This window comes from Pogoniulus pusillus, chromosome 6 (assembly GCF_015220805.1).
Source record: "Pogoniulus pusillus isolate bPogPus1 chromosome 6, bPogPus1.pri, whole genome shotgun sequence".
Taxonomy (NCBI): Eukaryota; Metazoa; Chordata; class Aves; order Piciformes; family Lybiidae; genus Pogoniulus; species Pogoniulus pusillus.
This window is the reverse complement of record NC_087269.1, coordinates 40,636,098-40,707,377: the sequence shown is the minus strand read 5'-3', so window position 1 is coordinate 40,707,377 and position 71,280 is coordinate 40,636,098. Positions and strand designations below refer to the sequence as shown.

Genomic DNA, 71,280 nt, shown 5'->3' with positions numbered 1-71,280 from the left:
TCCTGCCCACACTCCTGGGGATGCCCAAGAAAACAGAGCAGCATGGCAATGGACATGAGATCTGCCTGGAATGTTGATTATTCCTGCACAGCAGTTCTGACATTTTCCCTACAAGCCTCTCCTGTACATCACTGCAAACAGAGCATTAAGAGGGAAAAGCACCATATGCACACTTCAATTTCAATGCATGTGAAAAATCACTTCTACAGGAGAAAAGCCCTGAAAGCTCCCATTTCTTGAACACTTCCAGGGATGGTGACTCCACCACCACCAAGGAAAGCCTGTTCCAATGCCTGACCACTCTTCCTAATATCCAACCTAAATTTCAGGCCATTTCCTCTCCATCAATCATCTTATACTAGGGAGAGGAGACCAACCTTGAAACAGGGTTGGACATTAGAAGAAAATTCTTGACTGAAAGCGTTGTCAAAACACTGGAACAGGATTCCTAGGGAGGTGGTTGAATCCCCATCCCTGGAGCTGTCTCAAAGAGGCAGAGACGTGGTGCTGAGACATGGTTTAGCACCAAACTTTGTAGAGTTAGAGATTGGTTGGACTCCACAATCTTAAAGGTCTTTTCCAACCAAAATGAGCCTGTAATTCTGTGAGCTTAAAGGTCTCTTCTAACTGAAGCAATTCTTTGATACTATGATATTAGTCCTTTCTGAGCAGAGAAACAGCTAGTGACATACTTCTGTGCCTCAAAACCCATCTCTGCTCTTTCCAGAAGTCAGATCCACCACATCTGCTCCAACCTAAGTAACAAAGGTAATTACCACATTCAGAAACAAGCAGGTTGACAAACTGGGCTCCAGCAGCACCTGCTTGTCTTTTCCACCTCCCCAAAACCACCACCTCCTGCACAAGCAGCAGACTGGCTGAGCTCTGATAGGCTTTGCTGAGCAACTCTCCACGGTGGCTGCACAATTGGCCATTACCAGCTCCATCCCACTCCAATTGCTTTGCACTTAATTGATTCATTAAGGTAATCACTGCTGTCATATCTCCTGCTCATTACAGACACCAACAAATGATGCACACCATGTTTTCCCATCTGAGAAACCATATCAAAGACATTCATCAGAAGTTGGTTGGTGCTTTCAGTCCCTCATTATCTTTATGCCGCTTAGATAACAGAAAGCAACTGAACAAGCAACTTACCACCAGTTGGCTGCTCCATTTTTTTTCCTCTGTTGAGTTCAAAAATTGGTCAATTAAACAACCTGTGCTGCTCCTGATTTATGTGAGGGAGGTTTTGACCAAAGATATATTTCAACCATGGGCAAATCTGTTTGATATCCAACAATATGTCAGCTTTCAAACACGCTGCCAAAGGCTGTTATTGATGGGACAAGGCAAAACCACTGTGGAGAAGCCAACATTTCCATGTTATACACAAGAAAAATCACAGCAGTCATAACAAAACTGTTAACAGAGTGAAAAATGCTTCAAAATGAACTTGATCTAAATTCTAAAAGAACCTTTTGTCCAAAGCACTTCATCCACCACATCTTGTCAGGGAGGTGCAAAATTAGCTTTAGGGCTGAGAGACCTGGGGGGTGTTGAGCCTGGAGAAAAGCAACCCAAGAGGAGATCTTCTCAATGCTCAGCAAGAGATAAAGGACCTGTGGGGTGCAAGAGGATGGGGCCAGACTCTTGTCAGTGGTGCTCAGTGACAGGACAAGGGGCAACAGGCACAAACTGGAACCCAGGAGATTCCATTTGAACAGCAGGGCTGTACCAGTTGAAACCAGAGCAGCTGTGAATCATTCCCATCATCGCAGCCCTGTGTTCCTGGCAGCTGATCTACCATTCTGCAGGTCTCCAATTGCCTGTCAGCCTTCTCATTTAAATCCCCCACAAGAGATCCAGCCAGATACCTCCAGAATTGTCTTTCTCTGACAGCAAGTCCACAGATTCTGGAGATTAGCAAATGAAGAGGAACTGTGGAATGACTCTTCCCTCTGAAGAGGAAATAGTAATTCTTCACAGAACTAATTCTCTGCATTATTTATCTCTTTCCATGTTCATGCTATCTCAACACAGGATTCAGGGCAGGGCACGCTCCTAAAAGCCCACCAGGACACTCCAGTTTGCTGCTCTTGTTTCACACAGCTCATTTAACACCCTCCTTCAATCACAGAAACACAAAATGTTGGGGTTGCAAGGGACCTCCAGAGATCATTGAGTCCAAAACCTGTGTCCAAGGCAGAATCACCTAAAGAAGCTCACAGAGCAACACATCCAAGTGGGTTTGGAATGCCTCCAGTGAAGGAGACCCCACTACCTCCTTGGGTAGCCTGCTCCAGGGCTCCAACACCCTTAAAGAAGTCTCTCCTCATGTTTAAATGAAACTTCTCATGCTCAGGTTTGTGCCCACTGCCTCTTGTTCTCTCACTGGGCACCACCAAAAAAAGCCTGGCCCCATCCTTCTGACACCCACTCTTGGAGTACTGATTGGCATTGGCAAGATCCCTCCCTCAGTCTGCTCTTTTCCAGTCTAGGAAGGTCAAATTCTCTCAGCCCTTCCTCATCACAGAGATGTTCTAGTTCCCTCAGCATCCTTGTAGCCCTTTGCTCTAGCAAGTCTCTATCCTTCTTGAGCTGGAGAGCCCAGCATTCCAGATGTGGCCTCACCAGGCCAGAGTAGAGGGGGAGGAGAACATGGCCATGGCTGGTGGGGACATGGTTTAGTCACAGACTCATAGAATGGTTTATGGTGGCAGGGACCTCTAAGATCATCCAGTTCCAGCCCCCTGCCATAGGCAGGGACACCAGAACAGGTTGCTCAAGGCCTCATCCAACAGAGCCTTGAACACCTCCAGGGAGGGAGCATCCACAACCTCCCTCAGCAACACATTCCAGTGTCTCACCACCCTCACTATAAAGAACTTCTTCCTAACATCTAGTTTGAACCTCCTCTCTGCCAGTTTAAACCCATTACTCCTTATTCTGTCATTACAAGACCTTGTAAATAGTCCCTCCCCAGCCCTCCTGTAGGCCCCCTTCAGATATTGGAAGGCTACTACAAGGTCTCCTTGAAGCCTTCTCTTCTCCAGGCTGAAGAGCCCCAACTCTCACAGCCTGTCCTCATAGCAGAGGTGTTCCAGCCCTCTGAGCATCTTCGTGGCCCTCCTCTGGGCCAGCTTCAACAGTTTGATGTCCTTCTTGTGTTGGGGGCTCCAGAGCTGCACGCAGTACTCCAGGTGGGGTCTCAAAAGAGCAGAGTAAAGGGGGAGAATCACCTCCCTCACCATGGCAGTGTTGGGTAAAGGTTGGACTCGATCTCAAAGGGCTTTTCTAACCAAAACAATTCTATACCGAATAGCGCTGGACCCAGTACTGACCTCTGGGGGACACCACTAGCCACAGGACTTCAATTAGACTCTGCTCCACTAACCAAAACAAGTTACCTGCAGTGTCAAAGCAGACTGTCTTTGGCTCTTCACGAAGCACCAGAATACAGATTCCCAATTACCTCTGGCTTTCTAGGTGACAGAACCACTTCCACTTGTATCACCTCACGCAGACAATGTCCTGTGGGTTGCTGATGCTCTCCTGGATGTGCCATGAGGTCAGATGGTGACTTTCCAGCAGCCTCAAGCCTGGCTGTGCTGTGAGGGCTGTACCTGCAGACCAGAAGAAAAAGTTTGAGCTTGATAACAGGACATCCAAGGGCTTACAGGCTCTGGTGAGTTGAGTGGCACACTGTCCATTGACACCAAGCAAGAAAAACACAGTCCATCATCTGCCTGCCCACTCATGCAAGCAGAGTTGCAGTTCTTTGCTTTAAATGATGTGCTCTGCCCATTTTCCAAATTTTTGAGGTAATCTGCAGGGTGGCAGAGTTCAAGTGAGGGAGAGAAAAGCCCAGAGAGAGAGAGTGTGAAAGTACTGCAATAAAGGAGGATGAAACACAGGAGAAAGGAGGTGGCTGGCTGTGATAGATTGGCTGTCCTAGCAGTCATGACAGATTTTTCTACAAATCATCAGAGCTCCTGCCTGCAAGATGGATTGTCCAATTCCTCTTCATGGGAGCTGCACCAAGATGTTGGGTGAGAAGGAAATGGAGTCAGGAGCAGCTCAAAGCAGGACCAGGAGAGAGGATAAGGGCTGGGCTGGCCAACAGAGGAGCGCCAGAGGATCTCCATGAATCCTTCTGCCTTCCCAAAGGTAAGAGAAAGGGAGGAAGAGAGAGGCACTGATGGAGTGTGATGGTTTGGGTGTTCCCCACCCCCCACACTTTGGAAATCACCCAGACTAGACTCAGCCAGCTCTAGAAATCTGAATGCAGCTTATATTTACAACTTAGCTCAATATACAAGCAGATATTTACAGTATATACAGTTATAAACAGAAGTATATAAGGTAAAAGGTAATACAGAAACACAACAGCCCTCCCAGAAACCTGAGTCCCCAGGAGGGGCTCCCAACTGCCCTTCCACCTTCTTCCCCCCACCCCCTCTCCACCTTACCCCTGTCCCAAGGCAGAATGGACATTCAGCCAGGGGCTTAGGAAGCAAAGTGGATTAATCAGAGAAATGGCAGAGGCTAGAGAGAAGTGCAGCTTGGAGCACCCCAGCAGAAGTAGTGCCCTATCTATGTTTGGATTCTTGTTCTTATACCTCTCAGCAGGCCTATGAGTGAGGTAGACATCAGCCTTGTTTTCCTTTCACAGCCTGTAATCTAATTCTTCTCACCAAAACATTCTAGCTAGCTTCAAACTAGCACAAGGGGTTAGAAATAAACTCAACCATCTGGGATGGAAAGAACCATTCCATGAAACAGAGACACAAACCAATGTGAAGTCCAAGACATAATGGCAGTGATGGCAACTGATGCTGGGAGCAGGCACTGGGAAAGCCTGGACTCGGCAGGAGATGGGAACCAGATTCAGCAGCTGGACTCTGGAAATGGAGTCAGGAACACAGGGGATGGGAGGCAGAAGGGACAGAGTCCTCCTGAGACAGCAGCCAGTGGACAAGAGGCTTGGCCCTGGTGATCCCTCATCTTTCTCCTGCAGATGCCATCCATGGGCTGCAATCTCTTGTTGGGCAGTTGACAGTTCCCTGTACTGCCTCTTCTCAGCTGCAGCCCAAGGTGTGGCACAAGGTGTGGCAGTGCCCTTGGTGTGGACAGGAACAAGTCTCAGGTAGAGCCTTTATGCAGCCCAGCCCTTGGCAAGAACTCTCCCATCAGCTTCTCCCTGCTAGAAGCAGCCCCTGGCTTTGCAACCTTGTCCTGAACTTCAGCAAGTGGTTCCCTGAGCACAGCCTGGTCTGGGAAGTTCCAGGCCTGGCCAGCGCCAGCTCTGCTCCAGCTCACACCAAGACAATGGGAAATAACAGGTTTGCCCTGTTGGCACCCATGATATTTGCTAAACAGAACTGGCAAATTGTTCTTTTCTACTCTCATATTATCATCCTCTCACTTCTAATGAGCTAATCGTTTGAGGAAAATTAATTAGAGCAAGAAGCAGGGCAAGGCTAAGAGATAATCCCATTAGCAGCAGTGCTAGCTGTGTGGCTGGCTGGGAGCAGCAGCACTGAGAGCAGCCTGGCTTCTCACTCAGCTGCTCCCAGCTACAGCAACAATTCTTTGCCTTTTCAGACTATTTCTTGTTTTCACTGTTATCTGTGAAGCAACAGATCTGACCCCTTTGGACTTTACAGAATCACAGAACTGTTTGGCTTGGAAAAGACTTCCAAGATTAAGGCCAGATGGCAACCTAATCCCACCTCACCATGGCCACTAAACCATGTCCCCAAGTGCCACGTCCACATGTTCCTTTAACACCTCCAGGAACAGCAACTCTACCACTTCCCTGGGCAGCCTGTTCTAGTAGCTGATCACTCTTGCAGGGAAGAATTTTTTCCTAATTTCAAACCTAAACCTCCCTGAGACAATTTCAGGCCATCTCCTCTTCTTCTGATACCATCACAGAATTATAGAATCAACCAGGTTGGCAGAGACCTTCAAGATCATCCAGTCCAACCTAGCACCCAGTCCTATTCATCAGCTGAATAGGTGATCAGAGACCAACCCCCAGCTCACTGCAACCTCCTTTCAGGGAGCTGTAGACAGCAAGGAGGTCTCCCCCTCAGCCTCCTGTTTTCCAGGCTGAACAACAATAGTTCCCTCAGCTGCTCTTAAAATCTGTTTTCCAGATCCTTGATGCCTGAGGCACAGTTCAGAAAAGACCCTGGAAGCTTCATCCCTTCACATTATTTCCTAGGAGAAAGAAACACCCAAAGTGCTGTAAGTCCCTCTGGATATGGTGCTGAGGGCATCACATTGTAGTTAGATAATGGTTGGACTTGATGATCTAAAAGGTCTTTTCCAAGCAAAATGATCCTATGAATTTATAAGCCATGCACTTGTAACAAATGAAAATACCAAGCCATAAAGAAGCATTCCAACCCTGTCCATACTGTTCAGAGGAAGCAAATAACAAAGCACCAAAAGGAAACTGAGAAGAAACTTGTTTGGTGTGAGGGTGCTGGAGCCCTGGGAGCAGGCTGCCCAGAGAAGCTGTGGAATCTCCTGCACTGGAGAGATTCCAAACTCACCTGAGCATTGTGATCATGGGCAAGCTGCTGTGGGTGCCTCTGCTTTAGCAAGGGGGTTGGACTGGATCATCTCCAGAAGCCCCTTCTAACCTCCACCTACTCAACTACAGCTCTCTGGCAGGATGATGGGAGCAAGGAGACAGCACCCATGGCTTTCAGTGATCTTCACATTCTGCCTTTTCCCCCATCAATATCAAGAGACAGAGTCACTTCCTGTCTTTGTGCTACATAAGGTAACAATTATTACTGAAGTAATTTCCTGAGGTGATAAGGTCAAAGAATCACAGCTAATGAGCAAGCCACACTGCTGTGAAATAAGAACTGCCATAAGGTGATGGAGCAGCACATTCAAATTGGTCATAAATTCACAACTGCCAAATTAACTCTCTCCTTTAGAATCACAGAATCAACCAGGTTGGAAGAGACCTCCAAGATCAGCCAGTCCAACCTAGCACCCAGCCCTAGCCAATCAACTAGACCATGGCACTAAGTGCCTCAGCCAGACTTTGCTTCAACATCTCCAGGGATGGTGACTCCACCACCTCCCTGGGCAGCCCATTCCAATGCCAATCACTCTCTCTGACAACAACTTCCTCCTAACATCCAGCCTGGACCTCCCCCAGCACAGCTTGAGACTGTGTCCCCTTCTTCTGTTGGTGGTTGCCTGGCAGAAGAGACCAACCCCACCTGGCTACAGCCTCCCTTCAGGCAGTTGTAGACAGCAATGAGGTCTGCCCTGAGCCTCCTCTTCTGCAGGCTGCACACCCCCAGCTCCCTCAGCCTCTCCTCATAGGGTTTGTGTTCCAGGCCTTTCACCAGTTGGGGCTTGGGTTTAGAATATTCTAGAAGACTAAAGGTCAGCTTAGTCCAACCATCCACAAGCACATCCTGGATTCACCAAAAGCAATAAGGAAGGCTCACCAGCTTCATTTTGTCACTTTCCATGTGCTTCCAGCTCTTAAAGAATTTTGATAGCTCATTTCAGCAAGAAAACCACTCACATCCTGGCCTGGATCTGCTGTTATGTGGCCACCAAGAGTAGGAAAATGATTGCCCCCCTGTACTGGGCACTGGTGAGGCCACACCTTGAATCCTGGGGTCAGTTTTGGGCCCCTTGTTCCATGAAGGACATTGAGATGCTGGAGAGAGTCCAGAGGAGGGCAGTGAGGCTGGTGAAGGGTCTGGAGAAGAGATCTAATTAGAAGCAGCTATGGGACCTGGGGTTGTTTAGTCCAGAGAAAAGGAGGCTGAGTGGAGTACTTCTGGCTCTCCACAACTTCCTGAAAGGAGGTGGGAGTGAGGTGGATGTCAGTCTCTTCTCTCTAGTGTCAGCTGAGAGAAAAGAGGAAATGGTATGAAATTGTGCTGGGGAAGTTTAGGTTGGAGGTTAGGAAAGATTTCTTTGCTGCAGGAGTGGTCAGGCTGCTCAGGTTGGTGGTGGAATCCCTACGCCTGGAGGTGTTCAAGCAATGTGTAGACATGGCATTGTGGGACATGGATTAATGGCCATGGTGGTGCTGGGTCGAGGGTTGGACTCAATGATTTTAGAGGGCTTTTCTAGCTGAAATATTTCTGCCATTCCAGGCCTTGTCCTGACTTACTTCCCAAGGAGAAATCTCTTGTGAGTCCCAGTTGGCAGTTTTGCAGTGCAAGTCCCTAATGTCACCAAGAACCAAGTTGTTCCAACCATGACTGCAGTCCTCCAAAAGTGGATCTGGAGTAGGAAACAAAGCAAAAGGGGAAAGGGAGGGGAAAGGGAGAACAGGAGGGGAGAGGAGGGAGGGGAAAGGGAGAAAAGGGGGGGGAGAGGAGGGAGGGGAAAGGGAGAACATAGGGGGGAGAGGAGGGAGGGGAAAGGGAGAACATAGGGGGGAGAGGAGGGAGGGGAAAGGGAGAACAGGGGGGGAGAGGAGGGAGGGGAAAGGGAGAACAGGGGGGGGAGAGGAGGGAGGGGAAAGGGAGAACAGGGGGGGAGAGGAGGGAGGGGAAAGGGAGAACAGGGGGGGAGAGGAGGGAGGGGAAAGGGAGAAAAGGGGGGGGAGAGGAGGGAGGGGAAAGGGAGAAAAGGAGGGGGAGAGGAGGGAGGGGAAAGGGAGAACAGGGGGGGAAAGAAAGAACAAAAAAATCAGATTATAAAACTATTTCCTAGGGTTATGTTCTTCCAGCACATAAAACCCCCACAACCCAATAACAAAAATCCTGTAATGCTATAGAGGGTGCAGTTTCAAAGTGGTGAGAAGCCCTAAAAGCCATAATGCATTCTGGCTAGAAAACAAATTGTCTCCACAGTATTACAGGGTTTAAAACAAGCAGATTTTGTCGGTGGATTTAGGATGATGAATCAGGTAAATTGGAGGCTGAATCATCACTGCATCCCCAGGCATCTGCAGTGAAACAGGGAGGAGAGGAAAATGAGAAATTAGAGAAGCACCTAGAGGATGTTCAGCAAAGCACAGGCAATAGTGAGTGAAGCTCCACACTGCTGTGCAAAGTTTGCTTTGGGTTTGTAATGAAAAGTCATATTTGGGAGCAATGAGGAGGTACAGCCCTGCTAAAGCAAGGGCACCCACAGCAGCTTGCCCAGGATCACGAGAGCCGAGCCAGGAGGGTATGGAATCTTCTGAAAAGGAGACTCCACAACCTCTCTGGACAAGTATAAACTGCCACCAAGTGTCTGATTCTCAGCCGGTCCCCAGCAGCATGGGCAGCAGGTGGAGGGAATCATAGAATCAGCCAGGTTGGAAGAGACCTCCAAGATCATCCAGGCCAACCTAGCACCCAGCCCTAGCCAATCAACCAGACCATGGCACTAAGTGCCTCAGCCAGGCTTTGCTTGAACACCTCCAGGGATGGTGACTCCACCACCTCCCTGGGCAGCCCATTCCAATGCCAATCACTTTCTCTGCCAACAACTTCCTCCTAGCATCCAGCCTAGACCTCCCCTGCCACAGTTTGAGACTGTGTCCCCCTCTTCTCTTGCTGGTTGCCTGGCAGAAGAGACCAACCCCCACCTGGCTACAACCTCTCTTCAGGTAGTTGTAGACAGCAATGAGGTCCCCCCTGAGGCTCCTCTTCTCCAGGCTGCACACCCCCAGCTCCCTCAGCCTCTCCTCATAGGGTTTGTGTTCCAGACCCCTCACCAGCTTTGTCACACTTAAGGGAGGGGATTCTGCCCCATGCTCCATTCTGCTGAGACCTCACCTGCAGTGCTGGAGCCAGCCTGGAGAAAAGAAGGGTCGGATGAGACCTGATGGCCTTGCCACTGCAAGCTGTTAACAGCCAGAGCTGATCAGAAAGTTGAGGACAGAAGCCCTTTTGAGCAGGGCCTGTTGTGACAGGACAAGGGGGGATGGTTTGATTAAAAGAAGGAGACTAAGACTGGAGAGAAGGAAGAAATATTTGATACTAAGGGTGCTGAGAGCCTGGCCCAGCTGCCCAGACAGGTGGCAGGTGTCCCATCCCTGGAACTATTCCAGGTCAGGTTGTCTGGGGCTCTGAGGAACCTGCAACCTAGTTGCAGATGTCCCTGCTGACTCCAGCAGGGTTAAGCTAGATGACCTTCAAAACCCCCTTCTCACCAAAACCAGTTTGAGATTCTATGATTGTATGTCCTCCATCCATCAAAAATTCATGTTCACAGAACAGCACCTACAGGGCTTCCAATGACCCTCCATGTAGAAGAGAAAAACAATTCCTTCCAATTTGCATGCAGCCAGCATTTCCCTGTGCCCATCCCTAGGGAGAGCACAGAGCTTTGCCTTCAAAGGCTCAGGTCCATAATTTGACAGATCTAACAGCCAGAGCACAGCTGCTGCAAAGCTGAAAACAAACCAAAGGTAGGTTTGGGCTATTTCCATAACAGAGAGAAAGTGGGAAGAAAACTTGCTCAGATCTTGTGTATTTGAACACAAACTTCAGTGCAATGCTGTGAAAATGTGATCTGAGATTGTGGATGCTTTAAAGAAAGCAAAAGAAGCTGAAAGCCCAAGCAGAGCCATCCTATGGCACCTGGACAGAATGACTGGTGGGAGAGGGGACATGTGCTCAGCCTCCAGCCATTGCACAAGTCCAGGGTGAAGTAGCAAAAAACAGTCACAGAATACATTGGGTTGGAAGGGATCCTGAAGGGTCATCTTGTCCAGCTCCCCTGCAGTCAGCAGGGACATCACCAACAAGATCAGCTTGCTTAGGACCCCATCAAATTTGATCTTGAACATGTCCAGGACTGGGTCCTTAACCACAGGCCACAGCAACCTCTCCCAGCATTTCATCACCTTCATTGTGAAGAAATTTCTACAACTCACTTCAAGTTTAAAACTTCTCCTGAGGAGCCTTTCAGCCTTCAACCAAACAGCAGCTCATTAGCAATAGGTCAAAGCCACATGGTATTTAACTTTGGATTAAATATCACTCTGATTCTCAGTGGGAAGTCAGGACATTAACATATGTCTGCTCCTGTATTTTCCCTTTCTGCTACATCTGATTAATTATGCCTCTTCCCCAAATCTTCTCTTCAATTTGATGTGAAATGAAAACTCATGTCAATGAGGAGAGGACAAGCCTCAGGAGAAAGGCCAGCAGTGGGGAGAAAACAATTCTTGTTTCTCCTGAGAGCTCTAGCTTCTATTTAGCCAGCAGCAAAACTAAGGACAGCAGCTGTGTTCAGTTTTGGGCCCCTCACTGTGAGAGATATTTTATTGCTGGAGCAAGCCCAGAGAAGGGCAATGAAGCTAGAGAAGTCCCTGGAGAACAGGTCGGGTGAGTAGCAGCTGAGGGAACTGAGGTTGTTCAGCCTGGAGGAAAGGAGGCTGAAGAGAGACCTTCTGGTGGCCTTTCAGTGTTTCAAGGACTAAGCAGAAAGCTGGGGACAGACTCCTGAGCAGGGCCTGTTGATACAGGATAAGAGGCGATGGTTTGAACACAAAGAGGGAGATTCAGACTGGAGAGAAGGAAGAAATGTTTGACCTTGAAGGTAGTAAGAGCCTGGCTCAGGTTGCCCAGAGAGGTGGGAGGTGCCCCATCCCTGGAAGCATTGCAAGTCAGGTTGTCTGGAGCTGCAAGCAACCTGTTCTAGTTCCAGGTGTCCCTGCTGACTGCAGGGGGGTTGGACTGGTTACACCTTTAAAAGTCCCTTCCCACCCAAACCAGCCTGGGATTCCACGACACAATTCACCTGTACAGAAGACACCAGAAGCAGCTGTATTATCTATGACAGCTTTGTGTGTTATGAAGACAAACAACCTCATCAGGAGATGATTTACTTAAAGACATTCCATAGGAGGGGAAAATGGATTTTTGTCTTGCAGCAGAACTGTTTTTGGAGGTCACTGAGATGCTTTTGTAACACAGAACTAAGAAGCTTTCAACTTGCCACTGCCAAGCTCACCAAGCTGTGCACCTCTGAAAGCATCTTTAATAAATATTGTTTGATTTCCTCCATTCATTAATTATTTAGGTACCACATACAACACAGAGCCTGGATTTCATTTCTTTTCACAGCATGAAAGTCTTTGAGGGCTACCACTAAACCTGACAGCCTGGAAAATGCTGCCTGCCCAACATAGAGGGGTCCACATCTCTCACCTACCTTCTCCTGTGGAGGATCTTCTTCTTTCTGGTTTCAGTGGAAATGGGAATAAGCAGCACCTCTGGCAATCCTTTGCAGATTCTCAGCTCCTTCTCAGGTCTCTGGGAAGAAAACAAGAAAAAAAAAAGAAGAGGTGAAGTTGCTGATGAGCTCATTACAATGCCCTCTGATGTGCTCAGATAGAACTGTAGAATCATAGAATGGTTTTGGTTTAGAAAAGACCTCTAAAGATCAGAGTCCAACATTACTGCAAATAGCATCAGTCAGGGTTGGAAGGGACCACAAGGATCAGCCAGTTCCAAGCCCCTTGCCATAGGCAGGGACACCCTACCCTAGAGCAGGCTGCCCACAGCCTCCTCCAGCCTGGCCTTAAACACCTCCAGCCATGGGGCCTCAACCACCTCCCTGGGCAACCCATTCCAGCCTCTCACCACTCTCATGCTGAACAACTTCCTCTTCACATCCAGTCTGAACTTATCCACCTCCAGCTTTGCTCCACTCCCCCTAGTTCTGTCACTCCCTGAGAGCCTAAAAATTCCCTCAGCACCACATCTACAAGGTTTTTTGAACACTTCCAGGGACGGTGACTCCAGCATCTCTCCAGGCAACCTGTTCCAATGCTTGCAGCAAAGGAAAGTGTCCTAACATTTAAGGCAAACTTTCCCTGGGCAACTTGAGGTCATTTCCTCTTGTCCTACCTCTCGGTTCCTAGGGAGAAGTGACCAACCTCCACCCACCTCCAACCTTCTGTCAGGGATGTTTAGAGAGCAACGAGGTCATTCCTCAGCCTCCTTTTCTCCAGGTGGAACCCCAAGTCCCTGAGACAGTCCTCACCAGATCTGCTCCCCAGACTCTTCTCTTGTCAACCAAGACATTTTGCACCACAGGACAGCTCTGGAGCTCAAGGACTAAGAAAACAGGAGTTAACTTAAACCTTTGGGTGACAACAAGCCCTTCTCCTCTTCACTTTTTTCCATATTGACTTCCAACCTGGGTGTTAGGAGGAAGTTGTTGGCAGTGATTGGCATTGGAATGGGCTGCCCAGGGAGGTGGTGGAGTCACCATCCCTGGAGGTGTTCAAGAGAGGACTGGATGAGGCATTTAGTGCCATGGTCTGGATGACTGCATAGGGCTGGGTGCTAGGTTGGACTGGATGCTCTTGGAGGTCTCTTCCAACCTGATTTAGTCTATGATTATTTCTTTTTTTCTTTTGCTTCTAGATGTCACTTCCTGCCCAAAGAGCCCATCCTGACAGCAGAGCAAATATTTTCTCCAAGCTCACCCTCCTCTGCCAGAGAGCCATTCTACTCTTTGCTCACATCTCCTGATTTACTCCCTCTCTGCTTCTCAACCAGTCGTGCTTCATGGAATGATCTCTGAATTCAAATGTTCACTGATCTCATCCACCACAAACCAGAGAGATAAATCATTTTAAAAGCCTGCTCTTCCCACAGCACCCTCCAAAGCAGAGTGACTGAAAGAAAGACAGAAAGAAAATTGTTGCACTAACTTCTTTGGTATCACTGCTGAAGTTTCTGGATCTTCTCTTTCTCTTTGTCTTCCAGTTCTACAAAGAGAAAAATGCTGTTGTGATCCCAGTGATGATTTAGCCTGTGATGATCTTACAAGAGGGATAAATGTAGCTGCTCACACAGTTCTGCTGCTTGTTGGGAAGACCTAGAATCATTGAATCATTTTGGTTGTAATATACCCTCAAGTCCAATCATTAAGCCAGCACTGTCAGGTCACCACTAAAACTTGTCCCTCAGCACCACATCTCCATGGCTTTGAAACCTCTTCAGGGATGGGGATTCAACCACTGCTCCCTGGGAAGCCTGAGCCAGGACTTGATAAACCATTCAGGGAAGAAATTGTTCTTCATGTCCAACCTAAACATTTCCTGGTGCATCTTCAGGCAATTTCTTCTTGTCCTATCACTTCTTCCTTGGCAAAAGAAACCAATTCTCATCTGGCTGCAATCTTCTTTTAGGGAGTTGTAGAGAGAAAAGAGGTCTTCTCTCAGCTACCTTCTCTCCAAGCTCAACAACCTCAGTTCCCTCTCAGCTGCTCCTCGCCAGACCTGTTCTCCAGTCCCCTCAACAGCTTCACCTACCCTTCTCTGGACACACTGCAGCCCCTCAGTGCCCTTCTTGGAGTGAGGGGTCCAAAACAGAACCCAAGATTTGAGGTACCAGGGGACAATCAGTGTCCTGGTCCTGCTAGCCACACTACTGGTAATGAAGGCTGGGGTGATAGCAACCTTCTTGACCACCTGAGCCCACACTATTAGCTGAGACCCCTCCCCACCCAGGTCCTTTTCTGCTGGGCAGTTTCCAGCCACTCTGCCCCAGCCTGGAGCATCCATGAGGTTTCTATGACCCAGTCACAAGTCAGAACCAATCAGGCCTTTAGACCAAGCACATTCCAGAAGTCCATCAGCATTGATATTCCAATGGCTGCAGCACTTGGATGGGAAGCCACTGACAGGTTTTTCTGGATGTTCCCTGTTTAACAGCTTGAGCAGTAGCAAACACTAAGAGTTAGGAAGATCTGTGATGGTTTTTAGGACACAGCATACCATGCTGGGCAAGTCAGCCCTGAGAAACCAGTTGCCCTCTTCTACTGGCTGCACAGCAGGAAGATCCACTGCTGGGAACATGCTGTCTGATGGTTTATTAATAGTAAATTTCACACCTGGAGAAGGAACACAAATGTTATCATCTCATCATGCAAACAGCTTTCACAATTTTCTGTCACAAGCATCAACTCTAATGACACCTCAGGAGATGAGGGACAGCAAAAAGCTGGCCTTGCTCTCATTAAAAACAGAGGGGGGAAATCAGATCTCTGTGGGGCAGTGGAAGAACCACATCCTGTGCCACATCTGCAGATTCATGGCTCATCTCTATCAGCATCAGTGATACACAGCCATGAGACAACCTACCTCTGCATCAGGCAGGGTTAGGAGCTGCTGCTCCTCTGTCCCAGCACCACGGAGAACACTATCACCGATGTCAGTCCAGGCAATGGGATTTTGAGCCTGGGCCCAGGAAGGAGCTGAGATATATAAGGGAGTGTAGCCTTCATTGCTCTGGTTCCATCACTGACCTTGAAAGGACACCCACCCAGCAGGAGCAGAAGGCATGACCACAGAAATAAATCTGCACAGTGGGTTGAAAAAAAAAATAATTAATAGTCACAGGAGTGGGATAAAAATAGAAGAAAAATTAAATAATCCCCTGCCTTTCTCAAAGAATTTGAACACTCACAGCCCATGGTGCCACACAACTGCTCTTTTGAACATCCAAGGTCAAATCTTCTCTATTGGGATGGTTAAGGACAAATCTTCTCTACTGGGATGGTTGCTCTCCACCTGACACACTTCGGCTCCCTTGGATCTTCCATTTAAACAGAAGCTTGAAGGCAGAGACCCTGTACAAGGGTACAGGAATCTCTGGTCTCAAACCACAATCCCCATCACTCATGGGATGGCAGGGCCATTGTGGGCACATCACATTTCTGAGGGAGCTGGAGTTGTTTAGCCTAAAGAAGAGGAGGGGACCTCACTGATGTCTACAACTACCTGAAGGGAGGTTGTAGCCAGGTGGGGGTTGGTCTCTTCTGCCAGGCAAGCAGCAATAGAGCAAGGGGACACAGTCTCAAGCTGTGCCAGGAGAAGTCTAGGCTGGATGTTAGGAGGAAGTTGTTGGCAGAGAGAGTGATTGGCATTGGAATGGGCTGCCCAGGGAGGTGGTGGAGTCATCGGCCCTGGAGGTGTTGAAGCAAAGCCTGGATGAGGCACTTAGTTGCGTGGCTAGGGCTGGGTGCTAGGTTGGCCTGGATGATCTTGGAGGTCTCTTCCAACCTGGTTGGAAGACCATAGATTCTATGGTCACAGGTGTGGGTACCACAGGAAGCCATCACCATGGGTTGCAGTGGCAGGAACCTCATGAAATTACACAGCAGAAGCAGGCTCGAAGCAGACTTCTGCTGTTGGAAAGACAGGAATGATTTCCATAGATTTTCCTGAAAGTAGGAATGCTCTGACCTAGTAAACAGAGAAAGTCAGAAACAACAGGAAGCCAAGGATGGTTTGGGTTTTTTCTCCCTTCCATTTAAAAATTGCTTCTCAATGGTGACCTTGAATAGCAAGATTTTGCCTAAAGCAAGGTTTTATGGCCATGTTAGCAACTCCAGAAAAATCAACTCCTCACATTATAAAAGGAAACAGACCTTTAATTAACTCTAATGATAGTTCTGGGTCCCATTATCACACAATTTGGCTACAATAAAAAGCTTTTAGGAGAGTTGACAGCAAGTTCAGCTCATATTTCTCCCTCCTTCCCACAATCCAAACTCCAAGGAATAAACTAAGATCTCAGCTCCCTCTGCAACAAAGCAAAATTCAGGAACATCTCAGATACTGGAGGAGTTGCACTGTCAGTGTCATGCCCTGGACTACTTGTAGATGTCCCTCCTCACTGCAGGGGGGTTGGACAAGATAACCTTCAAAGGTCCCTTCCAACCTGAAACATTCTATGGATTTAAGTTAGATGGAACAGGGAGTGATGGTTTGAACTCAAAGAGGGGAATCAGACTGGAGAGAAGGGAGAAATGTTAAAGTGAGGGTGGGGAGAGCCTTGGCCTTGCTGCTCAGAGAGGTGGGAAATGCCCTATCCCTGGAACCACTGCAGCTCAGGTTGTTTGGAGTTCTGAGGAATCTTCTCTAGTTGCAGATGTCACAGTATCACAGTATTATCAGGGTTGGAAGAGACCTCACAGATCATCAAGTCCAACCCTTTACCACAGAGCTCAAGGCCAGACCATGGCACCAAGTGCCACGTCCAATCCTGCCTTGAACAGCTCCAGGGACGGCGACTCCACCACCTCCCCGGGCAGCCCATTCCAGTGTCCAATGACTCTCTCAGTGAAGACCAGTCACTGCTGACTGCAGGGGACTTGGACTGGATGAGCTTTAAAAGTTCCTTCCAACCCAAAACAGGTGTTTCTCTCCACTCCTCTGTCCTATTGAAGTGGGGGAGAACTCATCAACCAAGAAGGGCAATAAAGCTGATGAAGGTTCTGCAGAGCAGGTCTGGTGAGGAGCAGCTGAAGGAACTGGTGTTGTTCAGCCTGGAGAAAAGGAGGCTGAGGGCAGACCTTCTGGTTCTCTACAACTCCTTGAAAGGAGGCTGAAGCCAGATGAGGATCAGTCTCTTCTTCTAAGCAACAAGTGATAGGACAAGAGGGAACTGTCTCAAGCTGCACCAGGGGAGGTTTAGGTAAGACATTATGAAAATTTCTTTACCCAAAGAGTGGTCAAGGCCTAGATCAGACTGTGATGGTTTGGGTGTTCCCTGGCTCCCCACACTTTGGAAATCACCCAGGATGGACTCAGTCAGCTCTGGAAATTTGAATTAAGCTTATTATTTACAGCTGAGCTCAATATACAAGCAGATATTTACAGTCTATACAGTTACAGACAGAAATAGACAAGGTGAAAGGTAATGCAGAAACACAACAGCCCTCCCAGAAACCTGAGTCCCCAGGAGGGGCTCCCAACTGCCCTTCCACCTTCTCCCACCCCTCTCAACCTTACCCCAGTCCCAAGGAAGAATGGAGGTTCGGCCAGGGGAGTTGGAAGCAAAGTGGATTAATCAGAGAGATGGCAGAGAGGCTGGAGAGAGAAAAAATGCAGCTCTGAGCTTCCCAGCAGAAGACGCAGTAATGCCTTATCTGTTTGGATTCTTGTTCTTATACCTCTCAGCAAGCCTATGAGTGAATTAGACATCACTCTTGTTTTCCTTTCACAGCCTGTGATCTAATTCCTCTCACCAAAACATTCTGGCTAGCTTCAAACTAGCACAATCATCAATTATCACAGGCTGGATGAGGTTGGAAGGGATCACCAAAGGTCATTTGGTCCAGAATAGTTAGAATCATAGAATCAACCAGGTTGGAAGAGACCTCCAAGATCAGCCAGGCCAACCTAGCACCCAGCCCTAGACAGTCATCTAGTGCAAATCAACTAAGTGCCTCATCCAGGCTTTTCTTGAACACCTCCAGGCACAGTGACTCCGCCACCTCCCTGGGCAGCCCATTCCAATGCCAATCACTCTCTCTGACAACAACTTCCTCCTAACATCCAGCCTAGACCTCCCCCAGCACAACTTGAGACTGTGTCCCCTTGTTCTGTTGCTGCTTGCCTGGCAGAAGAGACCAACCCCCACCTGGCTGCAACCTCCCTTCAGGTAGTTGTAGACAGCAATGAGTTCCCCCCTGAGCCTCCTCTTCTCCAGGCTGCACTCCCCCAGCTCCCTCAGCCTCTCCTCATAGGGTTTGTGCTCCAGGCCCCTCACCAGCTTTGCTGCCCTTCTCTGGACACCTTCCAGCACCTCAACATCTCTCTTGAATTGAAGGGCCCAGAACTGGACACAGCACTCAAGGTGTGGCCTGAGCAGTGCTGAGTACAGGGGCAGAATAACCTCCCTTGTCCTACTGGCCACACTGTTTGGATGTCCAACAGAAATCTTCAGAAAGCAATTCCAGATTCACAGAATGCTTTGGTGGGGACCTTAAGGATCATCTACTTCCAACCCCCCTGACTTTCCTGCAGAATGAGCCAGCTTTTACCCATGGTAGCATTAACAAATAGCAAACAACTACTTTAATTATAGGCAACTGTATCACAAGGTGCTGGCCACCACCCAGCCTCCAACCTCTTCATGCTCTTCCAGGTGTCTTTCCACTGCTGTAGTCATGTAGTCACTGGCCCTCCACAGAGGAGAACCAAGAGCTGGTTCTAATGGCAAAGTGCTTTCTGAATTCAAGATGCATAATAGGAAAATAGTCAGGACTAGAAGACCTTTAAGGTCTCTTCCAACCCAAACCACTCTAGGATTCTAAGTAATTTTTACACCTTTTTGCAGGCTGCAATTATGTGGCATGAAAAAAAGTCATTCTGTGATCTGTGTGGAACCAAATCATCGAGATTGTAACTTCTGATGGGTCTCAGCACTTAGATGCAGTACATTTGATGAATAAAAAGCAGCAAGAATCACTACAGCAACACCCAGCGCATCAGAATTGGTCTGCAGTGGAAAGAGGAGCTGCTGGGAAGGGCTCTAATGAAGAAACACTTGTGCAGCAGTGAGTCATTAGCAGAGAGCAGGCCAGAGGAAACATCAAGTGACATCAAACAACCACCTAGATTCACATCTCATTATGTGCATTCAGGATACACCAGCAATGTTTGCAGACATGAGGGAACAGGACTTCATCTAGAGGCTGCATCATCCACAGAGTCAAGGACTGGACTTTATGTGGAGGACACAGCACAGATATATAGGATCACTTCAGTTGGAAAGAGCCTTTAAGATCATCAAGTCCCACAAAGTCTAGTGCTAAACCATAGAATCAACCAGGTTGGAAGAGACCTCCAAGATCAGCCAGGCCAACCTAGCACCCAGCCCTAGCCACTCAACCAGACCATGGCACTAAGTGCCTCATCCAGGCTTTTCTTGAAGACCCCCAAGGATGGTGCCTCTACCACCTCCCTGGGCAGCCCATTCCAATGCCAATCACTCTCTCTGGGAAGAACTTCCTCCTCACATCCAGCCTAGACCTACCCTGGCACAACTTGAGACTGTGTCCCCTTGTTCTATTGCTGGTTGCCTGGGAGAAGAGGCCACCCCCCACCTGGCTACAATGTCCCTTCAGGTAGTTGTAGACAGTAATAAGATCACCTCTGAGCCTCCTCTTCTCCAGGCTAAACACCCCCAGCTCCCTCAACCTCTCCTCATAGGATTTGTGCTCCAGGCCCCTCACCAGCTTTGTTGCCCTTATCTGGACATGTTCCAGCACCTCAACATCTTTCTTGAATTGAGGGGCCCAGAACTGGACACAGTACTCAAGGTGTGGTCTGACCAGTGCTGAGTACAGGGGAAGAGTAACCTCCCTTGTCCTACTGGCCACACTGTTCCTGATGCAGGCCAGGATGCCATTGGGTCTCTTGGCCACCTGGGCACACTGCTGGCTCATCTTCAGCTTACCATGTCCTTCAGCACACATCTTTGCCTCTTTGGAACACCTCTTTCAACCACCTCCCCCTGGGGAGCCTGGGCCAGTCACTGAAAACTTTCTGTAAAGAAGTTTCTACTCATGTCCAACTTGAAGTTTCATATCTTTTTTCTTGAGAGATAAGACCAATCCTCACCTTGCTCCAACCTCCTTTCAGGTAGCTGTAGAGAGCCAGGTCTCTCCTCAGTCTCTTTTACTTCAACTGAACAACCCCAGTTCACCCTCAGAGTTATCCTGGGGGACCACTTAGTTCTGGAGCTTGTGTCTCATGGGACCTATTTATCCTTCTGCAAGCCTTTGAGGATCATTGCTGTGACCTCCTCTGGCCCACACTCCAACAGGTCCACGTCTCTCCTGTGCTGAGGCCCCAGGACTGCAGGTTGGGTCTCAGCAGAGAGAAGGAGGAGGGCAGAATTCTCTTCCCTCCCCTTGCTGTCCACTTTGCTAGGAATCAGCCCAGGACGTGGCTGTCTCTGGGCTGTCAGTGCAGTGCCAGCTCATGTCCAGCTTTCCACTGACCAGAATCACCAAGACCTCCTGCAATTCTCCATTCCTTCAAGGCATGCTGATAACCAAGATTCCAGGCAGAACCCCTGGGAGAGCTTCATCCTGTATTTTTTGTTGCTCCCCAGATGTTGTAGCTCCATTCTCAGCCATGTAACACCTCCCACCACAGCACAGGACAGAGGTAGCATCACCTTATGCAGCATCTCCAACCAAAGTTTGCCTCTCAACTGTTCCTAGACTCACAGAGGTTGGGCTGGAAGTGGCCTTAGTTGGAAGGGGCCTTAAAGACCAAACAGCTCCAACCCCCCTGCCATGGGCAGGGACATCTCCCATTAGACCAGGTCGCTCAAGGCCCCATCCAACCTGGCATTGAACACCTCCAGGGAGGGGGGATCCACAACCTTCCTGGGCAACCTGTTCCAGTGTGTCACCACCCTCACTGCGAAGAACTTCTTCCTAACCTCCAGTCTAAATCTGCCCTCCTCAAGCTTCAGTCCCTTCCCTCATCCTGTCACAACATGCCCTTGTAAAAAGTCCCTATTGCTACCAACAGAGTAGGAAATATCAATTTATTTTCTCAATCTACATCCAAACTTTCCAAAGCAGAAAGAGTGAGATTAGATTCTTAACACTCCAGGACTGCTCCAGTGCCAACAAGGAGAAAACTCCTGCTACTCCTCAAATAGATCTTTTATTTCTCCTGCAAGCCCAAACAGCTCAGGCAGGGGAAAATCAGATGAATATCAAACCCTCTGCTTGACCAGAAAGAAAACATTTCAATATTAAGTAGAAAAGTGTTTGAAAGGGCAGGCTGTGATAAAATATAGATATGGCTTCAAATGAATTGTGCTTTCATATGTTAACCAGAAACAAGCAAATCAATAGCAGCAATTTGAGTTTGCAGCCAAGAGGAAAAGACATGGAGGAGTCAATGCTCCTCAGAAAGCTCCACTTGCTGCTCAGGTGCTTCAGTAAGGGATTTTAAAGCCCAGAATCCCATCAGAGATTGGGTTAGAAGGGACCTCTGGAGATCATCTGGGATTGTTTAGTCTGCAGATGATGAGGCTGAGGGGAGACCTCATTGCTTCCTGAAAGGAAGTTGGGGTGAGAGGGTAATTGGTCTCTTCTCCCTAGTATCAGGTGATAGAATGAAAGGAAATGACCCGAAAATGTGACAGGGGAGGTTTAGGTTGGACATGAGGAACAATTTCTTTGCTGCAAGAGTGGTCAGACATTGGAACAGGCTGCTCAGAGAGGCAGTGGAGTCCCCGTAGAATCAACCATGTTGGAAGAGACCTCCAACATCATCCAGGCCAACCTATCACCCAGCTCTAGCCAGTCAACCAGACCATGGCACTAAGTGCCTCATCCAGACTTTGCTCCAACACCTCCAGGGACAGTGACTCCACCACCTCCCTGGGCAGCCCATTCCAATGCCAATCACTCTCTCTGCCAACAACTTCCTCCTAACATCCAGCCTAGACTTCCCCCAGCACAGCTTGAGACTGTGTCCCCTTGTTCTGTTGCTGGTTGCCTGGGAGGAGAGACCAACCCCCACCTGGCTGCAACCTCCATTCAGGTAGTTGTAGACAACAATGAGGTCCCCTCTGAGCCTCCTCTTCTCCAGGCTTAACACCCCCAGCTCAGAAGCATTCAAGAAACAGGTGGACATGGCACTTGGGAACACAGTTTAATGGCCATGGTGGTGTTGAGTCAATTGTTGGACTCAATCTTGGAGGCCTTTTCCAACTCAAACAATTCTATGACCAAAAGGTCCTGCATGGCAAGATCTCCATAGCCACACTGCCACACTAGGGTATTTTTACTTCCTACAATAAACACCCAGAAAGACTACAAAATAACAAGCCTCAAATCACTAAAACATACAAACATCAAAACAAAAAACTCCACAAACTCAAAAAAACAAACCCCAAAGCCTGAAAAAACACAGAAGAATAAGTCATAAAGGTAAAAGAAGAGATGACAGAAGAGTGAAGACCATTTGTGAGAGGCAGAGAAGGAAGGAGCTGCTCAGTTTTCCTTTGTGGTAGCTTTAGGAAGGTAAAAAATAATCACGTTGTAGAAAGGATCAACCAGACTATCTCCACTTCTGATCAACCTGCCCTTCAGAGAGACTACAGAAGAAAATCACTCCATTAGTGATTCACTCTGTGCTCTGGAGGAAACCTAATTACCCACACTGCTCCAAAGGAAGCTCTCCTACACCCATCACAACCAACCTCCCTGCATAGAACACTTTCCTTTTTTGTAGGAACTGCTGGACCTGGCATGATTTCCACTGCACCCACAGGGACTCCTTCCTTGAATTGCACAAAAATCAGCATCTTGATACTTTTCTTGCTTCAGGAATTTTACTCCTACAAGGTTCATAAAAACCTATCTGGGAGGGGAAAGAGGGCATCCACATCACTGAAACATCAATGCTTCTTGAATGATAATTAGCAACCAGGCACTAAAGTCCCTTCTTGTTTGTATCCAACCTCCTCTTTGTGAGGAGAGGCTGAGGCAGCTGGGGGTGTGCAGTCTGGAGAAGAGGAGGCTCAGGGCAGACCTCATTGCTCTTTACAACTACCTGAAGGGAGGTTGTAGTCAGGTGGGGTTGGGCTCTTCTGCCAGGCATCCACGGACAGAACAAGAGGACACAGTCTCAAGCTGTGCCAGGGCAAGTTCAGACTGGATGTTGGGAGGAAGTTCTTCACAGCAAGAGTGATTGGCATTGGAGTGGGCTGCCCAGGGAGATGGAGTCACCATTCCTGGCAGTGTTTAAGAGGAGACTGGATGGGGCACTTAGTGCCATGGTTTAATTAATTAGAAGGTGTTGGGTGATAGGTTGGACTCGATGATCTCAAAGGTCTTCTCCAACCTGGTTAATTCTGTGATTCTGTGAGCCCGAGCAGAACCATTTCTGCTCAGTGCTTTGACTTTTCAAGCCAGTGTCAGCTCAAAACAGAATTGTTTGGGCTGGAATAGGCCTACAAGATCACCGAGGCCAAATATTGGCCCATCACTGCCAGGTCATCATGTGCCTCAGCACCACATCTCCAAGGCTTTTAGACCTCTTCAGGGGTCGGGACTCCAGCAGCGCCTTGGGCAGTTTGGGCAGCCTGGGTCAGGCCTCAACAAACTTTTTTGGGGAAGAAATTGTTCCTTGTGCCCAAACTAAACTTCTCCAGGGGCAACTTGAGGTCGTTTCCTCTTGTCCTAGTAAGCTGCTGCCTTTTGTCCCTTCTATGAAGTCCTCAGGCCCTCCTGCCTGGTGCTGCAGAGGAGTTGAAGCTACCATATTCTCTTAGGGGCCTTTCTGAGCTGCCACAGTGAGGACATGGATGTACATGCAAGTGAGGACAGCATGTTTCTTGTTACTCTGCCCTTCTCCTTCCAGGTAAGTAAGATAACTTACCCCTAAAACCTATGGAGATCTTCAGAAGTCTCCAAAAGACATATAGAGCAGAGATCAAATAGCAAAACCCCCTGAAGTCGCTGATACATGAACTGTTCATCATTCACCTCTGACACTCTGCTCAGTCACTTATCTCCATCCTGACATCAGGAATTCAGTACCAATGTGTCTAGACCTCAGGAACCACAGGACCTCCCTAGGTGACTTTACTTCATTTCTGTAATTCTTCAGCAGAAACTAAAATCAATTAAGGGACAGCAGAGCTTGAGGTGTGTTTTCTTGAAGTTGGAGGGCTTAGTCACTCTGAGCAGAGATGAAGAATAAATACAACTGGAAATACATCTCTTGGACTCTGAGACAAATTAAATTCCTTTCTCTTCTGTCATCTTCTCAGGCTTTTCATCACTTACTGTCACCCACAGCAGCATGCTTTGCATGCCTGATGCCATGTCCCCACTGCTGAGGGTGAATGTGAAGTGCTGGAAAGGGGAAACTGGGTTGTTGGAATCACAGAATTGTTTGGGTTGTAAAGGACCTCTAAGATCGAGTCCAACCATCAACTCAACACCACCATATCCCAAGAGTTTGGACACAAGGAACAATTTCTTCCCCAAAAATGTTTGAGGCCTGACCCAGGCTGCCCAAACTTCCCAAGGCAGAGCTGGAACAATCTTTTTTCCTGAAAAAGTGGTCAGACACTGGAACAGGCTGCCCAGGGAGGTGGTGGAGTCACCATCCCTGGTGGTGCTGAGAATAATGTGGAAGAGCCTTCCAAGACCATCAAGTCCAACTGTCAACCCAACATGACTGTAGCCCCACATCCCTAACTGCCATGCCCACACATTTCTTGAACACCATCAGGGATGGTGACTCCACCACCTCCCTGGGCAGCCTGTTCCAGTGTCTGACCACTTTTTCAGGAAAAAAAATTGTTCCTCATGTCCAACCTAAATCTCCAATCTCCCCTGGCAAAATTTCAGGCTCTTTCCTCTTGTTCTGTTGCCTGATACTGGGGAGAAGAGACTGACACCCACCTCGCTCCAACCTCCTTTCAAGGAGTTGTACAGATACAAAAGGTCTCCCCTCAGCCTCCTTTTCTTCAGGTTGAACACCCCCAGTTCCCTCAGCTGCTCCTCAACAGACTTGCTCTCCACACCCTTCACCAGCCTTGCTGCCCTTCTCTGGACATGCTCCAGCCCCTCAATGTCCTTGCTGGAGTAAGGAGCCCCAAAAAAGTGAATCCTCACCGGTGCTGAGCACAGGGCAGACACTCCAGCAGGCTGGAGTCCAGCCTGTGACATCCCTAGGATTTCTGCACTCTGCTTGCATGTTTTCTACTCAAATGAGAGATCAGACATTTGTCAGCTTCATGAATCAGAGCTACTCGAGACAATCCCCTTTGTTCCCACAATATATCTTTCTTCTAACAAAGAAACTGTTCATCAGTCTACCTTGAAAATCAGATCAGCTTCTCTTTGTGTTGGAGAAAGAAGACAGATGACTCCTCACAGTGTCTTGGATCCTGTTGCAAAGCCCCAGGAGACGTGAAATGAGCAGAGCTTTGTGTAACCAACAACAGCACCGAGTAGGTTCACCAAGTTGAAAAGAATTAGAGAGAGGCTTCATGATTTATACAGCGATCCGACTGCAAGGCAAAAGAAGAAAGTTAAGGCATGAAGGGAAGACAGATCTAGTTAAGATAAATTTAATCTAATTTCCCTGTCTTCTAATGACTGGGAGTATGTAAGGGGTCTTTGGTATGGAGGACACGTCCCTGTGTCGACAGAAAAAAGGACAGAAAGAAGTGCCAAAGGAAAAGCACAGGGAGAGATGAAATGATGACACCAAAGTGGGAGGCTGTGCTGCCATTCACTGAGACTGGGCACTCCAGAACTAGACCAAATAATCTAGGGGTAGCCTCAGCAGGGCGGTGTAGAGGGGTAGGAGAAACTCCCATAACCAGCTTATCAGACTCCACAACACCATTTATCTTCTCAGGAGAGAATGGCTGAGGGAAATAGGCTGAAGGGAGATCTCACTGCTTTCTACAACTCCCTGAAAGGAGGTTGGAGCCAGGTTTGGGTTGGCTTCTTCTCCCTAGTATCAGGTGACAGGACAAGAGGAAATGGCCTGAAATTGTGCCAAGGGAGGTTTAGGTTGGAAGCTAAGAAAAATTTCTTTCCTGCAAGAGTGGTCAGGCATTGGAACAGGCTGCCCCAGGAAGTGGTAGGGTCACCATCCCTGGAGGTGTGCAAGACACGTGCAGACATGGCACTTGGGGACATGATTTAATGGCCATGGTGGTGTTTAAACTGAAGCAGGGTAGGCTGTACATAAGAAGTTCTTCAAAAAGAGAGAGAGAAAATACTGGGACAGGTTGCCCAGAGATGTGGTTGAGGCCTTTTGGTTTTACAGGTTGTTTTCCAACTGAAGCAACTCTATGATTCTTGGCTACCAGGGCATACTGCTGGCTCATGGTGTTGTGCATCAGCAGCACTTCCAGGTCCATCTCTCCAGAACTGCTTTACAGCAGCTGAGCCCCTCACCTGTACTGACACAGGATGTTATTCCTCCCCAGGGGCAGGATGCTACACTTGCTCTTGTTGAACTTATTGAATCATGAAATTGTTTGGGATGGAAAAGACCTCCAAGATCATCAAGTCCAGCCATGAACCTAAGACCACAATGTCCACTAAACCAGGTCCCACAGTGCCACGTCCACATGTTTCTTTGAGCATCTTCAGAGCCAGTGACTCCACCACTCCTCTGGGCAACATCTCCAAACTTCATGAGGTTCCTCTCCCCCAGCTTGTCCAGGTCTTGCTGAACAGCAGGACAGCCTTGCAGGCTAATTCCAGCAAGTTGCCCAACATCCATTTTTCTGCTTTGAAGATCTTCACGTTTTGGCTGCTGATAAAACTCCCCTTGGTTTACTCAGTCGTGTCTCATCCATTCTGCTTTGTGCACTTCTGCATATTTACCATGGTGCTAATCATCTCAGTCTGTTCTCCTTTAGGCTTGAATGAGATGTTCTACATTAATCACTTGATTGTTATTAACCCAGATACATTGTAGCTCTGCATAATGCTGCTCCAGCTCTAAATCCAGAGTCTAATCAGGTATTAGGACGCACATTTAATTATGCTACTTGTGTACTCCATAATAATCCTCTCAAGTGATAGGAAGGTGTAGGGGAGGGGGGTGTTTAAAAATCATGATATTTCAGCAAAACAAAGGATGGGGAGGCTGGGTGGTGGGTCAAGATGAGAGACCTGACAGAATGAGTGGCTCTGTAGTAAAAATACAACCCAGAAACTCTTTGAGTATTCCTACACCACTCCCTCAGTCATTTCATGTTGAGACAGGCAAATTTTAGAAGCCCAGCATGGTGGAGGTTGGAAGGACCTCAAAATCATCCAGTCCAAACCTCTTGCTAAAGCAAGGGCATCCACAGCAGCTTGCTCAAGATCACAATGTCCAGCTGGGGTAGGAATCTTTCTGGAGAAGGAAACTTCACAACCTCTCAGGGCAGCCTGCTCCAGGGCTCCAGCACTCTCATACCAAAGAAGTTTGCCCTCATTTTCAGATGGAACCTCCTGAGTTCCATTTTGTAGCTGCTGCACCTTGTCCTGTCACTGGGCACCACTGCTGAGTCTTGCTCCATCCTTTAGCTTGTGCTGAGCATTGATCAGATGCCTATGCTCTTGCCCTCCACATGTCTTTTATCTCTTGCTGAGCATTGATCAGATCCCTTCTCAGGCTACTCTTCTTCAGGCTCAACAGCTCCAGGTTTCTCAGCCTTTTCTTCTCAGAGATGTTCCAAGCCCCTCAGCATCTTTGTAGCTTCTGATGGACTCTCTCCAGTAGTTTCTTGTCTCTCCTCAACTGGGGAGCCCAAAACTTGTCTCAATATTCCATCTGTGGCCTCTCTAGAAAAGAGTAGGTGAGCAGGAGTATCTCCCTCAAGCTGCTGTCTCATGGTGAAACTGTTGTTCCCCACTGCTTCCAGGTCCTTCTCCACAGAGCTGCTTTCCAGCAGGTCACCCCTCACCTGCACTGGTGCATGGGGGTTATTCCTCCACAGGTGCAGGACCCTGCACCTGCCTTTGTTAAAACTTCATGCTCCTCTCCCTCAACTCTCCATCCTGTTCAGTTCTTGTTGAATAACAGCACAGCTTGATGGGGTGTCAGCCACTCCTCCCATTCTGGTATCACTGAAACACTTTGGGTCCAACCACTGAGGCAACACTCAAGGTGGAGTGCAAAACTTCTCTCCATGCCTAAAAGCAGAGAGCTGAGAAATTTCAGAGTACTGAAAAACTGCAGCAATTAGCTCTTTATTTGCAAAATTGTTGTAAACATGTTAATTATTAAGCAGGATCTCTGTTGTATATGGTTAATGTGACTGTGGTTATTAAAATCCATTAATGATCCTAAGCTGGTGTAGATCCTACAAAGCTTTCTTGCAGCTAGAAGGGATTTTTCTGTGTGTCTATTCACAGCATCTGCTTGTTCTACAGAAGAAAGAAATACATATATATACATGAAAAAGATTTTTTTCCCTCTGAAGTCCATTTTTAATGTGCCACATCCCATGCACTTTCCTCATCATGATTTTGCTATCAAACCCTATGCTGTGAAAAGCCTGCTTAGACTTGCAGGTAATAAAAGGAGAAGTATTTAAAGCAACATGCTAACAAAGCACTCTGCTAACTAGAATGATCTTTGGGGGAGTGTCTACCTTAAACAAATAAATAAGGAAATATGAGGATGTCATTTTCAATCCACTCTGGATTTGCTCTGTGATCTGAGGAAGGAAATCCCAAAATAATTCAACCCAGTCAAGCCTCTTCTCCACTTGCCACTGTCCCAGCAGGACTATGCAGGAGTAGGGAAATGATCATGCCTCTGTACTGGGCTATGAGGAGGCTGCACCTCTATTTCTGGGTTCAGTTTTGGGTCCCTCACTCCAAGAAGGACATCGAGGTGCTGAAGCATGTCCAAAGAAGGCAGCAAAGCTGATGAACAGGTCTGGTAAGGAGCAGCTGAGGGAACTGGGATTGTTCAGCCTGGAGAACAGGAGGCTGAGGGGAGACTTTATTGCTCTCTGCTACTCCCTGAAAGGAGGTTGGAGCCAGGTGGCTGTCAGTGTCTTCTTCCTAGTAGCAGGTAATAGAATAAGAGGAAATGGTCTGAAATTGTGCCAGGGACAGTTTAGTCTGGAGATTAGGAACAACTTCTTTCCTGAAAGGGTGGTCATGTATCAGAACAGGCTACCCAAGGAGGTGGAGGAGTCACTGTGACTGGAGATGTCCAAGAAACGTGTGGACGTGGTGCTTAGAGGGCTTTTCCAAGCAAAGCAATTATGATTCTATGACTGTCCCTTCTGTCTTCCATCCCCATCCCTCTGTTCTTGAATCCAGTTCCAGAATCCAGCTCCTGAATCTGGTTCCCATCTGCTGCTGAGTCCAAGATGGGATTTGCCCAGTGCCTGTCCCCAGCATCAGTGAGAAGGAAAGGCTGAGAAACCTGGGGCTGTTGAGTCTGGAGAAGAGGAGCCTGAGAGGGGAAAGCTCCATTGACCACTCCTTATGGGGCTAGTATAATTTTAGCACAGGTTCCTCAGCTTTAGTGTCTCTTTTAGGTCCTATGATTGCTTGTCAGGCTCTTTTAAGACAAGTTAAACAAAACAGTGGACCTTTCTCCACCATGGAGAAAATGAAGTCCAGAACACCAGCACAGACTGCCCAAATAAGCTCATCCAGGCAGAGGAGCTGAAAATCACTAGTACCATGAATTAGAAAGACACCTTTCCTTCAGGAAGAAAAGTTCATTTATAATCCTAGAAACAAAGAATCAGTTTTGGTTTGAAGAGATCTTGCAGATCATCAGGTCTAACCATTAACCCAGCACAGCCAGGTCAGCACTAAACAGCATTGCTCAGCATCACAACTACATTTAATCCTCAGGAAGAAAAGCACAGCAGCACAGAATCCTGGCTGTGTCTGGTGAGCATGGGATGACTGGTGGGGCAATGATGCTGGAAGAGGTCACTGCACCTCCTTGTAGCTACAATGCAACATGGATCTCCACTGAGAAGGTTCAAGGCTTCCAAAAATGTCAACTTCATGGATGTTGTAAGAACTAACAAGTATAAAATGAAATCCAGAGAAGCAGGAGAACTATCACATACTATTTCTCAGGAGCATGGAGCAGAAACAAGTCAGATCCAATAAGTGTCAACACCAGCTGAAGACACTGCCCAACACAGCTACAAAATGGCCTGGGGTTGTTTAGTCTGGAGAAAAGGAGGCTGAGGAGAGACCTTCTCACTCTCTAAACTATCTGAAGAGAGGTAAGAGCCAGGGCTGGGGTTGGTCTCTTCTCCCTAGTAACAAGAAATAGGAATCACAGAATGATTTGAGTTGGAAAGGACCTTAAAGAACACCCAGCTCCATCCATCCTGCCATGGACAGGGACACCTTCCACTAGATCAGATTGCTCAAGGCCTCATCCGATCCAGCCTTGAACAACTCCAGGGAGGGGGTATCCACAACCTTCCTGGGCAACCTGTTCCAGTTTCTCACCACCCTCACTGCAAAGAACTTCTTCCTTATCTTCAGCCTCAGTCTCCCCATTTACAGCTAAAATCCATTGCCCCTCATCCTATCACTACAAGCCTTTGTAAAAAAATCCTTCCCCAGCTTTCTTGTAAGCCCCCTTCAGATATTAGAAGACCACTAGAAGGCCTCGAGTTGCCCCAGGGGAAGTTTAGGTTGGAGATCAGAAGAAACTTCTTCCCCAAAAGGGTTTTCAAAGACTGGAACAGGCTGCCCAGAGAGGTGGTTGAATCTCCATCCCTGGAGGTGTTTCAAAGAGGCAGAGATGTGGCGGAGGGTCATGGTGTAACACCAGACTCGGTAGAGCTAGAGAATGGTTGGACTTGATCTTAAAAATCTTTTCCAACCAAAATGATTCTGTGACTCTCTGATTCTGTGAAAACTGAAGTGAGACAGCACCAGAAGCTCAAGCAGAAGGAAAGGTAAACATCTCAGCAGATAAGCATTAGGCTCTCAGGCTACGTCTAACTGATTCCCTGAAGAGGGACATAAAACAGCCCCAGCAGATGACTGCTGTGAACAGCCCAGTAACATTTTAAAATCTAGAATTAAATGATCAATTAAAAACCTGTAGAAATTTAGAAGGCAAGGACTCAAAACACTGCTATTCATCTTAAGCAGCATAAGAGACTTCTTGGACTGGAACAGGTTGCCCAGAGAGGTGCTAGAGGCTCCATCCTTAGAGACACTTAAGGTCAAACTTGACTTGATACAGCTGGAGATACCCCTGCTGACTGCAGGGGAGTTGGACAAGATGAGTTTTGAGGATTCCTTCAACCCTTATGCATTTAGAGTAAGAGTGGTGAGACACTGGAACAGAATGCCCAGGGAGGCTCTGGATGCTCCCTCCCTGGAGAAGTTGAAGGTCAGGTTGGGCAAGGCCTTGAGCAACCTAGTCTAGCAGAAGGTATCCCTGGACATGGCAGGGTGTTGGAATTGGATATCTTTAAGGTCCTGTGCTAGTTTGAAGCTAGAATGTTTTGGTGAGAAGAACTAGATCACAGGCTGTGAAAGGAAAACAAGGCTGATGTCTACTTCCCTCATAGGCTTATCGAGAGGTACAACAACAAGAATCAAAACACAGATAAGGCACTACTCCTGCTGGGGAGCTCCGAGCTGCACCTCTCTCTCTAACCTCACCCTCTGTTTCTCTGACTGATCCACTTTGCTTCCTAACCCCCTGGCTGAACCTCCATTCTTCCTTGGGACAGGGGTAAGGTTGAGAGGGGTGGGGGAAGGTGGAAGGGCAGTTGGGAGCCCCTCCTGGGGACTCAGGTTTCTGGGAGGGCTGTTGTGTTTCTGTATTACCTTTTACCTTGTCTACTTCTGTCTATAACTGTATATATTGCAAACCTCTGCTTGTATATTGAGCTCAGCTGTAAATATAAGCTTCATGCAATTTCCAGAGCCAGCTGAGTCCATCCTGGGTGATTTCCAAAGTGTGTGGGGGGCAGGGAACACCCAAACTATCACAGGTCCCTTCCAAACAAACAATTCTACATGATCAGCATTCCTCAAAACACCTGGAGGATGAGGTGACATTGGCCTGATGAGGATTAAAAGATTCTTATTTAACTCCTTCCCATTGAGCATTTTCCAAAAAGGAGGAGTAATGAGGTAGAACAAAGCACAGAAAGACCAATTTATTCATCTAGCCCTGCAAAAATCCTGTCGTGAAGACAAGTGTCTTTATCTTTGTAGAGCACAAGAGGCACAAAGAAACCCTCAGGTCTAAAAATGATATTTTGCTCTCACCACTAAGATCACTCCAGACTGACAACTTGGTTTTGTCACATCCCATTCTGGATGACTAAAGGGCCAGAAATCTTATTACAGAGATAATGACCAGGATTTTGCTAAGCTCTCGGGAAGAGAGGGGGAAAAAAAAAGAGTCCGGTGGAGGTTGGGACTTCAAATCTTCTTCATAAGAAAGAGTGGGGATAAAAAAAAAGCCTCTTGTGACACAAGGACACATCCTAATGGCAGTGTTTACCCTTTTGAGGGAAGTAAGTAAATAAAAAAGTTGGATGTAATAACCAACTTCTGTTCTCAGAACATCTAATCCAGTTTAGAAGAGTGAGCAAGGGCAAGTCCAGAAGCTACTCACATTGTCCTCGGAAACATCTGGCAATGGCTGTGGGAAGGACAAAGGGCCCAAGAGGTTGGTCCAGCAGGGTGGGGCAGCCACTTTGGTGCTTCTCTTTCTTCTTGGAAAGGTGGCACTTGGTAGAAAAGAAAAACCCAAAATACAAATAATTATTTATTAAATAAAATAGATCTTTATATACACCATAGAATCATGGAATGGTTTGGGTTAGAAGGGACCTCACAGATCATCTAGTTCCAACTGCCTTTCTGTGAACAAGGACACCTCCCCACTAGACTACCTTGCTCAAGGCTTTAGCCAAGCTGGCCTTGTACACCTCCAGGGAGGGGGGCATCCAAAACATCCCTGGGCAACTTGTTACACACCTTCACTGTAAAGCACTATCCAGGGAGATGATGCAGTTTCTATCCCTGGAGGGGTTATAGAAATGTGTCCATGTGGCACTTTGGGACACAATTAAATGGTCTTGGTGGTGTCAGGTTGACAGTTGGATTCACAGAACCCTAGAGGCTGGAAAAGACCTCCAGGGACTGAGTCCAACCACCCTCCCAAGGCAGGATCCCCTAGGGTAGTCTGCACACAACCCCACCCAGGCGGATTTTGACAGTCTCCAGAGAAGGAGACTCCACAACCTCTCTGGGCAGCTTGTTCCAGTGTTCTCTCACCCTCACTGTAAAGAAGTCTCTCCTCATGTTGAGGTGGAACCTTCTGTGTTCCAGTTTGTATCCATTGCTCCTTGTCTTATTGCTGCAGACCACCAAGAAGAGATTGGCCCCATCCACTTGGCACCCACCCCTCAGATATTTATAGACATTGATGAGATCTCCTCTCACACTTTTAATCTCCAGACTAAACAGCCCCATGTCCCTCAGTCTCTCTCCATAGATGAAATACTCAACTCCCCCAATCATCCTTACGGCCGTCTGCTAGATTTTCTCCAGCAGGTCCCTGTCTCTTGAACTGGGAAGCCCAAAACTGGACACAATATTCCAGGTGTGGTCTCACCAGGGCAGAGTGGAGAGGGAGAACCTCCCTAGACCTCCTGGACACCCTTTTCTTGATGCATCCCAGGATACCATTGACTCTCTTGGCCACAAGGACACATCAATCTTGGACTCAATGACCTAGGAGGTCTTTTCCAACTGAAACAACTCTGTGATTCTATGGTTTAAGACCAGACTTGGTAGAGGCTCTTGGTAGAGAGGGGATTGAGTCCAGAATCAGTAAGTTTGCAGATCATACCAAGCTAGGAGCAGGTGTTGATCTGTTGGAAGGTAGGAGAGCCCTGCAGAGGGACCTAGACAGGCTGCATGGGTGGGCAGAGGCCAAGGGGATGAGACTGAACAAGGCCAAGTGCAGAGTTCTGCCCTTTAGCCACAACGTGTCCAGAGAAGGGTGACAAAGCTGGTGAGGGGCCTGGAACACAAACCCTATGAGGAGAGGCTGAGGGAGCTGGGGGTGTGCAGCCTGGAGAAGAGGAGCCTCAGGGGAGACCTCATTGCTGTCTACAACTACCTGAAGGGAGGTTGTAGCCAGGTGAGGGTTGGTCTCTTCTGCCAGGCAACCAGCAACAGAGCAAGGAGACACAGTCTCAAGTTGTGCCAAGGGAGGTCTAGGCTGGATGTTAGGAGGAAGTTGTTGTCAGAGAGAGTGATTGGCATTGGAATGGGCTGCCCAGGGAGGTGGTGGAGTCACTGTCCCTGGAGGTGTTCAAGCAAAGCCTGGATGAGGCACTTAGTGCCATGGTCTGGTTGACTGGCTAGGGCTGGGTGCTAGATTGGCCTGGATGATCTTGGAGGTCTCTTCCAACCTGGTTGATTCTATGATCTTAGAAGCCTTTCCTAGCCAGAACTATTCTCTGACTCTAATTCTATGATTTCACTCCTAGTCCTGCCTCTAAACACCTTTAATGCCCCTTCTTCACCCTAAACAAACACCCTTAATCCTCATTCTTCACCTTAAACACACACCCTCAATCCTTCAGTTATCCAAGCTCAGAGTAAACCACGAGATGTGTTCCTTTCCAGGCTGGTCCATCAGCAGGCAGATGGTAGCTCCACATACAAATCCTGACAGCAAATGCTAGGTCTGGAGATGAATGTCAGTGAGCATTTTCCAAGCATGACATCTATTGCAGCCCCTGTAATTTTCTGGCATATTGTATTTTCCTCTGGCTAGAGAAAGTCCCTAGTACATGAAACAATTTGTCCCCAGGAACATTAATTGTTTAACATGAGATTTTAATGAGCTTTCAGCATCAAAAAGAGACAAATTCTGCCTCTAGCAGAAATAACTTTCTATTTACAGGAAAGCCACACTGCCAGCAGAGAGCTCTGAAAGCCTGAAATCATCTTTCCGTCAGCCAGTAATTTCCTGAACCTCCTGAACACAACACACCAGGGGATTCGGGGTTTTTAATGCTGTTCTCCATTTTCTTCTTGTGGTTGACACCAAACATCCAACACAGAACAGTGTAGAGAGCCAGAAGGTCTCACTTCAGCCTTCTTTAGGCTGAACTATCTCAAGTCTTTCAGCTGCTCCTCACCAGACCTGTTCTCCAGAACCTCCACCATCTTTCTTCATAGAATCAACCAGGTTGGAAGAGATCATCCAGGCCAACCTAGCACCCAGCCCTAGCCAGCTTGCCTGGCAGAAGAGACCAACTCCACCTGGCTACAGCCTCCCTTCAGATAGCTATAGACAGCAATGAGGTCCCCCCTGAGCCTCCTCTTCTGCAGGCTGCACACCCCCAGCTCCCTCAACCTCTCCTCAAAGGGCAGTATTCCAGGCCCCTCACCAGCTTTGTCATTCTTCTCTGGACACATTCCAGTATCTTATCATCTCTCTTGAATGAAGGAGCCCAGAACTGGACACAGCACTCAAGGTGTGGCCTGACCAGTGCTGAGTACAGGGGCAGAATAACCTCCCTCATCCTACTGGCCACACTGCTCCTGATGCAGGCTAGGATGCCATTGGCTCTCCTGGCCACATGGGCACACTTCTCCAGAACAGCTCCAGCACCACAATGTCCTTCCTAGAGTCAGTGACCCAAAACTGAACCCAGTCAAGGCATAGCCTCACCAGTGACAGGTACAATGCAGTAACACCTGTTCTGGTCCTCATGATCACACTACTGCTGATCCAAGCAAGGTGGTCTGCCCTGTGCTGACAGGGACACAGACACTGGAATTACTTCACAGGTCTTTTGTTGTCTGTGCACCACATTTAATTATTTCCACAAATCCTTCCAAATGATCTCAAATCTGAATTCATTTTTATGCTTCGTCTGAAAGTTCAAAGTAAAGCTGCTGTGTGGATCTCCAAGTGGAGATGACACCATCAAGTTACAGCCAAGTGGTGGTTTAGTGAAATCTAGATCTCTGCTACTTAGTGGAAATAAAAACCCAAGCAACTCAGATGTTCATAACATGTTTTGGGTTGCAAGGGACCTTGAAGATCATCTAGTTCCAAACCCCCTGCCTTGGGCAGGGACACCTTCCACTAGACCAGGTTGATGAAGGCTTCATTCAACTTGTCCTCAAACACCTCCAGGGAGGGTGCATCTACAACCTCCCTGGGCAATCTGTTCCAGTGTCTCATCACCTTTACTGTAATACAGATCAACATCTTATTGCCTTGAGATATCAAGGTCCCAAAATATCAGCTTCCCACCTAAAAGCACTGAAAAACCAAAACAGAGTAGAAATTAGCATTGCCCATGAAGGCCTCTAGAACCCAAGTGTCTCATTAAATAGATGCACACTTTTCAAAGGTATAAAAACATGATCTAATCTGAGACTTCAGCAGAACAGATGAAATTTGGATCCTGCTAATGCATAACAATCACTCTCTGTGTTTGAGCTTGATGTTCCTCTCTCACATTTTGCTTCTCCCAGATGCCTATCGTATTTTATTTGTCTTTTAAAAATTAAGGTAAGGTTTCAATCATCTGAAGCCACATTTTTCCCTCCCCACACTCTTGGATTTCACAGAATCTCAGCGTGGTGGGGGTTGGAAGGGACCTCTGGAGATCATCCAGTCCACTGAACCAAAGTATTTAAAGAAGCATGATGAGGGTGTAATAGCTTGCCCAGGGAGGTAATGGAAGCTCTCTCCCTGCAGGTGTTCAAGACCAGTTGGATGAGACCTTGAGCAACCTGGTCTAGTGGAAGGTGCCCCTACCCTTAGCAGTGGGGTTAGAACTAGATGATCTTGAAGGTCCCTTCCAACCCCAAGCAGTGCTACTGGCTGGGGACAGAGTGGCTGAGAGCAGCCAGGAAGAAATGGATCTGGGGGTACTGGTAGATAGTAGCTGAAGATGAGCCAGCAGTGTGCCCAGGTGGCCAAGAGAGCCAATGGCATCCTGGCCTGCATCAGGAACAGTGTGGCAAGTAGGACAAGGGAGGTTATTCTGCCCCTGTACTCAGCACTGCTCAGGCCACACCTTGAGTGCTGTGTCCAGTTCTGGGCTCCTTCATTCAAGAGAGATGTTGAGGTGCTGGAATGTGTCCAGAGATGGGCAATGAAGCTGGTGAGGGGCCTGGAACACAAACCCTATGAGGAGAGGCTGAGGGAGCTGGGGGTGTGCAGCCTGCAGAAGAGGAGGCTCAGGAAGGACCTCATTGCTGTCTCCAACTACCTGAAGGGAGGCTGTAGCCAGGTGGAGGTTGGTCTCTTCTGCCAGGCAAGCAGCAACAGAACAAGGGGACACAGTCTCAAGTTGTGGCAGGGGAGGTCTAGGCTGGATGTTAGAAGGAAGTTGTTACCATAGAGAGTGATTGGCATTGGAATGGGCTGCCCAGGGAGGTGGTGGAGGCACCGTCCCTGGAGGTGTTGAAGCAAAGCCTGGATGAGGCACTTAGTGCCATGGTCTGGTTGACTGGCTAGGGCTGGATGACCTTGGAGGTCTCTTCCCACTTGGTTGATTCTGTGAAAAGAGAGGTGGTCTGAAGGTGAACTGGGAGCTATGACCTGCTCATGTGCTCCAAAGGTATTTGATAATGTCCCTAGCTGGGTAGAGGCTGCAGAGGCAACACAGCTGCCACTGGGTGAGCGATAAAGTCTTGTCATGGATTAAAACAAGTTAAGAGATAGGAAAGAGAAGAGAAGTAAATGGCCAATTCTCAGTCTGGAGAAAGGTTAATAACGTGGTGACCTAAGGATCAGTCTTCAGGCTGGTGTTTTCCAATATATTCATTAACAGCCTACAAGAGGTGGTGAACAGCCATGCAAGCAGGAGAGACACACAGATTGGTTTAGGTCATTCTCAAGGAGGGGAGGCTAGGAAGCAATAACCACCAGCATACCAACACCCACTGAGCAATCCAAGTTCACTGGTGGGGATGTCATGGAGATATCAGAGGGTCTGGTATTGCCACACAATGATAACCACACATGGAATGAAGCCAACAGTCCAGTAAGAAGTCTCTGAATGCTCCATCTGATATAATGCCATCTATCACACTTCAAGTTCACAGTATCACCAAGGTTGGAAGAGACCTCACAGATCATCCAGTCCAACCCTTTACCACAGAGCTCAAGGCCAGACCATGGCACCAAGTGCCACGTCCAATCCTGCCTTGAAGTGCCCCAGGGACGGCGACTCCACCACCTCCCCGGGCAGCCCATTCCAGTGTCCAATGACTCTCTCAGTGAAGAACTTTCTCCTCACCTCCAGCCTAAATTTCCCCTGGTGCAGCCTGAGGCTGTGTCCTCTCGTTCTGGTGCTGGCCACCTGAGAGAAGAGAGCAACCTCCTCCTGGCCACAACCACCCCTCAGGTAGTTGTAGACAGCAATAAGGTCACCCCTGAGCCTCCTCTTCTCCAGGCTAACCAATCCCAGCTCCCTCAGCCTCTCCTCGTAGGGCTGTGCTCAAGGCCTCTCCCCAGCCTCGTCGCCCTTCTCTGGACACGCTCAAGCATCTCAATGTCCCTCCTAAACTGGGGGGCCCAGAACTGAACACAGTACTCAAGGTTGCAACAGAGGAAGTTTAGGTTGGACACTGGAAGACGCTTCAGGTCTACAACTACCTGAAGGGGATTGTAGCTAGGTGGGGTTGGTCTCTTCTCCCAGGCAAGCAGCAACAGAACAAGGGGAGACAGTCTCAAGTTTTGCCAGGGGAGGTCTAGGCTGGATGTTAGGAAGAAGTTCTTCACAGAGAGAGTGATTGGCATTGGAATGGGCTGCCCAGGGAGGTGGTGGAGGTGTTGAAGCAAAGCCTGGATGAAGCACTTAGTGCCATGATCTGGTTGACTGGCTAGGGCTGGGTGCTAGGTTGGCCTGGATGACCTTGGAGGTCTCTTCCAACCTGCTTGATTCTATAAGCTTCTTCCCTAAAATTGTTCTCAAACACTGGAGCAGGCTGCCCAGGGAGGTAGTTGAATCTCCATCCCTGGAGGTGTCTCAAAGAGGCAGAGATGTGGCACTGAGGGACACGCTTTAGCCCCAGCCTTGGTAGAGGTAGAGAATGGTTGAACTCCGTGGTCTTAAAGGTCTTTTCCAACCCACAACAATTCTATGATTCCATCTGCTACAGGCCAAGAACAATCAAAATGATTACAAGAGTCACAAAACATATCCCAAATCTGTTACCACTAAGGTTATTTAAGAAAATAAAGCTGACAGAAACAAAACTATTTGGAAATACCACAAAATCCTAATAAAAAAAAAATCCATCATCCCTTCCACATCTCTCTGACCTTCTGGCCCATTTGATGCCTTTTTTGATGCCCCACAAGCATCTTAAAACACGTTCAAAAGTTGTCCTTGGGAATCACTCCTATTTCTAGCACTTTGAGCTAGAAATCAAGGCAGAACACTGCTCACAGGCATAGAAAGTGCAAAGCACAGTTGATGACAAAATAAATATAGTTTGATCTGAGTCTGAACACTTCTCACCGAGCCTTAGATCAAAACAAGAAGCCACCTCCCAGGTGGGAGCAAACAATATTCTAATAAACTAGTAGGAACTGGTGGAAGGATTGGTCTATATCCAGGGAGGTAATTTGCAGCAAGAACATCCTGGGTGTTGGGGCAGAGAAGGTCAGTTCAACCTCAATAAATCTTCACTCCTAAGAGAGGAACAGTGCAAAGAAGTAGGTGTGTGCATGGCACAACTGAGGAACTGTGGTCATTAATATCTCTAGGGTGAGTGATCTCCTCAAAACATTGGCCTCCAAAATATCATCAGAGCACCTCAGGACACATGGGAGAGAAAAAAAACTTTGTCATAACAGATGAGAGAGAAAGAGATATGGATTTTGTTAGGAAAGAGATGATCTCTTTGGGGTCCTCTGAGACCCCACCTGCAGTGCTATGGCCAGCCCTTGAGTCCTCAGACCAACAGAGACATGGGCCTGATGGAGCTGGGGCAGAGGAAGAGACAGCAGTGGTAAGCCCTCTGCTGTGAGGCCAGGATGAGAGAGTTAGGGTTGTTCAGCCTGGAGAAGAGAAGGCTCCAGAGAGACCTTCTGATAGCATTTCAGTGATTAAAGGGACCGGAAGAAAGATGAGGACTGATGTCAGAGCAAGGGCTGTTGTGACAGCACAAGGGGTGATGGTTTAAACCAAAAGGGAGATCCAGACCACAGAAAAGGAAGAAATTCTTAACCCTGAGGGTGGTGAGAGCCTGGCTCAGGTTGCCTGGAGAGATGAAAGATGCCCCATCCCTGGAATCATTGCAGGTCAGGTTGTCTGGGGCTCTGTGCAACCTGTTCCAGTTGCAGAAGTCCTTGCTGACTGCATGGGGCTTGGACTTGGGCTGTAAAGGTTCCTTCCCACCTATACCCTGATGGGATTTCATAGAGTGATTGGAACATGCCAGCAGCAGCCTCTCTGCAGTAATGGAATTCAACTCCTATCCTACACAGTCCATGAGCAAAACTCTCAAACTCAGATTTGTTTTGGTTGGAGAGCACCTTTAAGACCAAACACACAAAGGTAAAAAAGGTTACATGTAAAAATGTCTTCTTTTTTTCCTTTGAACACAATTATGAAGCATAATCCTAGTTGCTTAACCATCAGAATTTTAAGAGTATGTTCTCCCATGTAGGAGTATGAAAAATTAAATTATCTTCCTGTTTCTCTACTAAAGAGGCTGTAACGAAGCAATTCTAGCAAATTCACTGGGATCCATCCATCCAAGCACAAAATTACAGCAGCAGGCATAAATATTTGCAGAACTAGGTCATTAACCCATCAAGGCTTCTGCAAGCCTTGAAAATTCATAGTTATAGAATGGTGGGATTTGGAAAAAGACCTCAGGAGATTATCCAGTCCAACCCCCATGCTACAGCAGGGGCACCCACAGCAGCTTGCCCAGGATCACAATAGGGTTGGAATGTCTGCAGAGAAAAAGACTCCACAACCTCTCTGGGCAGGGCTGCTCCAGGGCTCCAGCACCCTCACACCAAACAAGTTTCTCCTGTTCAGATGGAACCTCCTGGGCTCTAGTTCGTGGCCACTGTCCCTGGGCACCACTGAACAGTCTAGCTCCAGAAGGACTTTGCTGGGCAGTTTAGAGTCCCTTGTCCTGATTGCTCTTCCCTGCAACTGCAGCCCAAGGTGTGGCACAAGCTGTGGCAGCGTCCTTGGTGTGCCCAGGAGCAAGTCTCAGACAGAGCTTTTGTGCAGCCCTTGTCAGGAACTCTCTGCAGCAACTCTCCTCATGTTGAGGTGAAACTTTCTATATTCCAGTTTGTATCCATAGCCTCCTCTCCTATCACAGAACACCACTGAAGAGTTTGTCCTCCTCTTCCTGACACCCCCCTTCAGGTATTTATAAGCATTCATAAGGTCTTCTCTCAGGCTGCTCTCCTCCAGCTTCAACAGCCCCCAGGTCTCTCAGCCTTTCTTTATCAGACACGTTCCTATCCCTTCATCACCCTGGAACAACCTGGTCTAGTGGGAGGTGTCCCTGCCCATGGCACAGGGGTTGGAACTAGGTGAACTTTAAGGTCCCTTCCAGCCATTCTGTGAATCTATGAATCCTCTTAGCTCTTGTCAGTCTTTTGGTTCAGAAGCTCCTTAGTGTGACACCACTCATCCTTCTGCACAAGTTTCCTGCAAGAGCTTCTCTGTCACTTACCATTCCAAGTACAAATGTCTCTCATTTGCCCAAAATTTGTTTAATATTTGCATTTTCTCAGTCTCCTGCAATCCCTCTGGCTACCAGCACCATGTACTCATCGTTCAGATGCAGCCCCAAATCTGCACAGCATAATTAAGCCGCCACGGTTCGTTTGACAGCAGTGCTGCAATTCTGTCTTCTTGGAAAGCAAGGTTCTGTAAAATCTGCTTTCCTGGTAGCTCTCAGAGCCTGCCTGTGTGTGCATGGAATGCTGACACCGCTCTGCATCTGCAACAGTGGAAAGAGCTCCTCAGCATGACCACCACATCACTCAGAAACAGCACCAGCCAGAAAGAGCACTGCCACCCAAGGCATAAGGCAAGAACCAGATGCTTAGATAGTGTCAAAACATTAATGTTCTGAAGGACTGTCCAACAAGAGAGACCTAAAATCATAGAATCATGGAATCACAGGTGCAGAACATAGTTTGAGTTGAAAAGGACCTTAAACAACATCTCACCCCAACACACTCTACCACAGGCAAGGAAATCTTCCACTAGATCAGCTTGCTCAGGGCCTCATCCAACCTGACCTTGAATACCTTCAGGGAAAGCGCATCCACAACCTGCCCTGGACAACCTGTTCCAGTGTCTCAGAATCCTCACTGTAAAGAATTTCTTCCTGATCTCCAGTTTATATGGTTGTGGAATGCCAGAGATTTTGAAGAACATCAGCAATTCTACATGCACATTGGTGCCCAGTGACAGGACAAGGGACAATGGACACCAACTGGAACCCAGGAGGTTTTATCTGAAGATAAAGAGAAAATTCTTTATTGTAAGGATGCAGAAGCCCTGGAGCAGTCTGCCCAGACCTGTTGTGGAGTCTCTGCAGACATTCCAACCCCACTTGGACATCCTGATCCTGGGCAAGCTGCTGTGCCTCTGATTTAGCAGAGGAGTTGGATGATCTCCAAAGGTCCCTCCCAACCTTTTCCATGCTATCTGGAAGCAAATACATCCTGAAAGCCACAAACATAACCCTTCCTCTACACATCTTCAGCACTCCCTTAACAACACTGAGTACATACACATTGGTGCTTCGTAGTCACTCCAACTCTTAGTCCTGATGCATTTGAGATGATTTTTGCCCTTTGGAGTTGTAAGAAAGAAATTCCCACCGTGTTTTTCTCATTACTTCATTAACCCATGGTACAAGGCTCTGCTGGAAGCAAAGAATGGTGCTTGGAACTCCTCCAACTCCTCTGTTCCTCCTGTGCACAGAAGGCTCCATCTAGTGTTGCACAGACAGAGAAACCGGGGAAAAGAAGGAAAAAAGTCACTTCACTTTATGGTTCCAACCCCCTGCCATGGGCAGGGGCAGCTTCCACCAGAACAGACTGCTCGAGGCCCCATCCTTGAACAGCTACAGGGAGGGGGTACCCACGACCTCCCTGGGCAACCTGTTCCAGTCTCTCTCCACCCTCACTGTAAGGAAAAAATTGCTACGGATTTTTAAGTTGTCCTAGCAAAATGCCAGGACTTTCCTGACGGTGCTTTCCCAGGTTTGCTTTGCACAGTGGTGGGCACCAGGCTGGCTTCCCAAAATCCTGGGGTCAGGATCAAGTCAGCTCAGCTGATGGATTGTCCCAGCTGCTGAGTAGACAGAAGCTCCAACACAATTCTGCTAAGAGCCTGGGCATGGTTGGGCTTGTTTAGGAGCCTCAGTCTTCCTGACAGCTCCAGTCAGCAGAATGTTAGGGTTCTGCTTTTCAACACAACCTCCCAAGCTGCGTGAAAGCCCTGTTAGTCCTCCTTCTTCCTGTGACACTGCCAGGCTTTCACAGCCACTCCATCAGCTCTGCCTCCATACCCACAGGGGCTGCTCTCATCACTCACTCAAAGGTCCAGAACATCCTTCACAGAAGGTTTTGCAGACTTCAGTTTCATTCTCCATCTGTGTTTCCATCACATCCTCCTTGGCCACACAACCATTTGCCCCAGCCCTGAGCGTGGCCTCTCTCTCCCTTTGCCCCAGACTGAACAACCCCAGTTACCTTCTTGTCTCCCTAGTGATAAGAGTAAATGGCCTCAAGTTGCACCACTGGAGGTTCAGCTTGGACAGGAGGAACAATTTCTTCCCCCAAAAGGTTGTCAAGGCCTGGCCCACGCTGCCCAGGGCACTGGTGGACTCTCCATCACTGGAGGAGTTTCAAAGCCATGGAAATGCAGTGCTGAGGGTCATGGTTTAAGTGGTGACCTGGCAGTGCTGGGTAGGACTTGATGACTTCAAAGATCTCTTCCCATCAAAAGGACTCTCTGAGTGCATGACTGATAGTTTACACCTCTGTTTCCAAACTAACAGGTCATGGTGCAGCACTTCCTGAGAACAACCATTTGGGGGGTCACCAGTAACCATGGGCAGCTTTTTTTTATCTTTACTACTCACTGGGCAAGCATTTAAAAAATTGGAACGAGCCTAAATCTGCCTTTATAAGCAGCTACCTGCAGGTTTAGCTGCAGGCTTTAAAAACCCCAGTAGAGCAACACCCGAGAGGGCCTGCTAAGGACCCAGCAGCTGGACCTGACCATATGCTGAGCCTCAGCAGCCACCAGCTCCTGCATCACAAGCGCCCTCAAGCGGCACTTCAGCAGCACAGCATCCAGCTCCTCCTCCCACTCCAAGGTGGGCACTGCCACCCCGTGGACACGTTGTAGAAGAACATCTCTACAGACCTCACTGGGTTCTCTCCAGTAGTTCTGGTCTCTCTTGAACTGGGGAGCCCAAAACTGGACCCAGTAATGCAGATGTGGTCTCACTGGGACAGGGTAAAGAGGGAGGAGAACTTCCCTTGACCTGATGGTCACATTTGTCCTCATGCGCCCCAAACTAGAAGCTCTGCTGCAGCTCAGAGTCCCACCAAAGTATTTGTCCTATTACAACTGAGGGGTTTGTTCATTTGTTATTCTAATTTCCACTCCATATCATATTTCTTCAAGTTTTGAACCATTTCTGTGCCCAAGCAGTGAAGTCAGTTGAGCAGCAACACCAGGAGAACTGTGGGTCTAGTTGGGCGCTTGTACAAGAGATGTATTTCACACCCCCCTGTCATGACAGAGGACAGTGAACACCTACCACAGAGATGAACTTAGCAACCCTGAATGATGAGTGGGATGGCAGTTATCCTACAAAGGAGGAAGCAAGGACTGTACTGACACCTGTATCTGCTCTCCATTTCATCAGGCCACTTAGAAGTGTTGCACCTGACCACTTGTTTGGTGGGAGGGTGCTGGACTCCTGGAGCAGGCTGATCAGAAAGATTGTGGAGTCTCCTTTTCTGGAGAGATTCCAAACCCACTGTCATGTTGTGATCCTGGGCAGGCTGCTGTGGGTGCCCCTGCTTTAGCAGAGGGGTTGGATGTTCTCCAGGGGTCACTGCCAACCCTCACCATACTAGGATTCAGGAATTCTATGAGGCCCATTTTGGCCACTGGAATGGAGATGCAGCTGCTGTACTGCACCACATTCACCTCCCAACATTTCACTACAGTGTTAAATGACAAAATAATCCAGGTTGGGACAGAGTTTTGTGTGTCCCCGGTCCAAGCTGTTGCTCAAAGCTGAAGAGCTCCAAGAATGGACTGCCCCAACCACTTTCCCTTTTGACCACAGATTCATAGAATAGCTTGAACTGGAAGGAGCCTTAAAGATCACCCAGTTCCAAGCCACCTACCATAGGCAGGGACATCTTCACTAGACCAGGTTGCTCAAGGCCTCATCCAACCAGGCCTTGAACACTTCAAGGGAGGGAACATAGTTAATGGCTATTTTTTATACTCTAAAGTCTAGGGAAAAAAGAACCTACACTGAAACCTTGGGACAAAAAGGAGGTGGGGGGAGGAAACAACCACTAATAGGCAGAATGTGACTGACATTAATTGCACCAAAATATTAATGGCAAGTGCTTCTCCACCAGGAAAATAGAATGTGCCACCTTTAGCAGCCAGAGGAGCTCAAGACATCACTCACCTCTTCATCTGGAGGACTGGAGCTCTTTTCTTGCATGCAGAACACTCAAGTTTCTCTGAGATGTGACAGATCATGGGAGGAGCTCCACAAAATGCACTAGGGGAAGGCAGCGTTGTGACACAGCAAGTTGTGGTTTGAACTCTGAGGGGGATTCAAACTGGAGAGAAGGAAAAGATACTTGACCCTGAGGCTGCTGAGAGTCTGAGGGTGCTGAGTTGCTCAGAGAGGTGGGAGATGCCCCATCCCTGGAACCATTGCAGGTTAGGCTGTCTGGGGCTCTGAACAACCTGCTCCAGCTGCAGAGTTCCCTGCTGGCTGCACGGAGGTTGGACTAGGTCCCTTCCAACCCAAACTTTTCTGGGATTCCATAAAATAATCCAAAAATGGGAAAGGAGCTGAGATGTATAAGTGGGAAGTGACAACAATTGGGGTTTCAGCTCTTTTGTTGCTGTCCTCCACATCTCTGCCTTTCCACAAGCATTTAGATTGGGTTTAGACTGGGTATTAGGAAGAAATTCTTTACAGTGAGGGTGGTGACACACTGGAAGAGGTTGCCCGGGGAAGTTGTGCATGCCCCCTCTCTGGATGTGTTGAATGTCAGGCTGAATGAGGCCTTAAGCAACATGGTCTAGTTGAAGACATTCCTGGCCATGGCAGGGGGTTTGGAATTGGAAGATCTTTAAGATCCCTTCCCACCCAAACCATGCTGTGATTCCATGACCATGTGGTGAGTGTGCAGGTGGAAAGCTGACACAAGAACCAGCAGTACCTAAGATTGGTTACCCGTACCAAGCACCCAACTTCCACCAGCACTTCATATACCTCCAGGAGATAATCTAGAATCCTAGGGGTGGGTTGGAAGAGACCTTGAAAGTTGTGTACTTCAAATCCCCCTGCCATGGGTCTACCTCATCTTTACCTCATTCCAAATGGTCATCAACTCCTCGCTGTCTCTTCCATTCCCCTTAAAGCCAAACTTTTCTCCTCCTCCCTCTGGCAGCAGCCTGTTCTGGAGACAGGGATCAGACATTCCTTCAGAAGGACCGGACTTACCCCTGTGAAGCAGCAGCTCTTTGAATTAAGGTTTTGACCACATGGCTGGAATTGTTTCCAAGCATGCTTTATGTAGCTAGCCCTTCTTGGCTGACCTGTGCTGGTGCAACTTCCTCTCTGCCACCAGAGAGCAGCAGCCTCCACATACACGTTCCCTTCACCAAAAGCTTGGAGACAGCAGCTCCACAGCTTCTCACCCAAAATCCCAACCAAAATTGGACAGCGACAGGACAGCAAAGCCCACACACAGTCTGAGACTCCCAGATCATGGAGCTGCAGGAGTGTCCCAGCACCCCACAGCAGCACAAATTCTGTGAAGACAGACACCATTATTGAAAGCATTTTACCGTCACCAGCACTGGAATTCAGATGTGATTAAACTGCTGAAGGATGGTGCTCTGGTTGTCACAAACAGCATCTGGAGGGGTGGGGTGGGCATTCCACAAACACCCTGAACCCAAACGGTGGCAGGATGGATTAAAGTGTTTCTCAAACCACTTCTGAAAGTGCTGGCTTCCAGAGTCTGGTTTCCTTCACAGAAATACCATTTTAACTCACAGAGTTCTTGAGCATTGTATTTTAATTTAATGACCTTGACATGTTTGCCTCTTCAGTGGAAACACATTTTCATAGGTAGCACTGGACACAAGCCAATGTAGCTGACTCTTGTTGGGTTCCACAAGGCTAACTCCACCCTTCACAGTTAAATATTGCTCCAATATCACCTAGAAATGAATAAATTGTTCCAAGTACTTTGGTTCCCATTGCTGTCCTCCTCTGTTAATTTTCTCCCTTCAGAACAGGCAGCAGTTCACCAGTCTCCTTTAGTTCCTGTGAAGAAACACAGCAATTATTCCCCAAGCAGATTCTGTGATGATGCTAGTAAGATGATTTCAAGGAGGACAGACTAAAGATGAGGAAACGATTGCCTGGCTATTACAGGCTGCACTATGAAAAGACCCACTAGAGGTCCTCCTTGACCAAGACACTGAAGCTCACTAGGTAATTCAATTCTATGTTGTATCTGGTTATTACAATTGGAAATTCCATCAGTGCAAGTCTTCACCTTCCAAAAAAAAAGGTTGTCAGCTTATGTATCCAATCCCTCCTAGATCAAATTCAAAAGGTATTCTAGGTGCACGCAAAACAACATCTCCCACAACAGGAAACAGTGAGCATCCATCCATAGACTTTATTACTACTACACATTAAAATAAACAAGACAGTCAAAGATTTGTTAAGAGTTCTAAACGAGAGAAGACTGCCAGGTGGGGGAGTTGGGCTGAGAGGAACCTCGTCGAGTTCAACCAGGGCAAGTAGAGAGTCCTGTACCTGGGGAGGCACAACCCCCTGCACCAGGATGGATGAGGGGTGACCTGCTAGAAAGCAGGTCCATGGAGAAGGACCTGGCAATGCTGGTAGACAAGTTCACAAGAAGCCAGCCAAGGCAAATGGTTTCTTGGGGTATATCAATAAGTGTGTGGCCAGCAGGTCAAGGAAAGTTCTCCTCTCCTTCTGTTCTGCCTTACTGAGACCACACCTGGAGCACTGGGTCCATTTCTGGGCTCTCCTGTTCAAGAGACAGTAGTTACTGGAATTACTGGATAGAGTCCAGTAAAGGCTACAAGGATGCTGAGGGCCCCGGAGCATCTCTGTGAGGAATATAGGCTTGAGAGACCTGGGGCTGTTGAAACTGGAGAAGAGCAAACTGAAAGAGGATGCTAAAGGACCTTTGGAGGATCAAGATTCTTGTCAGTGGTGCCCAAGACCAGCCCAAGGGGCAATCAGCACAAACTGGAACCCAGGAGGTTCCACTTGAAGATGAGGAGCAAATTCTTTGCTCTTAGGGTGCTGGAGTCTTAGAGCAGGCCGCCTGGACAAATTGTGGAGTCTCCTTCCCTGGAGAGACTCCAAACTCACCTGGCCACTGTAATCCTGGGCCACCTGCTGTGGGTGACTCTCAGGGAGGTTGGACTGGATAATCTCTAGAGGTCACTTCCAACCCCCACCTTGTTGCCGGGACTATGAGATTTGCCTGTTTTAGGCAGGACACAGAAATAACTGAGGGAGTGGTGGTGGTTTTCTGTCCTCTAGGAATATTCTTCATGAAGAGTTTGTTTTCCACCACAGAGCCATCTATTCTGTTAGGTCGTTGATCTTGACCATCAACCAGTCTGTTAACTTACTAAGGACCCAAATAATACCAGGAAAAGATGGTCCGATGGTGCCTATATTCTCACATGTCAGAAGAAACCGTCTCAAGTTTATTACATATTATACTGTAGTCAGAAATGCATTTTGAAGTAGTGACAACATTCATAGACTCATAAAAGGCTGGGAAAGACCTTTAAGATCACAGAATCATAGAATCAACCAGATTGGAAGAGATCTCCAAGATCATCCAGGCCAACCCATCACCCAGCCCTATCCAGTCATCTAGACCATGGCACTAAGTGCCTCATCCAGGCTTTTCTTGAACACCTCCAGGGAGGTGGTGGAGTCACCATCCCTGGGCAGCCCATTCCAATGCCAATCACTCTCTCTGGCAACAACTTCCTCCTAACACCCAGGTTGGAAGTCAATATGGAAAGAAGTGAAGAGAAGTCCAACCATCTGCCCATAGAATCAGTGTAAACTGAAGACACTCCAACAATGCAAGCATTTAAATACCAGGGAGAGAATTCTCTTGCAGCATCTCTACAATGTCCAAGACCACACTCCCTGATCACCAAAACAATCCCCATGCTTGTTAAATAAATCAAATTCCTCTGTAGAATTCAAGTATTTTTAGAACTAAATGAGATTTATTGATTGTAGCTTCCCTGGAGTCGCAGTATCAGAGGAATTGGCTATAAACCACTGAGACAAGAACGGGCTCAGGAGGATTTGGGGTTTAGAACACTGTGCCTGCTCTGTTACAGAAATCAAAAGCCACGGTAAGAGATGCAAGAGCTGTTGTTGTGGCTTCAGGGTCTGCTCAAACAACTACAATAAACCTTTACTTCCTTCCAGGAATGAGGCTGTTTGCTGGGAAAAGAAGCGTCTTGTCCACATTACTTGGAAAAAAAGCAATGTCAGGAGTAAAACTAGGAACAGAAACCTGTAAAAATGCAGCCAGAGGGTAAAAATGGTCTGTACAGAAACAGTAACTGAGTGATGGCCAGAACACATATTTCACTGCTAAATCTGTGCACGTGAGAACATTAGGAGTCCGAGAGCTTCTTTCAACTGCATGCTGAGATGACAGAAACATGGAAGGGCCACAAACAGAACAGCAACATAGAAGAGAAACAATCATCAATTTCTGCTGGTTGGCAAAGACCTCCAAGATCAGAGAATCCAACCATTCTCTAATTCTAACAAGTCTGGTGCTAAACTATGTCCCTTCGCACCACATCTGTCCACCCTACTTTCCAACACCTCCAGGGGTGGGGACTCAACCCTGTCCCTAGGCAGCTTGTTCCAGTTTTTGGTAACCCTTTCAGTCCAGAAGTTTCTTCCAATACCCAATCTAAACCTCCCGGGGTGCAACTTAAGGTCATTTCCTCTTGTCCTGTGACTTTCTCCTAAGAATAAGAGACCAACGTCTACCTCAGTCCAAACTTCTTTCAGGGACTTGTGGAGAGACAGGAGGTCTCCCCTCAGCCTCCTTTTCTCCAGGCTGAACAACTCCAGCTGCTCTTCATCAGACCTGTGCTCCAGACCCTTCGACAGCTTTGCTGCCCTTCTCTGAATACACTCCAGCATTTCAATGTCCTCCCTAGAGTGAGGAGTCTAAACTGAACCCAGGATTCAAGGCATGGCTTCACCAGTGCCTAGGTACAGAGGGGCAATCCCTGCTCTGGCCTTGCTGGCCACACAATTCCTGAACACAGGCCAGGATGCTGGTGGCCTTCTTGGCCACCTGGGCACACAATGTTCTCATCTTTGGACACTGTCAACCAGCACGTCCAGGTCTTTTTCCACAAGGCAGTTTTCAGCCTCTCCAGCCTGGAGCATTGTTGTGACCCTGCACTGGGCCTTGCTGAACCTCATCCCACTGGCCCCAGTCCATTGGCCCAGTCTGTCCAGGTGCCTCCTACCCTCCAGCAGATTAACACTGCCCCCCATCTTAGCATCATCTGCAAGCTCACTGAAGGTGCCTTGATCCCCTTGTCCAGATCACCAATAAAGATAGTAGAGATCTGACCTCGGTACTAAGCCCTGTGGACTACCACTAATGACATCACAGGAAATCACAGTAAAACCAAGTCATTAGGAAAAATTTCTCCACTGAGAGAGTGGTCAGGCTTTGAAATAGGCTGCCCAGGGAGCCTGGATTCACCATCCCTGGAGGAGCTTCAAAGCCACAGAGACGCAGTGCTGAGGGACAGAGTTTAGCATCCATCGTGGTGTCGGCTTGATGGCTGGACTCAATGCTAGCAATCCTTTCCAACTGTAATGATTCTATGTCTTTAAGGTCACTACTCAAGAATGTCTGTGTGTTGTGGATAAAAAAAAATCCCAGTTCAAACAAATGGTTGCTTTACATCTCAAAAAAGACCCTCCCAGTCTTACCTTCACAATATCCAGCCCTCCAACAAGTTCACCTTTCACATACAACTGAGGATACGTTGGCCAGTTTGAGAAGGTCTTTAATCCTTGCCTCACCTACAAAAAATAAACTCCAGTGTCAGCTTCCAACTTGAGTAAAAGCAATGATGAAATCAATCATTGAGAAGCTTAATTACCTCTTCATCTTCCAGTATGTCAAATGTCTCATAATCAACACTAGAAAAGAAAAATGAAACATCATCATCTGCTGTGAAGTTTGGCAATGGACTCTAAAAAAAATAGATCCTGAAACATCAAATAGTTTTGGTTGGAAAAATGGGTATTTCTGCAAGCTGGCTGCCAAATTGCTCGGAAGTAACAGGCAATGAGAGTTAAAAAGTCAACACCTTATGTCAGCCAAGTCAACATCTGATGTCAGAGTGAATTTGCTGTAACGTAAAATAAAAGTCTACTTGCAAGGGCAATTCTTTCTAAAGACACAGATGACAGCATTAGCACTAAAAAAAATAAGCTGTGTAGCACAGGTTTTAACTGGCCAAAAGGTTTTTGAAGTAATTCAGTATTAGCTTAAAAAAAAATAAAGGGTGGACATACACACACACATACTCTGGAGGTTTGTATCACCCTGCAAGTATTTCACTATCTTCATGTACAAGCTGTGTAAGAACACAACTGAGTGCCTGGGTGCATTGCTGGTTAATTCTTGTATGAGTTTTGGTCTGCATTTTAAAGCTCAACCAGTCCAACCCCTCCCTGCAGTCAGCAGAGACATCTGCAACTAGAACAAGTTGTTCAGAGCCTCAGACAGCCTGACCTGCAGAGGTTCCAGGGATGGAGCATCTGTAACCCTCAAACATGTCTTCCTTCTCTCCAGTCTGAAACTCCCTCTTTTAGTACAAACTATCACCCATAGTACTGCCACAACAGGTTCCCAGCTGTTTGATCAGCCCCTTTAGTACTGAAAGGCCACCATAAGGTCTCTCCTTCTCTTCTCCAGATTCAACAACCCCAACTTCCCCAGCATGCGCTCAGAGCAGAGGGCTTCCAGAACTAGGATCACACATCCTTGTATACTGTGAGAGCTGTCACTTTTCAACAGCCAACAGGTAAGTATTTTCCTGCAGGTGGATTGGAGTCAGCCACAAGGAATGATGATTTGAGTCCTTGCTACTTGTCTCCGAGTTGGATATTGATGTATTACCTCAAAAAGCCCATTCTAACATCAGATTATCAAGACAACTGCTTAACCTCTAACCAGCAGTACAACCAGAACAGGAGTTTAATTCAAAGGAAGATGATTGGAATCTCCCTCAGTACATGAATTCCTTTGAAGAAGAAAACTGAGGCTAGACAACATAAGAGGGTCCAAGATTAAGGAACAAGATCAAGAGGGACCTCTCCAAGACAAGCTGCTTATCAGGATCAGGATTTCTTTCATGCCAACAATCACAGCAAAGAAAGAAAAGCTCCAGGGTTGGAATCAACTCCTCAGAGCAAGACACTCTGAAGCAGTGCTAAAGCAGTGTAACAACTGACAAATCACCTTTGACTTGACATCAAATGAGTGGAGGAGCTGTTTACACTTTACAGTACTGTATAAAAATGAAAATTATGTCTGGGGAAGCCTTCCATTAATACTTCCCAAACTCTCCATTTATAAAATAGAGGCAGGAAACTGAAAGAGGTTGCCCAGGGAGGTTGTGTGTCATAGAACCACTGTAAGAATGGTTTAGGTTGGAAGGGGCCTCAGAGATCATCCACTACAACCCACCTGCCATGGGCAGGGATGCCTCTCAACTAGATTTCGTTGTTCAAGGCCTTATTCAACCTGGCCTTGGACACCTCCAGAAAGGAAGCATCCACAGCTTCCCTGGGCAACCTGCTCCAGAGTCCCACCACTTTCATACTGAAGAACTTCTTCCAAAGCCTAAACCTGTTTAAACTCTGTGTAAAGCCATTCCCCCTTGTCCTAGCACTAGACAAAAGTCTCTACAGTCTTCCTGTAGCTCCCGTCAGGTACTGGAAGGCAGCTGTAAAATTGCCCCAGTCTTCTCTTCTCCAGGCTGAAGAGTGCCAGGTCCCTCAGCCTGTCCTCATGGAAGAGGTGCTCTAGCCCTTGGATCATTCCTGTAGCCCTCCTCTGGACTTGCTCCAACAGCTCTTTGTCCTTCTTATGATGGCAACACCAGAACTGGATGCAGTATTCTCACCAGAGTAAAGGGGAAGAATCCCCTCTCTCGCCCTGCTGGCCACACTCCTCTTGATGTAGCCCAGGTAACAATTTGCCTTCTGTGCTCTATGAGTGCACTGCTGGCTCATGGTGAGCTTCTCATCAATCAACACCCCCAAGTCTTTTTCCTCAGAATGCCCACTCCCTGGAGGTGTTCAAGGCCAGGCTGGATGAGGCCTTGAATAACCTAGCCTAGAGCAAGGTGCCCCTGCCGATGGCAGAGGGTTGGAACTAGATGACCTTTTAGGTCCCTTCCAACCCAAACTATTATAGGTATCTATGAAAATGGATTTTTCCAAGAACAACTGGCTTCCCAAAAGCAATAAAGCCCCACTTACATACCCAGTGTTATTCAGGATCTCTAGAATTTGCTTGCTGAATCCACACTTTGCCATCTAGAATGCAAAACAGATGTCTGTTAATATCTATCTGCTATATTTAATCCACAAAATCTCAAAGCCCTTGAGCTACACTCAAGTTATTACCAAGTTACTGCTAGTGAAGACCTTACTGGGTAAGAAAATCTGCTAAGAATCCTTTTTTTCAGTCTTCTTTATACTTTTTGAGCTTTGAACAGTACTGATTGTCTCAGTTTTTTTGTGCCCTGCTGAAATAAATGAGAACATCAAGAGTATTAAACATTTCCCTCAGCTGTGGTGCAAGATGATTGAGCAATCTGAGGAGGCCTTGCACAGCCTGGTCTAGTGGGAGGTGTCCCTGCCAGTGCCAAGACACTGAGTTTGAGATTGCAAAAACCAACCACTCCGAGACACTGATTTAATCCAGGCTATTCCTTCCTATTGGTGATTTCGCTTAAACTCAAAATACATTAAGCAACTTGACCAAACTCCTGTTTTCTGTAGGCAAGACAGGTTTTAAAGGAGCTAAAAGTGTACATCTAGAAGACCTCAGGCAGTTGCCACTATTTCACTGAGTTAGCATAAAACCCAGCAGCTGTGAAAGAGCTTCCTAAACAGCCTGTAACACCTTAAAAATATCTGGTTTCAATAAAGACAGCAAGCTCAGGGAACAGATAACACAATGAGATGAGTCATACGAAGATCTCAGTTCACAGTTAGGCCAGGCCACCCCAGTGAGGAGTCCCAGCTGGGTGCCATTCAAGTCATTTGGACAGGAAGAACTGGAGCTTGTTGCTGTGTAGAAAAGAATCACTGACCCCCTAATGACTTCAAGTACCCACTACAAAGAGTGACCTTTGCTTTACAGTAATTTCTTGTTATTTGAATCTTAAAGGCTAGCACTTGTCTGTCTTCAGTCACTGTTGTAGTGAGCAAGATTATTAAGTGCAGCTCAAAGACAGCAGGCAGGGCCCATTCCATGCAAGGGAGGAAAAAAAGTGAATCATTTAGAGACTGAATTGGTTTGGTTGGAAGAGACCTTCCACATTATCAAGTCCAACATTAAACTAACACTACAAATTTCCTTGCTAACCCATGTCACTCAGCACCACATCTACACAGCTTTGAAACCCCTCCAGGGATGGAGATGTCACCACTACCCTGGGCAGTCTAGGCCAGGCCTTGACAATCCCTTCCATGAAGAAATTACTTCTCTTGTCCAACTGCAACCTTCCTTGGGGCAACTTAAGGCCACTTCCTCTTGTCCTGTCACTTGCTCCACGGGAGACCAGACCAACTCCCATCTGGCTCCAATCTCCTTTCAGAGACTTATAGAAAGCCATAAAGTCTCCCATCAGCCTCCTTGTCTCCAGGCTGAAGAGCCCCAGTTCCCTCAGCTGCTCCTCTCACCTGTTCTCCAGAACCCTCACCAGCTTCACTGCCCCTCTCTGGACCTGCTCCAGACCCTGAACGCCATTCTTTGAGAGAGGCGTTCAAAATGGAACCCAATACTCAAGGTGTGGCCTCACCCTGCCCTGGTCCTGCTGACCACACTACTGCTGATCCAAGCCAGGATTGCTGGGGGCTTTCTTGACCCCCTGGACACATAAGAGATTAACTTCCAACTGCTGTTGATCAACACCCCTAGGTCCTTTTCCACAAGGCAGTTTCCAGCCACTCTACCTCAAGCCTGGGGCTGTGACCCAAATGCAGAACCCAGAGCCTTGCCTTCTTGAACCTTATCCCACTGGCCTCAGTCCACTGATCCAGCCTGGCCAGATCCCTGTGTAGAGCCTCCTCCTGGACATCAATTCTCCTGCCCAATGGCATATGGAAATATACTGTAGTCTTAAAACCATCTAGTATCTTTTTTAAATTGCAGTTGTGGAAGCATAACAATGTCAAGATAAATTCAAAAGGGCAGCAGAGGAGAAATTATGCTGACAAATTTTGGGCAACAGCCAAAGCACAGACCTCAGAAAAGGTAAGATCAGGGGTAGACACTCAGAATATCAGATGAAAATCTAGTATCTGCAAAGATAATTAATAACTGAGACCAAAAGAATGTGCACAGATCTTCCAATCCTTCCTGAATCATAGCTCAAGTGACAGACATCACTTGTAGAGCAGCAAATTCCCTGGTTTTAAAGTAAAACATTTGAACAATGTTTATTTGTAAGGTAAAACAGGATCTGCTTCCCCACAGCTTGCAGAAACACCAAATAAACAGCCAAAAAACTGCCAGTTTTCACTTCAGCAAAGGGGGAAAAGGTAATTCACACTGTTTTAAAAAGTTTAAATACACTATATCCTGCAATTTTCTCTTACCTGTTTGCTTCCCTTCATGAAAAGCATCACAGGAGCTTTGTTGATCAAGTTTTTAAGCCTACATGAAAAACAAACACACAGACCAGCTTGGTTATTACCTTGAACTTTCTTTCAATGGGAAAACCAAATGCAAAAGTGCAAGGTACATCAGTATAGATCAGAGGTTAATGTGCTGGAAAGCAGCTGCTTGGAGAAGGACCTGAGAGTGCTGGCAGACAGCAAGCTGCCCCTAAGCCAGCCTCATGGCCAAGAAGGCAAATGGCATTTTGGTGTGCATGATGAAGAGTGCAGCCAGCAGACCACAGCAAGTTCTCCATCTCTGCTCTGCCCCAGTGAGACCACAACTAGAATATGTGGTCCAGTTCTGGGCTCCCCAGTTCAAAAGAAACAGCTCTTGAACTGTTGTTCAAGAGTCCAGGGGAGGCTTCCAAGATGCTGAAAAGCCTGGAACATGTCTGTGAGAAGGAAGGGCTGAGACCTGGGACTGTTTAGCCTGCGGAAGAGCAACCTGAGAGGAGAATTTCTCAATGCTCAGCAAAAGCTGAAGGGTATGGGACAACACTGAGGCTTGGACTCAATGCTCAGACTCTCTTTTTCTTGAACTAGACCCAGTACTCCTGATGTCACCTCACTAGGACAGAGTAAAAGGGAAGGAGAACCTCCCTTGACTTGGTGGCCACACCCCAGGACAAATATCAATGCCTTTAGAATATCAAGTCTGCCTACAAGCTCTCCAGCTGGTGTGGCCAAGTCAAAGAAGAGGAATTTATCCAGGAGATCCCACCTATACAGTCATACAGGAGAACTCCAAACCAGGCACCAATAATACAGTGACAGAACACATCACACCTGTCCTCCAACTTCTGTGCCTTGGGACAGACTGTGTCCAGTTCTCCAGATGCCTCAAGTTCCTAGGGAGATTGAGAAGAGAGATGTTGAAGGAAAGGAAAGAACCCCTCTGACAACCAACAAGAAGAAGAGTTTCACCATTCCTAACCTTGACGATATCAAGTCCACCTATGAGCTCTCCAGCTACGTACAACTGTGGGTAGGTTGGCCAATTAGAGTATGTTTTCAGCCCTTGACGAACTTCTTCATCAGAAAAGATATCAAAACTGCTAAAAGAAACACCATGTTTGTTCAGGATCTCCACCATCTGCTTGCTGAAACCTGTGAACACAAAGAGGAATTCCATGTAGTTTTGAACAATGCCGTCCCATGGCTCCACTAAACCTTATTCGTTTTAAAACTTATTAATTCCTCTAGATAATGAGTTTCAAACAGCTCTGGTGTCCCTTCCTACTTTCAAGGTCAATATCCTGCCCAGTGTGGTGTCACCTGCATACTTACTGAGGGAGCATTCAATCCCTTCACTGAGATCACTGATATAGAATCACAGAATCATAGAATCGCTTCAGTTGAAACAGCCTCTAAGACCACTGAGTCCAACCATCAACCCAACACCACTGCAGCTATTAACCCACATCTCAAAGTGCCACATCCACATTTCAAGAACACCTCCAGGGATGGTGATTCCACCTCCTTCCTGGGAAACCTTTTCCAATAGGATGATGATTCCAACCTGGTTGAGTCTATGATCTTTGCCAATGCATTCTGGTTTGGATTCAAATTCCCTTGCAATCTCATTTGTTGCCTTAAAGAACTCCATCAAATGGTGTGCAGAAAAATGACAACCTCTAGCCAAATTACAGAATCTAGAGCCTTCAAAGAGACCTTTCAGATCATCAAGTCCAATCATAAACCTAGCACTGCCAGATCATCACTAAACCATGGCACTCAGCACCACATCTACACAGCTTTGAAATCCCTCCAGGAGAGGGGCTGCCAAAATACTAAAAAGGAGAGGCAGGGCTTAAAGGCTTTAATAAAGAAATAAAAGAATATAAATAAGCTTTAAATGGGTAGAAGACTCCAAGTTCTAAGGAAGAATAACCTTCTGATTTCACCTTGCAAACCTACCACTTAAGTTTTCTAAAATATGGACATTTTTTAATGCAGTTCCCATGATCTACAGTTTATGGAGGTAGGAAATAGCATTTGTATGTACGGCATCTAAGCTGCTTTTCTTTCCAGAGCTGAAGTGTTAAGTTCATGTACAGCCTGAAGTCAAACAGAGATTCTGAAATCCTTCAGACATCTGGGAGTTCATTAGTAAACAGCTACAGGCTGATTGCTGATGGTGATTCCATATTAACTCACTTCTACTAGAAGGAGCTAGGGAGGGGGTGGGGAGAAAAACCCCAGCTTTATTTTAGCTGTAGGCAATGACATGCAAAGCAGAAAGATTGATTGATGGGGTTTGGTTCTGAAGGGTTATGGCAGCAGGCTGGAAGTGTTCTGTTTAGGGATGAAGTGCCAGAAAAGGTCTGATTTTAGAACAAAAGATTTAGGCTGAATTTCTGAGGAAATGCCATACAGGCATGACAAGGAATAATTAAACTGCTAACGGAAGGGTTTCAGTGGTTATCTAGATGGCCATAAATGCCACTGCAGATTCTACGCCAATAAAAACACTGTTAATGAACAGAAGTGTGCCCAGGTGGCCAAGAAGGCCACCAGCAACCTTGCTTGGATCAGAAATGGTGTGGCCAGCGGGACTAGGGCAGGGATTGCCCTCCTGTATGGGGACTGGTGAGGCCACACCTTGAATCTTGAGTTCAGTTTTCGGCCACTCACTTCAAGAATGACATTGAGGTGCTGAAGCAGATCCAGAGAAGGGCAACAAAGCTGGTGAAGAGTTTGGAGAACAGGTCTGATGAAGAGCAGCTGATGAAACATGAGTTGTTCAGCTTAGAGAAAAGGAGGCTGAGGGGAGACCTTCTGGTTTTCTACAACACTCTGAAAGGAAGTTGAAGCCAGGCAGGGGTTGGGCTCTTCTCCCAAGGAAGAAATGACACAATGAGAGGAAATGGCCTCAAGTTACATCAGGAGAGGTTTAAGTCAGGTATCAGAAGAAGCTTCTTGACTGAAAGGGTTCTCAAAGATTGGAAGATGCTCCCCAGGGAGGTGGTTGAATCACCATCCCTGGAGGTGTTTCAAAATGTGGTACTGAGGTGTCCCTCTGGTTTAGCACCAGACTTGATAGAGTGAGAGAAAGGATGAACTTGATCTTACGAGATCTTTTTTCAACCAGAATGATTCTGTGACTCTGGCAAATCAGTTTTACCACAGTCCAAACAAATCCATACATAGCACCTAGACAGAATTGGTAGTAATCACACAGCTCAGGGCACAAACCTTTTTCTGCACCACGGTTCACACAACCCTTGAGGAAGAAACTGTTCCTCGTGTCTAAACTAAACCTTCCCTGGCACAACTTGAGGCCATCTCCTCTTCTTCTGTCACTTGTTCCTTGGGAGAAGACACCAAGCCTCACCTGGCTCCTTTTAGGGACTTGTAAAGAGCAAGGAGGTGTTCCCCCAGCTTCCTCTTCTCCAAGTTTAACAACCCCAGGTCCCTCAGCTGTTCCTTACCTGTTTGCCAGGCCTTTCATCAGCTTTGTTACTCTTCCGTGGACATGCTCCAGCACCTCAGTGCCCTTTCTGGAGTGAGGTGCCTAAAACTGAATGAAAACTTGAGGAAATTCTTACCACAGCGAGGTTCTTTTGGAGACCCTTTCATAAACAGCATGCACGGGGCAGCATTGATGAGCTTCTTCAGACGCACGTTGAGATCTTCTTTAGCAGTCTCATTGGAGCCAACAGAGATGGAGCTGCTGGACGCAAGGCGCTGCACTTTCTTGGTCAGCTCTGGGGCATGTGCACCATCTAATCTGTCAACTTTCTGAGAATTCTATGGGAGTCAAAAGACAGGTTTGTGTTAAAGGATTAAATTCAGGCTTTGTACTGTAATAAAAATATAGTAGAGTCGCCATATAAAGTATAGATTTTCAGATGCAGGCTGGATTAGGGTATTGATCTTTCAGACAGCCTTTAGTTCCAAGGCTCACATCACTCGCAGAATCACAGATTTTTTTTTCAGCTGGAAAATCCCTCTAAAATCAAGTTTATCCCAACACCACCATGGCCATTAAGCCATGTCCCCAAGTGCAATGTCCACATGATTTTTCAACACCTCCAAGGGTGGTGACTGTACCACCTTCCTGGGCACCCTGTTCCGATGTCTGACCACTCCTGCAGGAAAGAAATTGTTCATCACATTCAACCTAAACCTCTCCTGGCACAATTTCCAGCCATTTCCTGTCATTCTATCACCTGTTACTAGGGAGAAGCAGCCAATCCCTAGCTGACTCCAGCCTCCTTTCAGGGAGTTGTAGAGCAACCCCTCAGCCTCCTCTTCTGCTGACAAATAACCACAGGTGCGTCAGCCACTCCTCATGAGAAGGCCAATGGAAATGTGACCAGCAGACTGAGGAAGGTTCTTCTCGCCTTCTACTCTACCCTAGTAAGGCCACACCTGGAGTACTCCCCTGGCACATTTTCAGGCCACAACTGTTGGCTGGCTACTGCTAACACCACAAAATTTATTAAAAAGAAGAAATTAATAATTAAAATCAACACTATTCTGCTTAGCACAGGCAAACATGACCCAGACTTCTCCCTCATGATGAGAGATTATTTCCTTGGATTTTAGCCATGTTGCAGAACAAAGAAGTATCACTGAATTATTTTTGAGACACTGGAACAAGTTGCCCAGAGAGGTTGTGGACGTCCCCTCCACAGAGGTGTTGAAGGCCAGGCTGGATGTGGCCTTGAGCAATCTGGTCTAGTGGAAGCTGCCCCTGCCCATAACAGGATGGTTGGAAGTAGATGATCTTTAAGGTCCCTTCCAACCCAAACCATTCTATAAATCACTGATTATGAGGTGTGGCAGTCAAAATACGAACTATGTAAGAACCATAAAGTAGTAAAAGAAGCTCTGAAAGATCAGATTTAAAGTGTAAGCAGCACTTCTATCTACTTTTTCTGTGTTACACTGGATAGATTTAAAGCAGATACATATGCATTTCTCCACTGAGGAAGTTCTTAAGGGAGTAGTATTAAAGAAATATACATATTAAGAGTCCTAGCGGAATCAATTTTGTCTTAAATCCATTTTCTCTTACCTTAAAGAATAAGAATGTTGGAACAGAAGTAATTTCATATTTTTCAGATACTTCAGGCACAGCTTCAGCTTCCAGCTAAATAACAAGACAGAAAATAAAACCAAAAATACTCAGATTAAAATAAAAACAAACAAAAAAAACCCCACAAACCAGAAAATAAACCCCTGAATTCCCCAGAGATGATTTTCATAATCTTCTTTCAAGTTCAACTGCAGGATGTCAATCCTCTCTAGAATGTTCTGCAGGACTTTTATTTTTTTCCCCCCTCCATTTGAAAAGGATTTGAAGCAGAAGTTTGGGATCCATTTGCATTTAAATGAGCCTCGCTGGGTTGGCATCTCATCCACCCCAACCTCCACGGTGTCAAAACAGGTTCAGAGGTTTTTATTTTGTTGCACATTTCAAAAGATGCCCTGAGGCTGAGAATAAAAATATTTTTTTATATATTTTTTTTTTGGTGCACTAGTGACCTAGTAAATTTTCAATCATATGCAGCTCCCACTATATTGAAATCCATAAATCACTGACCCCAGTTATGTCATGATTACAGTGCTTATTTTCTGCCCACAGCAATTCTTGCTGTTTGCTCTATTGACTAATTTCAAGGGGCAGTACATCATGAGTGACATTTGCAGCCTTCTGCAAATTATGAGGGGAAGAAAGGAGTGTTTCTTCAATAAACTATTGATGGGCCACTACATTTTAACTCCTGCAAGTACTGTGGGGTAAGCTTGACCAGATTATTGCTTCTCATTTTATTCTGCATTCAAATGCATACTTTGAAATTATACAGTGGGAGAATTTGCTAAGAAAATACATCATTTTATAAACTCATGTGTGTGGTTTTCACGCCATAGGCCAAAAATTTACTGAGTGAAAGAATCACAGAAGGGTTTGGGTCAGAAGTGACCTTAAAGATCATCTAGTTTCAACCTCCCTGCCATGGGAAGAGACACCTTCCACTAGACCACACTGCTCAAGGTCCTGTCCCTTGAACACCTCCAGCAAGAGGGTATTCACAATCCCTCCAAACAAGACCTAGTGCAAGGTGGTTTTAGACCAACTTTGTAACTGCAAAGTTAAAGGTTAAAAAATGTGGCAACAGATCTAAGTGTTTCAAACAGAAACCTACAATCCAGAGCACAGAAGAAAAAACTTTACAAGTTCTTAGTCCACAAAAAATTGTGGCCAGCAGGTCAAGCGAGGGGATTTTGCCCCTCTGCTCTGCTGAGGCCCCATGTGCAGCACTGGGGTCAGCTCTGCACTCCTCAGCAGAGCACAGACATGGGACTGTTGGAGCAGTTCAAGAGAAGGGCCACAGCAATGATGGGAGGACTAGAGACCCTGTGATGGGGACATGCCTGAGAGAGTTGGAGTTGGTCAACCTGGAGGAAACTCCAAGAAGACATTCTGGTGGCCTTGCAGTGCTTAAAAGGACCAATCAGAAAGCTGGGGACAGACTTTTGAGAGGGACTACTGTGACAGGACAAGGAGTGATGGCTTGAACTCAGAGAGGGAGATTCATACTTAAGATCCTGAGGGTGCTGAGAGCCTGGCCCGGGTTGACCAGAGAGGTGGGAGATGCCATTGCCGCAATCACTCCAGATCAGGTTGTCTGGAGTTCTAAGCAACCTACTCTGGTGGCAGATGGTCCTGCTGAGTACACAGGGGTTGGACTAGATCACTTTTAAAGGTCCCTTCCTACCCAAACCAAGCTGGGATTCTGACTCACCTTCACAAATGAAACCTGGGTGTGCTCCTTTGCCAGTGCTGCCATAACCTCATTCATTTGAGCACACTGAGGAGCCCATGGTGCCCAGAAGTGCACAACTGCAAGTGACCTATTCAAAAAGAGAAGAGTAACAGCATTTACTACTGAAACGGCATCAAGCAATAAAGAAGCTTGAGTTGCTGTGCCAAAAATGTCCACAACGAAACACAAACCAACCAAACCCAAACACACAAAAACCCCCTCACCACCTGTAACACCCTCCTGAGAAAAAAAGTAAACCTGAGAACCTCCAAAGAGAAGGACTTAAAGCTTTTTCAAAGAACACTCCAAACCCAACCAGCACTTTTAAGACAAAGAAACATGAATGAAAATATCATCCTGTAGTTTGAGAGTAAAGGATCACTGCACATGAATGTCCTTGAATGTTTGGTAGGGATCACACTGAGCATTTGAGATGACAAGTCATATCTGTGAATGGAAATCCTGACAAATTAGGTACCATGAGGTGTTTCTCATGAGCTTAAGCAAACTGACTCTGACATCAACAGTCACAAAGTTTATAGACTGGTAAAATAAAATAAAAAACTAAAATTAAGCAGGAAGGAATGACAAAGCAAATCTCTTCTTCTGTGAGCGCCAGACTTGCAAATTTAGACCTGAGCTCAAGAATGGCTCAAGACAACTTCTCCACGGCTGTCATCTCTCATCCTTCCAACATTCTTGGATGCGAGTCGCCACCAGCAATGATCCCAAAATCACCTCTAATTATAAATAACAAAGAAAACTCTCCAGTGACATCTTCTGAGTGCCTTTCAAGATTTAAAGAGGACAATTGGAAAGCTGGGGACAAACATTTGAGCAGAGCCTCTTGCAACAGGACAAAGAGTGATGGTTTGAAACTCAAAAAGGGAAATTCAGACTGGAGAGAAGGAAGACCCTGAGGGTGCTGAGAGCCTGGGCCAAGTTGCCCAGAGAGGTGGGAGATGCCCCATCCCTGCAACCACTGCATGTCAGGTTTGGGGCTCTGAGCAAGCTCCTCTACTTGCAGATGTCCCTGCTGACAGCAGGGAGGTGGACTAGCTGACATTGCAAGGTGCCTTCCAAACCAGTCTGTGATTCTATGATTGATAGAATCATTGCAGCTGGGAAAGATCTCTTAGATAACCAAATTCAGCCTTCAATCCCAAGAGCTGTGAGGCTACCCAGGACTGATTTCAATGCTCAGAACTGATAGCAGCAGTTAAATCCTCCTAAAAGTTGACTTACTACTACCAACAGGACTTGATATGAACTCTCTGAAAAACTCAAGACACTCAGAGTGACACATTTTAATTAAGACTTTGGATCCAGTGGTGGTAAGCCCTTCACATCCTATTATAACCAAAATGGTTTTGCCACAAAGTAAGGTGAAAACAATTGAGTGGGCTGGGACATGAGGGAAAAGTCATTTTTATGTATGAGAAGATACAGTCCCAACAAACAGAACATTTTAATGTGAAAAAGCAGCAGCTCAGACCAAGTGCTGAAAAAGACTAAGCAAGAGTTTTGCTCCAGGATTGGTTTCCCATCACATCCTTCACTGAAACACCACTGGGAGACTCCTCCAGCGTAAATCTTAACCTACACTTTACTGACACCATTAAGACCTCAAACTGTTAAAAATGGATCAAGGATGAATTAAAAAATGCTTGTTTTAATTAAGTTTTATGATGAAAATAGCTTCACAGATTTACAGAATGATTTGAGTTGAAAGAGATCTTAAAAATCATCTAGTGCCAGGGTTGGAAGGGACCCTAGAGATCATCTAGTTCTAGATCCCCTGCCATGGGCTGGGAAACCTTCCACTAGATCAGGTTGCTCAAGGCCTCACCCAGCCTGGCCTTGTACACCTCCATGAAAGAGGCATCCACAACCTGCCTGGGCAACCTGTCCCTGTGTCTCACTACTCTCACTGCAAGTAATTTCTTCCTAATATCTGGTCTTCCACTTAGACCTACCACAGCTTTGACAAGGACACTGAATGGACTCAGTGAACTGCAACATACAGTTAGAAATTCTTCATGAAGAACACACTTTAACTTGGACCAAGTGCTTGAGGAGGAGTTTACCACCAAATTAATTCAGAGAACAACTTTTAAGGTTACATTTAGACCACACTTGTGGTATCGTGACACCTGGAGGTGTTCAAGGCCAGGCTGGATGAGGCCTTGAGCAACCTGATCTAGTGGAAGGTTTCCCAGCCCATGGCAGGGGATCTAGAACTAGATGATCTCTAGGGTCCCTTCCAACACAAATCATTCTATGGTTCTATGAATCTAAGCACTTGAAAAAATAGCAAGAGTAGTTTAAAACATTAAGAAATGAAGAAAATCATCAGCAAAATAAAGCACAACACTGATTCTAAAACCTTTCCTGAAATTCAACCAAGGTATTTCTAAACCTCTTCCTATTATCTCCAAAGGAGAATTTGCAGCAAAAAGCTTAAGGCAAGTCCCAAAGTTTCTCAGCCTGTATTATTGTATATTTCACAATTTGGAGGAAAAGCTGCAGGCCCACTGACTTTCTTTAGTATAAGTATTGTTAAACTTTAGTAGCAGAATAAAAACAAAGAGAGTATCACTCATTTTCTGTGGACAAACAAGAAGTCCATTTTTTTCTTTCTCCAGACCCCTCACCAGCTTCACTGCCCTTCTCTGGACCCGAGTGTCCTTCTTGGAATGAGGGGTCCAAAACTGAATCTAGTAGTCAAGGTGTGGCCAGCACAGAGTGGCTTGAGAGCAGTCAGGCAGAGAGGGACCTGGGGGTACTGGTAAATTGCTGACTGAACGTGAGCCAGCATTGTGCTCAAGTGGCCAAGAAGGCCACTGGCATCCTGGCCTGTATCAGCAATAGTGTGACCAGCAGGACCAGGGAAGTCGTTCTGCCTGGTCAGGCCACACCTGGAGTACTGTGTCCAGTTCTGGGCTCCTCAATTTAAGAAAGATGTTGAGGTGCTTGGACATGTCCCAAAAGGGGCACCAAGGCTGGTGAGGGGGCTGGAGCACAGCCCTGTGAGGAGAGGCTGAGGGAGCTGGGGGTGCTCAGCCTGGAGAAGAGGAGGCTCAGGGGAGACTCTCTACAACTACCTGAAGGGAGGTTGTAGCCAGTCAGGGGTTGGTCTCTTCTCCCAAGCACCCAGTGACAGAAGCAGAGGACAGAGTCTCAAGCTCTCAAGTGCCAGGGCAGGTTGAGGCTGGAAGTTAGGAAGCTCTTCAGGGAAAGACTGACTGGCACTGGAATGGCTGCCTGGGGAGGTGGTGGGGTCACTATCCCTGAAGGTATTTAAGAGGAGACTGGATGAGGTACTTAGAGCCATGGTTTAGTTCATCAGAAGGGTTAGGCGATAGGTTGGACTCGATGTCTTTTACAACCTGGTTAATGCTGTGATTCTGTGGCAATCGCTCCCCTGGTCCTGCTGGCCCTACCATTGCCACTGACCAGTGGCTACAAAGAACCAACGGTCCAAGATGGTTCCCAAAGCAGCCTTGTTACTTACTCCTTCGCAAGGCAGGAAAGCAAGTTTCTGACAAACCAGCCCTGTTACACTAGAGACAGACAACTTCTCAATAAACCATCTAATGCTGCGGGTTTCATTCAAAAAGTTGTAGAGGAGCCATTTGTTTTGTTAAGACTAGAGTGGACAGGAGAAAAGGAAACCTCTTAAGCTGCCTGAAAGCTCTGGCTCACACTGGTTTTCTGCCGATCTGCCCATTTATGATCCCTGTCCCCTACATCAGGTCCCGCTGCAGCTTTGGCGCTGCACATGAAGGGCCTACTGCAGGCTTCCAGCTTCAACCTCTTAGTCCGAATGCCTGAGCAGCCCTAGAGCCCCATAAGCTGTACCTACGGAAACTGCTGCGTAAAAAACAACGTGCTAAGCGGTAAACCCGAAGCCTTCCTCCGGCCTGTGTGCGTTTTTCACTGCCCCGCGAAGGCTCCATTCAGCCCAAGGGCAGAGCGCGGCCTCGGCACAGGACTCCCACGGAGCTGGGCCCAAAGCGAGAAGGGATTCCGGAGCCACGTCCGAGGGGAGACGGGGGCAAATCCAACAGCACGTTCATCCCACCCATCCCCGCCGCCGCCCCTCGCCGGGAAGCCGGCGCCCTCCCGGGGAAGGCCGGCTCAGGCCACCCCCAGCGCGGGGTCTCCCCGGCGGCAGGTCCCGTTCCCTCCGTGCTCGACAGCCGCATCCTACCACCCTCGGTCCTCATCCCCACCGGTGCCCAGCCCTACCTGTCCTTCTGCTGCAGCAGCTGCTGGAATTGCTCGACAGACTCCGCCGTCGCCACCTCCCCGGCCGCCATGGCCAGACCGCCGAGAGAGACGCGCGGAGCAGACGCGCAGGCGCCGCGGAGACTGCGCCGGCGCAGAGCGGGGACGCAGCCGCTCACCGGGGAGTGGCCTTATATACCGTGCCGGGGCTTGCCGTGCAGCTGCGAGCCGCCTGGCCGCTGCGGTGCTCAGCTGCACGGGAATCGTTATTTAGGCTTACCCCATCCGGATGATGCTCAGCTCTCTGAAAGAAGGGCGGTTTGCAGGCTGTGTTTGCTGGGAGCTGCTTCCCAGCCCATCTGCAGTCCCACTGACAAACTGCAGTTCGTGAATATAAATCTCAAGTTCAACACTTACATACAGTACTGAACAAGCTTTGTTAATGAGGCTGCTTTGCTTTATCTCTGCCCCTATCCTTAGCCCTGTGCTTTGCCCTATCCCTAGCCTAACTCCTATATTTAACCTTATCCCTATCCTTGCTCATACCACTCTCTTAAATCTTTAGCCCTTACCTTTACCCTTAACCTCCATCTCTACCCTTAACTCTATCTTAACTTCTCCCTATTCTCACTCCCATCCTTATCCCTATTCCTATCCTTACCCTATGCTTAGCTGTATCTCTAGCCCTACCTTTATCCCCATCATACCCTTATCCTTGTCCTAATCATTACGTTAATCATTAAATCACAGAATCACTTTGGTTAGGAAAGGCATCCACGATCATTGAGTTCAACCATTCTCTAACTCTACCAAGCCTGGAACTAAACAGTGTCACTCAACACCACATCTCTGTGGTTTTGAAACTCCTCCAGAGATAAGCATTCGACCACCTCCATGGGAAGCTTGTTTCAGTCTTTGATAACCCTGCCAGGAAAGAAGTTTCTTCTTATGACCCACTTGAACCTCCCCTGGAGCAATCCGAGGCCATTTCCTCTTGTCTTGTCACTTGTTCCTTGGGAGAAGAAACCAATCCCCAGCTAGCTCCAAGTTCCTTTCAGGGATTTGTAGAGAGCCAGAAGACCTTCCTTCAGCCTTTTTTTTCTCCAGGCTGAACAGTTTCAGTTCCCTGAGCTGCTCCTCTCCAGACCTGTTCTCCAGATGCTTCACCAGCTTCACTGCCCTTCTCTGGACCCATTCCAGCCCCTCAACGTCCTTCTTGGAGTGAGGGCACAAAACAGAACTCAAGGTGTGGCCTCACCAGTGTTTATTACACTGGGACAATCCTTGCCCTGATTCTGCTTGGCACACTCTTACTGATTGAAGCCAGAATGCTGGTGGCCTGAACCACCTCTGCACAATGCTGCTGGCTCATATGCTCATCCTGCACTTGTTTGTGACTCTCTGTAGCCATAATCTGTTCCTGGTAATATCACAGAATCACAGCATGGGTGGGAGTTGGAAGGCAATTCTGGAGATCATCCAGTCCAACCACTCTACTAAAGCAGGGACACTCACAGTATCTTGCTCAGGATTACAATATCTAGGTAGGTTTGGAATCTCTCCAGAGGAGACTCCATAACCTCTCTGGGCAGCCTGCTCCGGGCTCTGTTATCAGCTAAAAGCCAAACCTCTTAAATGCTGAATCATTTTTGAATTAGGAAAACAGCCCTGTGTTTTGCATGTCTCATTTTTAAGTAAAATAAAAACATTCAGCCAGTGCATTACCTCCAATCCTCATGAAAAGTCACTGTCCAGATGATTACCAAACTAAGGCAGCAATCTTTCAAAACTAAAAGGGGCCAATCAGAAAGCTGGAGACAGACTTTTGATCAGAGTCTGTTGGGACAGGACAAGGGGTTTGAACTCAAAGAGGGAGATTCAGACTGCAGAGAAGAGAGAATTTTTTTACACTGAGTGGTGAAACAGGAAATCTTCATATTTGCCAAGACAGACGATTGAAAAGCTTCAGTTACAACATCAACCTGAAATTAAATTTTCACTCCTCAAGCTCACTACCCATAAATATGCAGCTGCTACACCCCATGCCACTGGAACCAGGATTACAAATGCTGCTGAGGAATCACACTGTGAAGAAATAGAACAGGATAATAAGATTGAATGGTTTAGTTTGTTTTATGTAATAATATTCAGGTCTTTTTGATGTGGAAAGAGGAAAACAAACAAACAAAACAAAACCAAAACTCTAAATCCTGTCTGATCTCTGCTGTTAAAATGTTGGTCATAAAGCACCCTGAAGAATATTTCTCTCTTTAAAAATTCAACATGAAATTTTGACGGTGTGAACTGGAGTAGAGGTGGCTCTGGTCAGGCCTGGGACTTTTCTGCCTCTGGCTCTGCTCAGGGAGCCACTTGCTGAAGTTCAGGGCAGCATTGCACAGCTAGGAGCTGCTTCTAACAAGGAGAAGCTGATGAGAGAGTTCCTGACAAGGGCTGGGCTGCACAAAGGCTCTGCCTGAGACTTCCTCCTGGCCACACCAAGGGCACTGTTGCAGCTTGTGCCACATCTTGGGATGCAGCTGTGAGGAGGAGCAACCAAGACAGGGGACCTTCAGGTGTCTAATAAGGAATTGCAGCCCATGGATGGCACCTCCAGGAGAAAGATGAGGGATCACCAGGATCAAGCCTCTTGTCTGTTTTCCATCGCTGTGTTCCTGAATCCAGTTCCAGAATCCACCTCCTGAATCTTGTTCCCATCTGCTTCTGAGTCCAATCTGGGACTTGCCCAATGCTTGCCCCCAGCATCAGTGTTTCTGTCATTGCCACCAGGTCTTGGGCTCCGTATCAGTTTGTGTCTCTTTGTCTCTATTCCACAGCACTGTTCTTCTTTCCATCCCAGCTGGCTGAGTTTCCTTCCCATCTCATCAGTCTCTTTCCCTTCTTCCCTTTGGGAAGGGAAATGGGTTTATGAAGAGTCCCTTGCACAAGTGGCCAGACCAGCCCTGACCTGTGACAGTCATCAACAATATTGTATCTGAAATCTCAAAAAGCAGAACAGAAACTAATCCTACTGAAATATTAATAACTCCATTTAATTACTGTCTTTTCACAAAGAATATCTCTGAGAAAACACGAACATATAAATTCTGATGAAAACAAAGAGAAAGTAAGATGTAGGCTCCAGGGAGACCTTCTTGTGGCCTTCCAGAACTTAAAGAGGCCAACATGAAAGCTGCAGCAGGCTTTTGAGCAGAACCTGCTGTGACAGGACAAGGGGTGACAGGCAAAACTCCAAGAGGGAGATTCATACTGGAGAGAAGGAAGAAATATTTGACACTGAGTGGGGTGACACCCACACTGGCTCAGTTTGCCCAGAAAAGTCAGAGATGCCCCATCCCTCAAACCATTGCAGGTCAGGCTGTTTGGGACTCTTACTTGAGCTGCAGATGTCCCTGTTGACTGCATGGGGGTTGGTCTGGATGGCTTTTAAAAGGCCCTTCCAACCCAAACCATTCCACTATTCCATGATCCTAGACATAAATACCTGCCTCTGTATGTCAACTACAGCTATGTCACATAATTTAAGCCCTCTCTCTTCAGGAAGGTTCACAAGAGCTTTTCAAGGTTCATTTGGAAGGTAAAAACAAGGATTGCTCTTAAAAATGTATAGGCCCACTGAGATGCAGGAGAACTAAATCTCCCTAACATTAGGCTATATTTCTGGGCATCCCATATGGAGGAT

At 47.3% G+C, this 71,280-nt stretch overlaps 1 protein-coding gene and 1 long non-coding RNA gene across 2 annotated transcripts; both read right to left on the bottom strand.

Moving 5' to 3' along the window:
• Nucleotides 1-25,624: 25,624 nt before the first annotated feature.
• Nucleotides 25,625-46,056, bottom strand: LOC135176556 (uncharacterized). The gene is made up of 4 exons (XR_010302724.1): nucleotides 45,988-46,056; nucleotides 43,049-43,251; nucleotides 32,891-33,005; nucleotides 25,625-25,808 (listed from the first exon to the last, which is right to left on the bottom strand). It is a non-coding gene; the product is annotated as an uncharacterized LOC135176556 (long non-coding RNA).
• Nucleotides 46,057-47,602: 1,546 nt separating this feature from the next.
• Nucleotides 47,603-67,718, bottom strand: GLRX3 (glutaredoxin 3). The gene is made up of 11 exons (XM_064145325.1): nucleotides 67,602-67,718; nucleotides 63,330-63,438; nucleotides 61,598-61,672; nucleotides 60,123-60,324; nucleotides 57,509-57,681; nucleotides 57,361-57,422; nucleotides 56,512-56,569; nucleotides 54,167-54,219; nucleotides 51,771-51,810; nucleotides 51,598-51,690; nucleotides 47,603-47,871 (listed from the first exon to the last, which is right to left on the bottom strand). Exons 1-11 carry the CDS (start codon nucleotides 67,670-67,672, stop codon nucleotides 47,821-47,823), a joined length of 987 nt encoding a protein of 328 aa, XP_064001395.1. The 5' UTR covers nucleotides 67,673-67,718; the 3' UTR covers nucleotides 47,603-47,820.
• Between the last annotated feature and the right edge of the window lie 3,562 nt (nucleotides 67,719-71,280).

Coding starts and splice junctions, on each gene's coding strand:
- GLRX3 (XM_064145325.1), bottom strand. CDS start 67,672: ATGGCGGCCGGGGAGGTGGCGACGGCGGAGTCTGTCGAGCAATTCCAG. Junction 61,673..63,329: donor CCCAGGTTTCATTTGTGAAG/GTGAGTCAGAAT, acceptor CTTGTTATTTAG/CTGGAAGCTGAAGCTGTGCC. Junction 54,220..56,511: donor TCATGAAGGGAAGCAAACAG/GTAAGAGAAAAT, acceptor TTTGCATTCTAG/ATGGCAAAGTGTGGATTCAG.